This window comes from Lynx canadensis, chromosome B2 (genome assembly GCF_007474595.2).
Source record: "Lynx canadensis isolate LIC74 chromosome B2, mLynCan4.pri.v2, whole genome shotgun sequence".
Lineage (NCBI taxonomy): Eukaryota > Metazoa > Chordata > Mammalia > Carnivora > Felidae > Lynx > Lynx canadensis.
In genome coordinates, this window is record NC_044307.1 from 152,378,825 (window position 1) to 152,439,772 (window position 60,948).

A 60,948-nucleotide genomic window follows, 5' to 3' on the forward strand; every position below is an offset into this window, starting at 1 on the left:
CTGGATGTCCAGAAGCCCAAGGTCAGCAAGGCCAGGAGCCACCAAGTGAAGCTATTTCCATCATGTGAGGGCTCAATGCAGGCATTCCATTGGCACTGGGCAGGCTCGGTCGGTAGAATGCACCACTCAGGGCCTCGGGGTCATGGGTTTGAGCCCACATCGAGCGGAGACATCCCTTAAAAAAAATAAAATAATTCATTCATAGAAGCAAAACCAATGGAGTAAAGCTCTAGTTACAGACCTGCGTGCAGGGAAGATCTTGGAAAAGGACACTCCTGAGATCCACGGGGGCCGAGGGCAGGCAGCCGGGCAGGGACTGCACTTGAGACCACCCAGGCCTGGGCAAAAGAGGCCGCTTCACACTCAGTGTTGCTCTAGAGTCGAGACCAAGAAGAAAGGAAAGACAGAATCGGAGAAGTAGGTGAAGAAGATTCTAGAACGGAGATAAAAAATGGGCTTCGAGCTTCTTATTCCAGAGAGATTGGGACGTCGTTCGAAATTGGGACGTCATTCTATGTGGGGGAAGGAACGGCAGGGAGGAGAGAGGAGACAAGGGCCCCGGAGGACCCGCTGCTCACACCGATGACGCTCTCTGCTTCTACAAGGCCGCCTTTTCCTCGGGCGCTCAGTGACGGTGCGGGAGCTCTAACTCGGGAACAGAAAGGGGTCCAGTAGGTTGGCGGCACTGCTGAGCAGAGGGTTGTGGCAGCCACGTCTGGCAGGCCACCGGCCTGACCTCCAGGGCGTCTTGTTCACAGCGGATGGTGGTGCCTAGAACATGCCCAGAACTGCGCCTCTTTGGAGCACCTGTGTGCGGGCTTATTGGTGGTCATCCAGCCCTGACCCCCAGCATCCTCAGTGACCCCCCACACCAGCCCACAACACCCGCCCTGACACACTGCGCTGTCTCCCCAAGGCCAAGGCACAGCCAGAGCTCACGGTGCCGTTGGGGCCTGAACAGGAGGTAGACTGAACTCCTAGGGTGGGAGGGACAAGTCGCCGTGTCCCTCGAACACAGCGTGGCCGATGGTGGTCAGGCCCCGCTTCTACCACCTCTGATGGGGAAGGGTCCACAGGCATCAGTGCCGGGGGTCCTGGCGGGGGGCCAGCGCCGCTCCTGAGACCGGCGGGGGGAGCACCCACACAGCTTCCCGCCCCGGTTCCGCTGTCCCCTCCCGGAAGGCCTCTGCTCGCGAGCCGGCAGCCACCCGAGCCGGCACGCGGACGGGCAGGCCCCCACTCGCCTCTCAGGTCACTGGAGGTGCTGCTGCTCGTGCGACCGCCCTGCCCTGAGGGCACTGGGTGCCGGGTCGGCTCAGGTCCATGCACGCCTCTGGGTAGGCGTGCGGCCTCCTCTCACCGTCCCTCCTCCCCCCTGCCCTGCATTCCTGGCCCTGGCCTGCAGCCCCAAATTCCTGCCGTGCTGGAGGCAGGATGTTCTCTCGGCAAAGGTACACAGCTCAGGAATTCACTCTCACCTGGCCTGTCACGGCCTGAGCCCGTGGCCCGCGGGGCTGCGCACAAGACCCAGCTGCTCACCAGGCAGACAGCTCAGAGGCTGTGACTCAGGAGAGGGAAGCCCCTGGGCTACAGACCGCCAACCCCCAAACCCGGAAGGCCAGCCGGGCCCCCTCCTTGTGAACATCACATAAGGGAAGACGGGTTCACCGCACCCCCAGCTTCTGGGGAGGACTCCCTGGGGTCGAGCCCCTCTCTGGAGCACCTCACCTCCAGGTGTGAGCGCCCAGGGCTGGGACCCTCCCGCGGCCACAAGGGCCTGAGGAACGCTGTCAGCCCACAGGAATGTTATCTGCTGGGAAGGGCCCAAGGTTACGTGAAGCAATCTAGCCGTGCAGAAGCACTACCTCCAAAATCAACAGCCTCAGAAGGACCCGGCGAAGAGGAGTTGCCAGACGGCTTCTTGGAGCACAAGCCACTCCCTCCCCCCCGCGCACGGGCCCTGCCGCCCAGCCAGACCCTCCTGCCACGGCACTGGCATTTCCGGCATTTCCGGAGCCGGCCTGCGCCAGGAGGAGACGGGCAGGCCGGCGGCCGGGGACCCACGGGTGCCTGTCCTACCGCGTGCCTCTCCTGCCTGCAGCCGGGGCAGGGGACTGTGCTCCGCCTGGCTTGTCCCTCCAAGAAGCCCGCTGAAGTTAAATGGGTCTGTGCAACTTCCCGTCCCCTTAAATGAACGTTTTTTTCTTCATTTAGTCTTTTATCATGTTTGACAAATAGAGGGAGGGCCTCGCAAAACCCACTTCTCCCGATCAGCCACCAGTTACCAGAAAATCTGGCCTCTGGTCACGGTGGAGGCTTCACGTATCAACGGGTGGCTCTTGTCGAGCCATGCTTAGGAACGAAGGGACCCAGACATGGGACGCGCCCTCGCTGTGCACACGGGGAAGACGGGGAGTATTTTGTGACCCGCGCGGTCCCCAGGTCACCGCCGGAAAGTCCCGCGTGCTGCGCTCCACTCCTGCTCCGCCCGTGGGCCAAGCCTCCTTGGGCCGTGGCTCTGCCCCTGCCTCCCGGACCCCGCCGATGGATGCTAACACGTGGGGGATGAGTCGTGGCCACGGAGGCCAGATTCCGACCCCCCTCCTAAGCCTTCTCGCCAAACCCTAAGTGAGCATGTGCATGCTGCTTAGCCTGCCGTCGGGGCGTCCCTGTTCCGGCTGCTACGTGCGCAGTCGTGTGCCCGTGCATCGCCCGTGACCGGCAGGCACGCCAAGTGGGCGAGGCGGCCTCACGCCTCTGTGGACGCGCCAAGCACAGGGATGAGGGAGACTGGCTCTTGCCCGAGGTGACAACCCCTGTGGTTCTCGGGACGCTTGTCCCTACCTTCGACGTATTTTGCAGTTTTTAGTCAGGACAGGTGAACATACAAACGAACGTAAGGTGTGTTTGGTAAATCCCCGAAAGACGCACTCACCACATTCGGTCTACGGGCACTGGGGTCCGCGGTCCCGCTGCTTTTTCTTACCGTCGCCTCCGCCCCGCAGAGGGCCGGGGCGCCAGCGCAAAGGCCAGGGGCTGGGTGCGCCTCAGCTCCAGCCAACGGCCCACAGTCCACGCTGTTCAAGAAGGTCCCAGAAGGGGCTGCATTTCTTTCAGCTTGTAAGGGGCACTGTCTCCAAGTGGCCCTCACACAGGAGCCACCAGCAGGCGCGAGTCTGTTCTCCCACCGGCCCACGTGTGCGGCACAACTCCCGCCGGCGGCACCGATTTGCCCAGGAGCGCCCTCAGCTCGGCCCAGAAAGTGCCACATCCTGGGAAAATGCCTCAGGCCCGCAAGCAGCGTGCCAGTGACCCTCTAGCCGAAATTAAGCGGCCCTTAGTCTTTTTACCAAACAAAGCCTTTTCTAAAGATCCAAGTGGAAATTGGGGGGACAGAGGACAGTGGTGGGAAGAGCTGAGAAACGTGTTCTGGGTCTTTGATGAGCAGAGAAGACCAGAACCAGGATCCAGAAGCTTCCCTACAAAACTCCGTAGCCCTGCCCCCCCCCTCCTCTTTTATTTACATACAAAACATGGCACATGTTTGCCAGGGAGAGAAAGCAGACGCTCCAGCCGGCGTCCAGGCTCACATCCGCACTTCCTGTCTCACAAGGAAACAATCTGGAAGGCTGACACGGCAGGTTCTGGGGCTGGGCCATCTGCTGGTGCACAAACATCACCCCCTCACTGTCCCTGTGTCGCCCTATGGCCCTCCCCCTTCCCAGAGCTCCGCGGCAGGACAGAAGTCACTGACATCTGTCCGCTCCCCTTCACTTGCAGGGACCGGCCCACACCCCACATCAGCCAGCAAGGACCAGGACCCAGCATCAGGCTGGGAGCGTCCGGAGCCCGGAACACACAGGCCAGGCCAGGGCTCCGGGTTTGCCGCGTGTTTGCACAGGGTGCTGGGCCTCTACGTGCTCAGTCCCCGAAGGGGTTGGCACAGACTCACTTCCACACCGGCTCTGATCTCAGACGGGGAACAAACAGGACCGTGGCGAAACGTGCACAGGTGCACACGTATGCATGCAAGTGCGTGTCTGCACATGTGCACACACGGACACCACGTGTCCAGGTATGTACACACACACACGCACACGGACACCACGTGTCCAGGTATGTACACACACACAAGCACGCAGACACCACATGTCCAGGTATGTACACACACATACACATGGACAACACATGTCCAGGTATGTACACACACACACACACACGGACAACACATGTCCAGGTATGTACACACACACGCACACAAGCACGCAGACACCACATGTCCAGGTATGTACACACACATGCACACAGACAACACGTGTCCAGGTATGTACACACACACACGCACACGGACACCACGTGTCCAGGTATGTACACACACACAAGCACGCAGACACCACATGTCCAGGTATGTACACACACATACACATGGACAACACATGTCCAGGTATGTACACACACACACACACGGACAACACATGTCCAGGTATGTACACACACACGCACACAAGCACGCAGACACCACATGTCCAGGTATGTACACACACATGCACACAGACAACACGTGTCCAGGTATGTACACACACACGCACGGACAACACGTGTCCAGGTATGTACACACACACACACACACAAGCATGCAGACACTACATGTCCAGGTATGTACACACACATGCACACAGACAACACGTGTCCAGGTATGTACGCACACACACACGCACGGACAACACGTGTCCAGGTATGTACACACACACGCACATGGACAACGCGTGTCCAGGTATGTACACACACACGCACACGGACAACGCGTGTCCAGGTATGTACACACACACACACACAAGCATGCAGACACCACATGTCCAGGTATGTACACACATGGACACCACGTGTACAGGTATGTACACACACACACACGGACAACACATGTCCAGGTATGTACACACACACACACACACACAAGCACGCAGACACCACATGTCCAGGTATGTACACACACATACACATGGACAACACATGTCCAGGTATGTACACACACATGCACACAGACAACACGTGTCCAGGTATGTACACACACACGCACGGACAACACATGTCCAGGTATGTACACACACATACACATGGACAACACATGTCCAAGTATGTACACACACATGCACGGACAACACATGTCCAGGTATGTACACACACACATGCACGGACAACACGTGTCCAGGTATGTACACACACGCACACGCACGGACAACACGTGTCCAGGTATGTACACACACACACACGCACGGACAACACGTGTCCAGGTATGTACACACACATACACATGGACAACACATGTCCAAGTATGTACACACACACGCACGGACAACACATGTCCAGGTATGTACACACACACACGCACGGACAACACGTGTCCAGGTATGTACACACAGGCGTGCGTGCGAACAACACGTGTCCAGGTATGTACACACACACACACGCACGGACAACACGTGTCCAGGTATGTACACACACACACACACACGGACAACACGTGTCCAGGTATGTACACACACATACACATGGACAACACATGTCCAAGTATGTACACACACACGCACGGACAACACATGTCCAGGTATGTACACACACACACACACACGGACAACACATGTCCAGGTATGTACACACACACGCACACAAGCACGCAGACACCACATGTCCAAGTATGTACACACACACGCACGGACAACACATGTCTAGGTATGTACACACACACACACGCACGGACAACACGTGTCCAGGTATGTACACACACACACGGACAACATGTGTCCAGGTATGTACACACACACGCATGCACGCGGACAACACGTGTCCAGGTATGTACACACACACGGACAACATGTGTCCAGGTATGTACACACACACGCATGCACGCGGACAACACGTGTCCAGGTATGTACACACACACGGACAACATGTGTCCAGGTATGTACACACACACGCATGCACGCGGACAACACGTGTCCAGGTATGTACACACACACGGACAACATGTGTCCAGGTATGTACACACACACGCATGCACGCGGACAACACGTGTCCAGGTATGTACACACACACGGACAACATGTGTCCAGGTATGTACACACACACGCATGCACGCGGACAACACGTGTCCAGGTATGTACACACACACGGACAACATGTGTCCAGGTATGTACACACACACGTGCGCAGACAACACGTGTCCAGGTATGTACACACAGGCGTGCGTGCGGACAACACGTGTCCAGGTATGCACACACACATATAAGCGCGCGGACAACGCGTGTCCAGGGTGGTGGAAGAGTTCAACGGAAGCATTCGGACGGTCACGGCGAGTTCAGGGTGAGACAGAGACGTATCACAGAGGGAGGAAGGAGGACAAGCGTGAAGGGGGACAAGAAAACATGCACAGAAAGGAAAGGAGACAGGACGCTGACCGGGGAAGCAGGGAAGGACAGAGCCGAGCCCCAGGCTGGGGGCAGGGTGCTGGCAGCTCGCGCCCGAACCAGCATCGGCGTGTCTGACACGGCCAACCGCCTGCCACACAGTCCCAGCCCACGCAGGCCTGTGCTCCACACACCCACTGCTCTGCGACTCCACGCCTCAGCCAAGACTCAGCCACACACCCGCCTACTGGGAAGAAGTAAAATGTTGAGGCAAGTTTGCTTTTCGAAAGCAGGTGAACCACCAAGGATTGGCCGGCTGCGTCTTTGTGCACAATTCACCCACCAGCACGACACCAAAATGTGTTCCGGTGTGCCAGCAATACTGCATAAAAATTCCCGACTGCACACAAAAAACAGTGGAGTGACGTTCGCCATTTAGAAAATACTTTCTTCCAAAAGAAAGCACTTAACACCCTAACACACATCCATGCCACACTGGGGCTTTCTGTGTCCACACCACAATGAGACGGTTTCTCTCTGTGTCCACAAGACAGTGAGATGGTCTCGTCTCTCTGTGACCACACCACAGTGAGATGGTCTCTCTGTGACCACATCACAACGAGATGGTCTCTCTCTGGGTGCACAGCACAGTAGGGTGGTCTGGAACAAGGCCAGAAACCCCACACGAATGGGACCTCGTAGCTCTTCAAGATTTCTACTTCTGGTCCAGTGGGAGCCAGAAAAGAGCGAAAACAACACTCTCTCAGCTTTGTTGGTTTCCCGGATGTGTGGGGACAGGGCTGGACCGTGTCTACAACCACCCACCCTCCTCACTCACTCTTTCTTGGCCTGTCACTGCAACACGACTCCAGCGCTGTGTTGTCGAGGGATAAGCACGTGCTTGAGGTCGGGCCGGGTGGCACTAGGGACACAGAAACTCTTGCTCCTTTTCCACGGAAGCTTGTCCAGGAGCCAAGCACGTGACTGCAGGCATGCTGACAACGTGGGCCCTGCTCTGGGAGTGCTCAGAGCCTGAGGCCCGCAGCCCTGGTCCCAGGGTGCGCCAGTCGGCAAACCCATGCTGGTCCACGTATGGCACCTGACAGAAGAGGTGCTGAAATCACCCTCCAGTCAGAAGCTCCCTCTTCCAGGCTCCCGGCCCCCGGCCGTGGCCGCCGTGACAGGGGAAGACTGCCCCATGTGGGTGTGTCCAGCGTTCTGCCCCTCATCTCGTCCAGAGCCAGCCTCCAGTGGCCGAGGGACTTCAGGGAAGAAGGCACTGGGAGGCAGCTGGAGTCAGCAGGGAGCGATCTTTCCAGAGAGGTGGCATCTAACGGAAAGCCACCTTTAGCAGAGGCTGTGACTTGAGCTCTACAGCTGGTGGTCCGGGCGGCCACAAGAGCAATGACCTGGGCCACGCGTGCGCCCCTGCAGATCCCAGAACGGAAAGCGCTCCTGGTGCCAGGATGCATATTTCAGCCCCAGACGGGACCCCGCGCCCACCCCGTGGGCCTCGAAGGCTACAGGGGCAACGAGGCGGCGATGAGGACAGCCAGCTACTCCGGCTTCTTCGAGGCTGTTCGCAGCCCCCACCCAGAGAGCATAGCTGGCCTCGGACAGGCCATCCCGCCGGACGTGGCTCCCGGGGCAGAGTCAGAGCTGCCCGGGGACCACACGGCCTCTCCGCCTGCCAGGCAGCTGAGAAATCCAAACTATCTCACCAGTGCACGTCTGGGGTAAGTTATTCACACGCAGGTTACGGTCACACACCTGGTGCGTTCAGAGAGAGGACGTTGAGCTCTCGGCCATCCAGGAGTGTTTCTGAGGGACAGAGACCAACGGTGCAGGGCGTGTGCTCGGGAGGGAGAGCCGAGTCTGGAATACTAGGATGTTCGCAAAACTCCGGAATGATGGCCGAGTGCCCCACTGGACACCCTGCGGGTCTGGGTGCGTGTCTGCAGCGAAAGCCACAGATCCCACCTGAGGCCTGGGTGGCATCCCGACCTCACCAAACAGCCGCACAGACTCCCGTGCCACCCCCGGGCGGTCTGTGCTGAGGGCCATCCGCGCGCCATGGCCGTCCTCGTCCCCAGCGTGCCCTCTCCGTCAAGCGCAGCCCAGGCACGTCTGGGAGCAGAAACTTCCTACAAAGGGCGAAATGGACACTTACGCCTGTTGTTTAAGTGGCTTTTGTTTTCATTTTTGCCTGAGCTACAAGTTCCCCTGAGTAATTCTGACATGCTTCTGAGGGACGGTTACCATTTTCCCGTGCAGGGAAGTGGAAAAACAAGGACTCTGAGTGGCCGCTGTCTGGCCGGAGGAGGCAGTGCTGGGCTAGTAAGCACAGGCCTGTGCCCGCAGCTTCTCTGGGCAACTATTCAAACACAGAATGAGTGTTCACCTGCCTATCCCAGGGTGTCAGAGAAGGCCCTTCACCGTCCCCCCAGAGCCCGGGGGAGTCAGCCAGCTCCTGTACCCAGATTCACACGCTCACTGTCCTGGGTGGAGGGCTACCTCGGTCGGTGAGTTAGAAGTAAGTCCTTCCGGGGTGCCTGGGGGCTCAGTCAGCTGAGCGTGCAACTCTTGGTCTCAGCCCGGGTCATGATCTCGTGGTTTCGTGAGTTCGAGCCCCACTTTGGGCTCTGCGCTGACAGCGTGGAGCCTGCTTGGGATTCTCTCTTTCCCCCTCTTTGCCCCTCCCTCATGCTGTCTCTGTCTTTCTCAAATAAATAAACCTTAAAAAAATTATTAAAAAAGTAAGTCCTGGGGCGCCTGGGTGGCGCAGTCGCTTAAGCGTCCGACTTCAGCCAGGTCACGATCTCGCGGTCCGTGAGTTCGAGCCCCGCGTCAGGCTCTGGGCTGATGGCTCGGAGCCTGGAGCCTGTTTCCGATTCTGTGTCTCCCTCTCTCTCTGCCCCTCCCCCGTTCATGCTCTGTCTCTCTCTGTCCCAAAAGTAAATAAACGTTGAAAAAAAAAAAAAAAAAAAGTAAGTCCTTCGGGAAAGGCAGAGACTGCCACCCATTAGCCGTGAAGGTGTGAGCGGAGGGGACGCTGGTGAGCACAAATACACAAATCGTACCCGTAAAATGTTGCGATGGCCCCTGAAACCAAAGCCCGTGCGTAAGAAGTTAGAAGTGAACCCTGACACAGTTGCGGTGACACGCGTGACGTGTCCGTCGCTTATTCCGCGTCACGTCGCAAAGCCTCGGCTCGTTCAAGTCCGGAGGCCTGCACACACCCTGGGCCACCTAGCTGACATGCGCTCTCGCAGCCGGAGCCCGAGACGAGCCAGGAAGGAAGAACATCCCTGGAGCTGGGGGGGGGGGGGGGCGGTTGTCAGCTCAAGGGCTCAGTCGTTGGGGTTTGGCAGGCGGTGGGAGCACCTGGCATCAGGTGCCGTGGGAAGACAGAGACCTTGCTGCACCAAGCAGCCGGAGGCCGTGCCAACACCTGGTCCCTGGATCTCGGGGACACGGGGTCCCCAAGTGTCGGTCGCCTGAACCCGGACCTCAGCCCGCCTGGAGACACAACCATCGGGGGCGGGGTCTCAGGGGTCCTGGCCCGGCAGAGTCCGCCGGACACGGGATGAAGGCAGCACAGCTCTCGGGGTCCGCGTCAGAAAAGCCCCTGGGCACGTGAAGAGGGAGAGAGTCGCCCGAGGTTTGACGCGAAGTCCGGTGGGCACGCTCTTCGTGGCGATGCCCCTTCCTCCCGGCACAGGAACCAGCCTGTCCACTTACTCTTTCACTGCATTTTACTCCTCTCCTTGATTGAGGCCCGACGTCCAGCCCCGGAGCTCGGTCTAGCGTGTGTCCAGCGTGTGTCCGGGCTGCATTCAGGCGAGAGAACAGCGGTCAGATCCCTCTCGACCGGTCAGCTGCTTTCCGGCACCTCTGCTGAGTAGCAGGTCCTTGGGGATCAAGCACGGGGATCACCGCTGCTGCCCCCGCAGAGCCTGCCGGTTGCACGACGTCCTCAGCAGGGAGACAAGTGTCTGACCCACATCCCGTGACCCCCAGCGCGGGTGGAGACTTGGGTGTGGTTTCCGTCACCCGTGTGCGTTTGCCTCTCACCCCCCAGACGAGCGGGGCGCCCGCCCTACCTTCTCTGCTGAGGGTTAGGCTCCGCCTGCCTCACCGTGGCCCCGGGACGGCCACTCAGCTGCGCGCGAAAACAGACATCCCAAGACATCCCCAGACCGCAATAGTAGGTTTCCCGTGATTTTTCTACTGGAATCACTTTCCCGTGGAGCCGTCCTAAGTTCCAGACGCGAAAACACCCAGGTGCGCCACAGCGTTTGGAAAGCCTGCACTGCGGGCGTGGGGGAGAACGCTCTTGTAGACGGAGGAGGGGGGCACTGAGGTGGGCTGACTTTAGCCGGGGAGCTCCGCCAGTTTGCTCACCTGTCACAGATGGCGGTGTCCTCACCACACGTGTGGGGAGTGGGCCAGACGACTCGTCGCCTGGCCGCTGACAGAGTCCACGGCAGCCCGGTGACGGGACCACTGTGTGTCGTCACCCCCTAGCAGGAAGTCGGGCCTGGGGCGCAGGGTCTGTCCTGCTGCCCCAGGGAGAGGGTGTCAAAGCCCGAGCGCCTATGTTAGGGCCACATGGTTAACCTGTGCACCTCCCACCTGCCACGAATAACTAACTAGTTAATGGGAGAGCAGGCTTCCCGCCCTTTTGCAGAAAAGCGGTGTCACGGGGAAAAGTCTGAGGAAAAAGAGCCTGGCTGGCTGCCTCACCTCAGCCCGAGGACACACAGCCCCCGAAGTCAGGGCCCGACAGCCCAGCAGGCTGGGGACTGCACGCAGCGTGTACCATCGTCACCGTCTCTAGTCACAGTATCTGTCCTTCTGCCTTACCAAGTCACCGTCCAGCCAGCTGACTCAGCCCTTCCTTAGAGTTCTGACCCAAAATCACACGTGTGAATCACAAGTGCAGCAGTCTGTCCTCTGTGGGAGCCTCTGTCTCCCCGCCCCAGGACCGTCCAGCCTCCTCCACGGGCCTGGGCCCTCTCTCGGGTCCGGCGTCTCCCCACCCATCGGGCACAGCGGGGAGCAAGCAGGCGTGGGACGCAAGTCACAGACAGAGCATGAGAAACCCTGGTGTCCTTCAAAACACCGTTCGTCCCCAGCCCACGGAGAGCACTGTTTTGTGCGAGAAAACAGAGGAGCTTCAGGACCCCAGCAGGAAGGGTTGTGCTGTCCCTGCTAGTCACGTGGTCGGCCGTCTGGAGCGCAGGTCACGGAGGGCAGCTGGCAGGCACCACCGTGGGCCCGGCCTCCTCGACACCGAAGGGTCACGGCCGTGCCCACCTCACAGGGCTGCACTGAGATCTAGTCACTGGTGGTGTGGGACCTGGCGGACAGAACGTGCCGGCAAAGGCCCCGTGTTTGGTGCCAGCCTGGGGAAGGGCCACCCAGATACACAGCCAGCTGTGCCGTGCAGGAACTACAAAGTCCTTTGATTCATCAGCCACTTCGCGTTGTCTGTGGATTTTCTCTTGTCGACGGGGGAATACTTTGTCCCCATATCTAGTCTGTGGTGCCAAACGAAATACCAGCTTCACAAAACACCTAATTCCACGGCAATGTGGGCTATCGAGTCAGAATGGGAGACGGGGACGCATGCACGCAGGTCAGGTCGCCCTGAGGAGTGACTTCACAAGCAGTCCCCTCTCCCCCAAGAACACGAGCACAATACGTTTACTTCACACAGAGGAAACCTTACTGCGGGAGCCACCAGAACGGATCGAGCTCCCTAGTGCAGAAAGCTCATTGTGCGATCTCTCGTAAATCAGTCGGCTTCCCATTCTTTTCAAAAAGGACCAAGTCAGGAATGCACAGAAGCGCCTACGCTTTCACATAGGACCGCGCTCCGTCCTGCCTCTGCTCCCAGGTCTGCGCGGCACGGGACAGGGCCGGGCATCGGCCGCTCTGCTGGCTGCCCGTCTTGCTGGGCTTTGTGCGGGACCCAGCAGCTCCAGGCGCCCGGCGTCTGTGAACAGCCCTCTGCACCTCCTGCGGGCTCTCGCTGTGGTTTAAGGGTTACGTGACCGGCCAGAAATGCTTGGCACCGAACGTCAGAATCCTGCCAGAGCAATTCAACTGATTTTCCAGCCAAGCCAGTCAAACCCCTCTCTAAATCTCACGCAATCTGGTCCGGACCAGACCCCGTTGTCATTAAATCTCCGCTTTCACGAGAGTCTCGGGGAGATTTTGAAACCTGCGAAAGAAGTAATGCCATGGGACTCTATTTGAAGTGATGACAACTCCATTAAGATATTTAATCGGTTAATAAAACATTCAGGAAAAGCTTATGGCCACAGAAACACGTGCTTGGAAGAGATCAGATCCCACTGAATGCAGCAGCTTCAGAACCAGAGCTATGCCCTTGCCGATTCCTTATTGATCCTTTCTTTCCTTTTCCTTTTAAACAACTGCCAATTAGATGGATTTAGAATTCAACCGAGGCGCTTTTTTAATCAAAGGGGCCCATTTGAGTTTGAAGAGTAACAGATTCAAAGCAGAAATTCCTCCCTGCTGGGCCCTGATCAGCTATTGATTAGGGGAGGGTGGCCAACCTAAATCATCAATGCCAAGTAATAGGCCTTCTGCCCACCGGACTGAGCGGAGCACATTTGTGAGAGGAGAAGTAAAGCCGGCCTTTTGTGGAGAAGCAAAGACCGGGCCTCTCTTGAGGAAAAGAAATGTTAATTGAAAAATTCCTCAAATAGGTGAGGCTCTGAAGCTGCTTTACATAAAAGGTGTGAAATCACAATCAGAGGGCAGGAAAGAAGTCGGGTGGGAGTTCTCTCCCTAATGGTGCTGATTAGCGCCCCATTCATGGGCCGGGCGATGCGAACGAGCCCTTTCAGCAGCCGGGACCAATGGCCTGCGCGCCTGGGGAAGTCGGAATTAATTGGCCCCTGGACAGGGAAAATTAAAACAAAGAGGCGGCCGATGCAGAGAAACGAAACCTGACGACTCCCATGCATAATCCGCACAAGGTACACGGTCATCTTCTGTTTCGCACGCCAGCGACTGTAGAAAATTGCTCGTGCTGCCATCACTAAAGTTTCTCAGATCGTCCCTAAAATCACTGGACAGTGATTTAATCTCTCTCAGCGCATCTCCGCCCACACTGGCCCGGATAAGAGGTGCACCGAGTGTCGACAAAACTGAGCAACCCACCGGCCAGGGCGGGGCCGGGGAGCACAGGGGGACACAGGGGAAGCCGTCCGGGGGCAAGGCCACGGTCAGAGACCCTGCACCCCCGTCCTGGAGCCCTGACCCTTCCTGCGGCCCCCGCGGCCTGGGGCACAGACAGGGCGCAGACTTGCTGCCTTCCCTTAGCCAATCACTGGCCGGGGCACTGCACTCCTTTCGCCCACAGAGGCTGAGGTGCCTGGAGTCCGTGGGCACGGGTGCCGGCTGGCGGGACAGCCCCGGGCACCCAGCCTGATGAGGGCGACACGGGCACGGGTCCCACACAGGGCGGGGAAGCGTGTCTGGAGCACGGATGAGACGGGTGTCCCTGAAGAGGGGGGACCGCAGGGCGGCGGGGTGCGGGAGGTCCGCGGAGCCCCAGCCACGGAGTCCCGCTTGCTTGACACCGTGAATGGGAAACATCAGGGCCAACGGAAGAAAGAGCTGCAGCGATTCTTAGAGTGCGGGTCTCAGCCATCAGTTGATTGTTAGAAGCATATTTATTGATTGCTAACAGCATCTGGGGCACGGCTGTTGTGCCTCAGAAACCTGTCCCCTCCTCACCAGAGAGCAGACATTTTCTTAACATGTGATGTCTGTCCTGCTAAAATTAAATGAAATGCACATTTGGGAATTTCAGTTTAAAACTCTCAGGGGCGCCTGGGTGGCTCAGTCAGTTGAGCATCCGATTTCAGCTCAGGTCATGATCTCGAGGTTCATGGGTTCGAGCCCCACATCGGGGCTGACAACTGGGCTGCCGGTGCCTCAGCGGGGCAGCCTCACTCCTGGCTGGGCCCGTCGGCTCCCACCCACTCTCCGGGCCACAGCTCAGATGGCACTTTCTCAGGGACATGCTCTGTGCCCACTGCTGTCCCCAGATGAGGTTCTGTGCCATGGCCCCTAATCCTGGCCTTCCTAGCACGACGACAACCCTCCTGCTCCATGAGGGAAACCACGTCCACCTGGACCCATGTCCCCAGGAGCCCCACGGTGCCTGCTTCACAGGAGCCTCTGGGTCAATGACAGAGGGAGCATGAGCTCCCGGTGTTGGGAGGGCCTCAAACTGGGGTTCCGATCGTGCACGCAGGCATTCCAGCAGAAGCCATGCCCCTTCATGGGACAGCAGAGGAAACCGAGGCACAGGACAGCTGTGCTGAGTCAGTCTAGTGATTTATAAGCAGTCAAGAGAGCAGGGAAGAAAGTTCTCTGTAAACTCAGTGGTGCTGAAGACGTCCTCCAGGAAGAAAAGGGGAAGCACCTACAGGACATCTGAGCAGCATGCATTTCTGGAGCGCCAGGAACACACCCGTGGTCTCCTCTGTGTCCGCACTGCAGTGGCTCTGAAAACAGTAGGAGGAGGTGCTGTGCCCGGGGCTCCTGGGACACGGAGAACCGGATCGTGCTCCAGCCACCAAGCCGAGTATGAGGCGTCAGAAGGAACGACCCACGGAAGAAAGGCTACCAACTCCAAATAGCGCAAACTCAGCCATAACAACAAGTATTTGTAATGGCAGAATACACATAAAACCATTAAGAACCGTGTTCTGAACCAACACAAGCAGGCGGTTTGGTGTCCGGGAAGCAGCCGCCTCCCTCTGTGACTCACACACCTGGTATCCAACCAGCCTTCTTGCCAAGTGTCTCTAACTTCCCGACAGTCTTTCCCTCTAGGCCAAAGAGCTAAACGTTCTGAGGGACCTGGTCCCTTGACGAGCAGATGACAGAAGCCAGCCTGCCCCCCAGAAGCAGGCACCAGTATTTGCCCAGATCTAAGAGTCCCACGAAAGCAGGACAGCCCACGCTGGTGGACCCAGAGACTGTATCAGCCGCCCCCTCGGCCCCTAGGCCACGGGTGCCCCCAAGCCCACAACGCAGGCCCAGCGGGCCTAGAGGTTCCCGATGACAAAAGGGTTCACCACGTGGGCCTCAGTCCCAGGAGAGGCAGGAAGAGTGGGGAGAGCTCAGGAGAGCCCGTATCCCCTCCAGAGAACCCTCTGCTGAGTTCTCACGTCCTTGTAACGAGCGAAGACAAGAGGAAACATCGCTCGACCTCCACTCCAGCGAGGAAAGGGTCCCGGCACACGTCTCCAGGACAAAGCACACACTGTGTGCCCAGACTGCTTCAGACGGGACACTTCTGCGCAGCCGACAGACCTAAAGACACAGTCCCCCAGAAGCCTGCACTCCCCCATCAGATGAGATAGGCTCACGGACTGAGGGTCTACAGTGTGTTCTGGAACCTTTCCAAAATATCCACAATGAGTATGCTCTGCCTCTATGAACAGAAATAAAAGGGAATTACTTTTTTCAGGTTCCTACATGTATCCCATTTTCTACCCCTGGGAAATTAGCCTAAAGAAATAAATTGAGCTCCGGCAAAGAAAATATTTCCAAAACAAGTTCATGCCAGCCTTATCCAGAAAAGTAAAGAGTTTTACCATTTCAAACATCGAAACAAATATTAGAAAGATGAAAAAAACATTTAAAAAACAATCCGACTCAAAGGAATGTTCTATAGAAAAGATAATACTTCGAGGGCAGAGACATGCTTCCATCATAACATAAAGCAGAAAAACGTGAGGTGAAATTATGTGTGCGATCAACCTACGAGTGCCTAAAAACAGACCATTGTGCGTGGAGAAAAGCCTGAAAAACACATACTGAGACACGACCTGTGGCTGGTCAGACACAACCACCTGTCTGTCCTTCTGGGTTTCCTGGAAGGACCAGCCATTACTCTTGAATTGAAACGTTTTAACTTTAAGTATAAAAACCCTACCTAGATTTTTCCTCAAGAAAGTTATTCTTTAAGGTCACAGACAATCGAAGTCCTTGCTCTGTGCAGGTGGGCAAGTGGGGGCGGGGTGGGGGAGTGGCCACAGTGTCCTGGATGCAGGACCCAGACAGAGGAGCCCCACTACCCCCAGATCTGCCCCCACGAGGCTGCCCGCATGGCGAGAAACCAGCCCTGTGCCTGGAGAAGAGGTGGACGTGGCTTAAAAGCCCCGGTGCAGACGCTGCGAGGGTTCTACGAGCTGTGTGGGCTGTGCACGTGTGCTGCCCCTGGGGGTCTTGGGTCTTTTCTGAAAGCATTTAAAACCCAGGTTTGATGGTTCATAGGGCACTTGAGTAAGTGCACAAACGCCGTACATCGGCCGGGACCCCTGGCACACCCAGCAAACACACCAAACAGGGGCATCCACGTGGCCCCGCAAGGTCACATTCTGTTAACCGGGTAACGACGGCCTCCCGAGGAGGCCACCTAAGTGAAACTCCCATTTCCATCCCTGGAGGCCACGAGAACGACACCCTTCCTTCTCGGACCTTCCTCGGGAATCCGCACTTCGCAAGAACTTCCTTCTGAACACGGATGGTGCCGGAAACGCGGAAACCAGGCTGCGCGCGCCGCCGCGGCCACAAGGTAAGAGGTGGAAAGGGCGCGAACACCTGCCTGATGATGAAAACAGCGCCCTTCACCCGACAGGACGGTGGGCGGGCATCAGACCAAACCTAGGGGGCTTTTCAGGTTTCGCATTCGGAATCAGCCGACACCAATGATTTAAGCACAAACTGAATTAACAAATATTCAACATATGTTCTCTTTAAACTCTGCTACATCTGACGCCACGTCTCAAGGCGGACGGGGGCGGGGGGCGCTGAAAGGGAGGGGCCCCAAGGTGCTCCGCTCCGCCCGCCCAGAGGCCTGGGCTCTCAATTCCCCAAAGGAACGTGTGATTAATGCTGCCACCGAATGTATGCCTCTACCTGACCCCGATCTCCCCGAGCCCTGCTGCCCCCATCTGCTGCTTTTAATTCCTCCGCAATATTCGTGTTCGCGGCCTCCCTCCCACAAAGGCGGGGGCGGGGCGGAGGCGCCCCTGCTCCGGGGCGCCGGGAGCCGGTTGGCTGCTGAGCCGCGGCCAGAAGGCATCTGTTGCTGGTTTTCCGGCAGCATCTGCTACTATTTCTCCCCCCCGCCCCCCGCGTGCTGTGGGGTACGGTTTCTCCCAAAGGTGGGCCGTCCGTGCTCACTGCCCATCCGTCACTGTCCGCCTGTTCCCACGGCGCTGGCCTCGTTACCGCGCTGCCGCCGCCCTTGCTTGCTGGCTGTCTGTAATCCAGATCCAAAACATTGTGTGATTGGGCAATGCCATTAACCCTTTTCCTACGCATCAGGACATTCAATTAAGCCCGGCAGGAGAAGCAGATTGAGAGGGAGGGCCGTCTGGTGGGGAGGGACAGCCATCGCTAGGAAGCCAGAAAGTTTGCAACTGTCAAAATAGTCCTTCTCTTAGAGAGACAGCGAGGCTCTTGGACAGGCCAGCTTTCCCTCTCGAGCAAGTTTTTAACTTAAAATGCTATAAAACGATGCACTGTTTTCCTCCTGGTCCTTGATACGGCTCTTAAGCCCAGTAATGAGATGTGTGTGAGCACTCTGATTTGCGCGTCTGATCTGGGAGCCCCTCTGCAAATGGGGTGCTGCCTGGCGGCTGGTGATCAGAGCGCCCCAAGCTGTCATCTTCCCTCGGCCCTTCTGTCGCACCCCGAGGAGGTCGGGCTTCAGAGGTGACACACCGTCCCCACCCCCCACCCCCCACGGGAGCTACTTTAGTGACGGATCCCAGGGGGGCAGGCGGCAGGGAAGAAGGAGTGTGTGTGCCTGTTGGCCACGGAGCGCCTTCCCGCAGTCAGGAGGCCTCAGGAATCCTACAGACAGGGTCCACCGCTGTGCCTCTCCCTGTGCCCTGGGACTGGCGTGAGCTCACACAGCTCTGTGCCCCAGGCGCCCTCTGGGACACCTGGCAGAAGAAACAGGCTGTGGCCACCCCCCCGTGTCCCCGGGCCCCTGCCTCCCTGGTGGCTTTGTTTTTAGACCCAAGGGCCCCAAGGTCACATGCTCACTTTGCATATGATGTCCAGAGCCCTGGGGGCACCTGGGTGGCTCAGTCGGTTAAGCGTCCAACTTTAGCTCAGGTCATCATCTTGAGCAGTTTGTGAGTTCAAACCCTGTGTCAGGCTCTGTGCTGACAGCTGACAGCTCAGAGCCTGGAGCCTGCTCCGGATTCTGTGTCTCCCTCTCTCTCTGCCCCTCCCCCATTCACGCTCCGTGTGTCTGTGTGTGTGTGTGTGTGTGTGTGTGTGTCTCTCAAGAATTAACATTAAAAAATTTTTCTCTAGTAAAAACGATGTCCAGAGCACAGCCAAATTTGAAAAAGTAAGTACTGAGCAGGAAACGGTTTCTTTAAAGCATTCTTAAAATTCCTAAGTATACCATATTGAGAATCCTCTCAGTACTCCAGGATAGTCCAATTTTGTAAATAATCGGCAATTTATAAACAGACAGGGACATTTATAGAACACCTACTGTGTACCTGGCCAGTGTATGAACAATTCGTTCATTTTCTGCTCGTGCCGAACCCACGGAGGTGATGTGGTCACCCCACTTCACGGATGAGAGGTGCCTCTGATGGAACGTGGGACTCGCCCGATGAGGCTCCAGGGACTGGCTCCAGGGACCCCATGTGGCCCCGCTTATTCCCCAAAGCCTTTGAAATCACAAAATTCAGATGAAAATGTAAATTCACAAAATGCAGGGACCTCCCCACTAGGTAGATGGCATGCAAAGGGAAAGTGAGAATTCGATGTGTCCTCAGACACAGTGACTCGGTGCCTTGTGGGTCCTTAGGGGGTGAAACTTTGCACCGCACAACCCGAGGGCCTGGGATCCGGCCTCCTCGAGGGACCACACGCTCTCCCTGTCCTGTGGGGCCCCGGGGTCCTGGCCCAGGCTCTGTGGAGCCCAGCAGGTGTGAGAGGAAGCCGTCTGTGCGCTGGGTGTGTCTGTCCCCCGCCCCCCACCCGGCGAGAGTGTGGGAAACCAAATTTTACAAGTTCGGTTGTTTGCCTCCCCGACCAGCGTATGTGATCATCGACTATCATGCTGGTAATTAGAATGTGTCCAATCCCAATTAGCATTTCATTGCCACATAAAATGCAAGATCAGTGCCCAGGCTCTGGGACAATTATGCTGCCGTCTGCCCGGAAGGTTCAGGTCCCTGGGAAGGAGAATTCCCAGCTGCCTGTGGGCGCTCAGAGCCCTGTGCTTTCTGCCGGCGATCTCCGTCCTTTCTTAGATGAAACCTCGTGTCTGATGGACAGAAAAGAATGCAAAAGGAACGGCTTTCGGAGCAGATTCGAGACCACGGAAGAGACGCTGTTTCGGGTGACGGCCTCTGTCTGGTTGGTACAATGTGCACACAAGTCCTACACACTCTGCAGAAGCCTTGCTGGGACTGCCGGGTAATGAAACCAGAGTGACCGTGTCTTAGTGCCGTCACGGCACCCCGCGCTGCCTCTCCGTTCAGCCAGCCAGCTACCTGCGTGACATTCACGGAACCCAGTGCTGTGACCATGTCATGGCCTCACCTCAAGCCACATCAGCCGCCGCCTTCAGCAGCAGCAGAAAGGAGTGGGGCCTAAGGCCCAGGGCTGCTGGGGCAGGACCCTGCACATCCTTCTCACTGTCAGTCTGGAACTGCAATATTTGGGCCTCTCTGTGGAGGCCACCGCACCGCCTGTAGGTCCGGGAGACCACCCCGGCTGTCAGAGACCCAGCCCATCCCCGAGTCCCCACGCACTGAGGGAAGGCCCCAGGCGATCAATCCTGGGCCCCTCTCTCTGTCAGTGAGTGAGACTTTACCTGCTCTGCTCCCGGGAGGGACCCCAGAGTGATGACATGATGGTCCTTTGAAAACTGCAGATCGTTCCGGCGGAAATAGCCATGAACGACAATCTCAGAGCTGTGGGTTCACCCTGAGTCCCTGGAGGACGGCCTGCTGCTGAGAGCCAGTGTCACCCGCACGTAGGAGGGAAGAGTAGCCCACACCCCACCTCACACAGACCACGTCGGGAGGAAGGGACCGACCCAGGCGCACCAAGGACAGGCCCGTGTCCCAGGGCTCCAGGCCTCCCCGGGCCGGCCGCCTGCGGGTTCACAACCGAGCGCTGCCTGCTGGCCCTGCTGGAGGCGGCTTGGGAGTTTTAAAACACACGCTAATGAGGGCGAGCGCTTGGCTCCCACAGAGAGGGAAGCGGTTCTCTGGCAGCGGCCGTGATGCTGCACGGGGGGCCCACGCACAGCCGCACGGTGCTGTCCCCCCACTCCCAGGAGCCGCCTGTCTGCTCTCAGGTGCCACCCCAAACCCATCGCGGGTGTGACACCGGGGGCAGAAGCCTCAGCCTAAATCAGCGCCAACGGCGATGGGGAGCGGGGGAGGGGGGCAGCCTCCGAGACGCCCTGGGCACCGGCCCCGGCCGGGGGCCTGCAGGTCTGGGTCTAGAGCCGCAGGAATATGGGAAGCAGATGCCAGGGTGTGGCTTGCGGATCTTTGTTTGCTTGACCTTCGGGGACTCGGGGCCTGCTGGGGCCTCTACCCCTCCTCTGGCACCACGCCAGTCCCTGCAGGAACAGACATCCAGAGACGCTGGGGAAGATTCAGAGTCACAGAAGGTCGTAGGCCGGAAGCCCAGCTGCTGGTCCCGTGGGAAGGCCACACCAACTTAAGCCCACACTGAAGGGCAAGCCGCGGCCCTGTTCTCCCGTGAGCACGGGCTGCAGACTCAGGGGTACAACTGCCGGGGATGGGGGGGGGGGCAGGTTCTCACCCCCAGCCAAGCAGAGGCGGCCACACAGCAGCAAATAAGGCAACCAGACACATGGAGCCCGGGGGGGGGGAGAGGGGTATCTCACCTGCAGTGTGGGGAGGTGGGGTCTCCCTTGCAACCTGGGGGGGGGGGTCTCCCCTGCAACCTGGGGGGATCTCCCCTGCAGCCTGGGGGGATCTCACCTGCAACCTGGGGAGGTCTCCCCTGCAACCTGGGGGGGTCTCACCTGCAACCTGGGGGGATCTCACCTGAAGCCCGGTGGGGGTGTCCCGTGCAGCTTGGGGGGGTCTCCCCTGCAACCTGGGGGGTCTAACTGGCAACTCGGGGGGGGGGGGGGGTCTCACCTGCAGCCTGGGGGGGGGTCTCCCCTGCAACCTGGGGAGGTCTCCCCTGCAACCTGGGGGGATCTCCCCTGCAGCCTGGGGGGATCTCACCTGCAACCTGGGGAGGTCTCCCCTGCAACCTGGGGGGGTCTCACCTGCAACCTGGGGGGATCTCACCTGCAGCCCGGTGGGGGGGTCTCAACTCCTCTGGGGTTCCAGTTCTCTGGCAGCTCTCCCAACTCCCAAAACCCCTCACCCCCCCACCACCCCAGATACACACACACCCTCACTCTCCCCTCTTGTGTTTAGGTGGGAGTTAGACCTAGAGTGGGAGGCTCTCCCGAACCTCATGCCTCCTCCTGCCATATCGTCACTCCCTCTCATGTGTCATTGCACGGATGTTTCTGTCCCTTCTCTAGGCCCCCCAGAGGAGAAGAGGAGGAGAGGGGGTGAGGGGAGAGGGTCAGGGGTGGGTTGGGGAAGGGTCTGTAATCAGTCCTCAAAATCAGCAGACCAGCAGCACCAGCCCCTCAGGTGCCCCTGCTTCCCGTCCATCAGAGTGAGACGGCCGGCCGTGAGGCTGGGGAGGGGGAGGGGAGGAGATGCCCAGAGCAGACAGGATAGACCTAAATCCCTCTTTGCTAGTATTAGGCGGGCCACTCTGTGCTAACGGATTAGAGCGAGCCCACACCTCACCCCGGGCCCTGGGGCGCAGGCCCTCTCCTTCTTCTGCTTTCTACTGGGCACTGAACACTCACAGTGGGACCTAGGGTGGGAAGTCAAGCACACCCTTTAAAGCTGGGGCTGAGAGAAATGCAGATCAAACCCCAAATCCAGACCAAAATCAGTGCCTCTGTCTCCAGTGCCGTTTCTCACCTGAAGGACGGTCTTACATTTAATTGGGAGTGTTATCAGGTAGCTTTTGAAGAGGCAACTAGGTGGGGAAACCGAGGCAGAGGCCATGCTGTCACTGTTTACAGCCTCCATGGAGAGCCCCTCGCTTATGGAGGACTCAGTGAACGCGGGCACAGGTCACTTTGGAGATGTCTGTGTTATGGCAGAAAGGGCACTGCTGGCCCTCATTCTTGGTTTGGGAACTGGTCTTTCCCTTTGGTTTTTGCTTTTTTACTTTTTCACTTTGAGGAGTTGCCTGTAAGGGGTTTTATTAAGGAAGACTGTTAATCTTTGTTTTTCCAAGACCCGCTGTGTGATGGGGTGGCCTCTGTCCTCGTGGCTGCGGTCCTACGAGCCGTCCACGGAGGAGCGCACGTGGCTGTCTGGTGAACTCCGGCACGGACAGCGACTGAGGTCCCCTTCAGGCAGATGCGGGGCTCACGGCACCTGAAACACCAGCCACTCCACGACCTGGCCCAACGACCCTAGGAGATGTTTCATTTTCCTTAAGGTTGTTACGATTTACCTAAAGAAGGAGTAACTTTTATTTACTTAACTTTAAGTTCCCGCCAGACACCCTTTACTTGGAAAACCAAAGTTGAGGAAGGTAACCGCGGAGGCTCAGAGGTACGGTGCCCGGACACCAGGGCCACCGCGGGGGTGGGGGGCAGGCCCGGCCGGGACCCAGGCTGCGCCCCTGTGGCCCACCCTTTGCCATCCTGGGCCCTGCTCATAGCAGTGGCCTCACTCAGCCTCCGCGCATTCCAAGGGCGACGAAAGGAAATTATTTCATAAAGCCGATGTGGAAATGGAGAAACTGAGGCACAAACCCACTTCACCGGAAGAAAGCCTTGGCTCCCACGAGAACGCTGTGCTTTCTTCACGTGTGTGGGGGGGTTTTTTGCCATTAAAAACCCCGGTTCCTCCCACAACAATGGAGATGGTTCCCCGGGCTCCCCGAGGAGACTGTCCAGCTGCCATCGACGGTCGCTCTTCGGGTGTAAGTACAGTTACAGAGAGCTGTACCTCACCCTCCTCACGCCCCTGCCGTGGCGGCTGCCCGTGTGCTCCTGCAGAGGAGCCACGGGCTCTCGGAGACAGGCCTTGGTCAGGTCTCTCCCTTGGCTTCCTGCTACCCGGGAAGTGGACTTATCTCCTGTGGAAAATGGTAGCAAGAGGAGGAAAGTGATGGTGGGAAGTGTTCGGGGGAGCGTGAGGAACGCTGCCTCTCCGGTCTGCAGCCCTTTCCACGTCTGACCCTTGTGTGCAAGACACGTGTCTGGGAGAGGAAGGCCCGTTCTACAACAGCTTTGGGGACCCTGCCGCTGTCCACACAGGCAGGGACCCGCTCCCCTGCAACGCCCAGGAGCATCCCGCAGGGTCAACACGCCCTCCGTTTTGGGCACATCCGAGAAAACCCAACAATCCTCCGATTCTGGTCCTGGCTACGAGCAGACGCCAAGCGATCCTTTTGAGCAAAAGAGTGAGTGAGCTTGTGAAAATCTCAGAGGGACTCACACTTCTGGAAGCCGGGCAGCCTGCAGGCCCCGAAGAAGCAGTCAGGTCCCCAGGGAGGCACCGAGCCATCCCTACAGCGCCACGTGGGAAGCTTTGGACGAAGAGAACAACACGGCCCTCGTTGTGTGGGTCACGGCACCCGCAAACCGCGAAGTCCCCCACGAGCACGTGGCATCACTTGTTACTATTTAAGCCTCCTGGTGACTGACGCGTGCTGGCCCAAAGCTCAGTGGCCGTGACAGATGTCAGCTGCTCTGGTGACTGGGGGAGGGGTGCCCCGTCTGAAGGAAACACGTATCTCCAAAGATTGGCCACGGAAAGGGTGGTCAGAGCCTCCCGTGTGAGAAAGGCCCCCGAACTGGGAGGCGAGCCGGCACGTCACACCCTCTGTCGTCCGGCGCCCTCCCACACTTGTCCCATGTGACCGCGTTTCCTCAAGGTGGCCTTTGCGCTTCTGAAGCTCCCAAGCTCCCGTCGCACAACCACCAGGCTTTCTGACCTGACCCTGAGGCCCCAGGAAAACACAAGTCACTGCCTGAGGCGAATCCCACTTCCTGCGGGACAACCAGGAGCGAGGCGGCTTCCCCGCCTTTGTCTTCTTTGTGCTCACACTTCTCTCCTGGGAGACATTGCTAGATGTTTCCGATAAGGAAGGTGGCGGGTCCACACAGCCATCAAAGGCAGAGCCACGCTGGAATCCACTCCGGGTTAGCAGGGCGACCGCCCCCCTGCAGGTGATAAAACCAGGTCTACAAACACACGCACGTTTCTAAGGTGACTTTTCTCCGGTCTTTGTCGACCGCGGCAACACTGGAATCTTCATCATTAATCAGCGGCATCGATCAGGTTCACTATCTGCCTCAGAATTTCCACAGAAAAACCCCTTGACCCTAAACTGACTCATTCTGAAGCCTGTGTCCACAGGCCCAGGTGCACGGCTCGGAGCGGGGTTAAGACTGCAGCACAAGGCGCGTCGGATAAACAGAAAGAAGGAAGGTCATCGGCTTTGGCGACAGTCGTCAGGGAGACAGTTCAGCTGGCAAGTCCAGGGTTATGCCTCTCGGACTGTTTTCCAAAGCTTCTGTCAGACTAAAACCAGGCCAGCCGGGGGTGGGTGACGACGGCCCAGGCCTCCTTCGCCCTGCTTTCCTGCGCTTCTACACTTACGGGGCACAAAGGTCCTGCAGATCCTGTCGGTGCCAAGGTTAGGGCCACACTGAAGCCGCACAACAGGCCTAGAGGACGCGACCTGTGCAGTGACACTCGGGACAGCCTTCAAGATCCGGCGAGCGGCACCTGGCCTCAGTTCACACCGCCCGTGGTGACACCCCGCCGGATCTCAGTGTGTGTGCCCTCAAGCCAGGTGACCGCTGGTCACCCACACCTGTGCCCAGGGCATACCAGCCTGCTTTGCCGCACTGGGTCCACACAGGAAATACAGGGAACGCAGGAAGTCAATCTGCAAGTGAGTCCAGAACCCTGATGCAGCCACAGAAACAGAAAATCAGCTAAGCCTAAAATCTATCGAGATGTAAACACTTTTTCTTGGGGGTGACAAAGCAGTTCACAAAGAAAGCACTAACACTCCTGCGTCCTGTTCCCACTCAAGGTCACGAAGGCTCTGGAGAAATCCACATGCGTGGTAGCCTCGTGAGCACAGTTAGGAACCAGGGATTCAGGTTGTCTGTGTGGCCCTAAGAAATGTCACTCTGCCCTCTAATGCCTGAGCCCAAAGACAGGATTTCAATTCTTGGTTGAGGGGCGCTGGGTGGTCCCATCAGTTAAGTGTCCGACTCCTAGTTTTGTCTCAGGTCGCGATCTCACGGTTACTGAGTTCGAGCCCCGCAGAGCCTGCTTGGGATTCGGTCTCTCTCTCACTCTCTCTGCCCCTCCCCTGCTCCTGCGTTCACTCTCTGTGTCTCTCTGTCTCTCTCTCAAAATAAATAAGTAAGCTTTAAAAACTTACATTAAGAACTTCTTCTTGGCTGAAATTTCCAAGAGAATCAAAGTGTAATCTCACTGTTGACTGCATCTGAACTCTTGTGTAAGGAAACCAGGGAACCACGAGGCTGTATGAGCTGTCCATCTGGGTCCCCAGCCACGAGTGCACGTGTCCAAGGGCAAGCTGGCAGCAGTGTAACCAACCTTGAGAAGCCGTGGGGATCCGCCTGTCATTTGAAATGAAGACGGGTGCCACTGTGAGCCAGGTGGTTCCAGCATTCAGCCAGGAGCTGGGATAACGCATCATGTGAAGTGGCTTGGAGACACCTGTCCCTGGAGGCAGGGACTTGTGGAGAGGACAGAGCAAGTCTACAAAGCCACTCGCTGTTCTGTTGAACACGACGGCAGTCACAGATTTGGGAAATCTGATACAGGACAAACAGGATACAAATACTAATTTAGTACTTTTCATCTTCTAAATTTATTGAATTTACATACAGTAAGCCCCTCATATGTGCCAGGAACTGGCTCAGGACCGAGGAGAGCACTGTCTGCGAACAAAGCAGGGGGAAGGGACAGCAGCGGACAAGGGGGTTCCCCACAGCCCAGACCCGGCGGAGGGAGTCTATCTTGCAGCCACGGACCCAGAGCCCGGGGAGCCACGTTCCCTGCAAGCTTGCACCTAGCGACCCCAAGGCAGACCAGACTCGGCCTGCCATCCCGCCAAACAGACCGTGTTGGCTAAAGCACACGCTTTGAGACCACATTGATTTTCTTAACATTTTCTCCAGCTTCTTCTGTACCTAAAATACTAAAATGCGTTTCTTTGAAAATACTTTGTGTCGGGTCCTTCTCAGCTTTTTACTAATTTGTCACTGCCTTCCCCCAAGCGAATCGCAGAAATACTAAAATCTGGCTGAAACTCACCCTTCAAAATGGTGCACATGGCACCAGCCGGGCACTTGGCAGGGAGCCGCGACCCCAGCGAGGCCCAGCAGGTCCGGGAAACCCACTCAGCCCTTCAGGCCCCTTCCCGGGTGCCGGGGTCAGGGACCCAGAGCCTCTTCGGCCTGAAGACCGGCCCTGCCCTGAGCAGTGGCACTGGGACCGAGCTCTGGGGACACCACCTCTTTCCACAAAGTCAGGAACTGTCCCTGCAAGTCCATCAACGCAGATTCTCCCTCAACACGCGGTGACATAGCAGTTCCATAGTAAGGTCGTACATTTGCACACACTAGCCCGAGGGCACTACCTCTGTGCTTTCCCCGGACGGGTCAATCCGTCCATCGACGTTTACGGAGCACCTGCTACCGGCCAGCACAGTGGTGAGCCCTGGAGACTGAACGTAATAATAAAGGAAAGCAAGGCCCCCGACAACCAGGCAGACACCTCACAGGGAGGCGGTTCTGACACCGGGCGTCCCCCCCGCCTTCCCCCCAGAAGGCAGGGGCAGGAACCAGGCAGGCGGCCGTTCTTGTGGCTGTGAACCCGCCCAGGACCCTGCAGACCAGGGAAGGCATGGGGTGCTGGCGGTCTGGAACCAGGGGCTCCCGGAGAGAAGTTCTTCTCATGCTTCGCCGTGTTTCCCCACAGACCGTGTGCCTCAAGTCCCCCTTGGGGACACGTTGTCAGGAGAAGGCACAGGGAAGAGCAGAGGCCGGCCCCCAGGAGGCTCTCTACCTGCTCAGAATTTGACCGGGCAGGGCTGTCCACAAGCTGGCTCCCTGCCACCAAAGGCCGGACTGAGCATTGAGGGGCCACGCTGACCCCACAGCCCCAGGCTCCCACCCAGAGCAGAGGACCAGCCTCACTGAGGGGCAACAGCTGTACTTCATGGTCCTGGGCTACACTTTGTCCTCATTTTGCAGTTCCTTCTCCGTCTGCCACTGTCTGTCCCTCTGTGCGTCTCCCTGTCTCTGTCTCTCTGGGTGTCTCTGTCTCTCTTCCTCTCTGTCTGTGTCCTTCTGTCTCATTTCCTAAGACAGGAAAGACTTTGCCAGACGCTAGATTCGAGCACTGTCACCACCCATGAGCCCTTTCTTTTTTCAATGTTTATTTATTTTTGAGGGAGACAGAGCATGACGGGGGAGGGGCAGAGAGAGAGGGAGACACAGAATCTGAAACGGGCTCCAGGCTCTGAGCTGTCAGCACAGAGCCCGACGTGGGGCTTGAAGCCACAAACTGTGAGATCATGACCCGAGCCAAAGTCAGATGCTTAACCAACTGAGCCCCCCAGGCACCCCTCCGGGGGTCGTTTCTGAACCTTTATTTCCAGTTTCATCTGTAAAATCCTTCCTTCCTGCTGTGAGGACTGAGTCGTTAGCATATTTAAAGAGCTTCATTCAATAAATGTGACATTCGTGCTGATAATTGCCACTCAGCGTATCTCTTCTGAAGCTGCTCTTTATACAATAAGAACCGAAGTTTCCCCGAAATCCAAGAGCACGGCTCTTCCAAGGGCCAAACAGGAGGCACTGCAGGCTAGCACGGCGGCTCCCGGCAAGGCTGACTTTAATTACAGGTTCAATCAGGGCTTCACCGCACAGCTGACACTCCCCTTCCAGAGCCTCCAGTCATTTGCCAGAAAGGAGTCCTGACCGTGGCTCACGTTTAGTCTGCAGAATGTCCCTTAAAAGTAATACACAGACTCATGACGTGGGAAAGTCGCTGCCTAGAAATAGGTCAGCGGCTGCAGAGAAGCAGCTTCTGAAGCTCGAGTTAAGCCCGGGTCGGCGGCAGATGCCGAAAATATCTCACCTTGTGTTGCTGTGAATCAGGCCGCTCGGCCTCCGAGAGCCCAGCCGCCACATGTGTCCCCCCCACCCCCACCCCCGACCCGCCCCTGGCTCGGGGCCCAGTCCCAGGCCCTGTGTCTGGGGCTACCTCGTCGGGAAGTGCAGCCCTCAGAACCGGGGCCAGATTTAGCAAAGAACACTGCAGGACATCCAATTAAAGTTTATTCAAGATACACTATGACATGTTTTAGCCTAAGTTTGTCCCCAGAAATATTTGGGGACATACTTACAGCTCAAAATCATCTGTGATTTACCTGAAATTCAAGTTTGCCTGAGATCCTCCTTTTTCTGGCGACCCTGCCCTGGAGGCCCTTAGAAATAGATCATCAGTCTGGGGGACTCCACCTGCAGGCGGGTGGTGCAACGATCTCACGAGGGCCCCCGGGGGCCGCGGGTACTGTGATTCGTCTACCTTCAGCAAACGTGAACAGTGCACGGTTTACAGACAAAGGCACAGCTCATGCCGGGAGGGTTTATTGTCTCAGCGAAACAGCAGAGACCACAGCAAACATGCAGGAAGCGGACTGAATGAAATGTGGCCCGTTGAACAGGCCCCGCTAAAGGGACAGGGGCCGGCTTGCTTCAGTGACACCAAACTGGCCGGAAGCCACGCACACCGCAATTTCCAAACAAGAGAAGCCGTCCGGGGCCTCGATGGGGCCACTGCCGGTGCGGGCGGGCTGGCCCCCGTGGGCCCTGCCCCCTCACCGACGCCTTCGCGGTGGTCACTTGGGCCTCTCGCCCCGGAACCCCTCTTCTGCGGGCCTCCCTCCCAGGCGCAGTGAAATGTGGTCAGCTGCCCAGGCTGGTCTTCTGTGGGGACGGGCCGCGAGTGCGTGGGGGCCGTGGGCAGCAGGCCCGGTGCCGGAGGTCCAGACCTGCAGCGCCCGAGGCCTGTCAGCCTCGTCAGTCGGTGCCTCCGGGCGCTCTCCCACCGTGAAGCGTCCTCTCTCCGTGAGAAGCACCGTGCGCGGGACACTGGGGTCTCCGGAGCCCCCGTCCGCGGAGCAGGCAAGACCTTATGCCTACGCGAGATCGCAGGCGCTCTGTGCCGTGATGTGAGCAGAGAAAACACCGGTGGTTTCTAAGCTTCCCCGGGAACGGAGAGGACGCTCTCACTTCATTGTAAGTGTGTCCCCCGGGGCTCCAGTGTCTCATCTAAGTTTATGAGTCCCTGCCAGGCCGACGCCGTCAGCGAGTGGAGCCCGTGGGCTTGGGGACTTCTGAAAGTGACGTGGACCAAACGGGGATTCTGCCTTCGTCGCCAGTATCGATGAGGAATTGTTTGCCTGGGATTATAAGATCAGGAAGCTGCCCGGGTTCCCGTGCACGCCTTCCACCTTTCCTAGGATGTCTCCTCTGGGATGATTGGAGGAAGAAGCCAACGAGAGCCAGACGGGCATCATTTCCCCAACACGACATCGCCACCCGACGCTGGCTTCTGCACAGATGCCCCGAGTTTGCCGGCTGGCGTGCGTCACGGTTCATCCCTGGGGGGCTGCTTCTGTTCCGCTGAGCGAGCACTTCGTCCACGGCGGAGTTTGTCCGAGGTCCTGGGCGCCCTGAGCTGCGGGCGTGATGGGAGGGCAGGGGCAAAGGTTGTGAAGAACTGGGAGTGTTACCGTGGCCTCAAGACGGCAGAAGCGTGTCTCACCTGCCAAGCCCCTGGGAGAAGACCAGCTGGCCCCAGTTGGAAAACACAGATCGCGAGTAAGATCCTTCGTGTGGCACTGAATTTAATTAACCAGAAGTCAGCAAACTGACGAGTTCTTCCCGGGCCTCCTGACAGAGGGAAGGCCTGTGTCTAGCGGGTCAGGCTGACCCGGCGCCACGGTGACCGGATCGGGAGCACGGAGGGGCGCCAGCACCCACCGGGCTTCCTGCTGGACCACAGACTGACTCCGCTCCCAGGACGTCACCCCTGCTGCCGGGCAAACAACCCGAAGACAGTAAGAGCATCTTCTACCTGACGACATCACCAACTGTTGTCAACATGATGTCATACCACCCTCTGCACACTCGGAACTTGCTGGAAGAAAGACAAAATGTAAGCATGGTTATGAAATCTACTATGTTCTAGAACTGTTAGTCCCTTTCACTAAAAGTCTTCCACCCAAGGGCACATCCAGCCCAGGGGACACTGGTTTCAAAGAAGAGAAAGATTAGAAGCAAGAGTGACCCCCGCCCCGTTTTACCTCCTATAACCCTCACTGCTCTCCCCCTACCTCCCTTCCCTTCTCCCCTCCTCCCTCCTCTCTCCTCTCCCTCCTCCTCCCCTTTCCCTCTCCCTTCTCCCCTCCCCCAACCCTAACTCTAATCTCTCCCCTCATCTCTCCCTACTCCCTCCTCCTCCCTCTCCCTACCCCCCCTTCCCCCTCCCTCCTCTTCCCACTCTCACCCCCTCCTCCCCCTTTCTCTCTCCCTCCTCCCCCTCTCCTTCGTCCTCCCCCCCCCACCCCTCTCTCTCCTCTTCCCTCTTCTGCCTCCTCCCCTTCCCCTCCTCCCTTCTATCTTCTCCCTTTATCGCTTCCTTCTCCTACATTTCTCTTCACATAGAAATGTGTCTGGGACGTTACCACACCCTTCACCCAGGTCCCTCACTGGTGTCACAGGCTTCTCTCTAAAGTTACCTTTAAACATCGTATAATGTTAGCTACGACCAACTGGCATGGTGTGCCTATTCGTGGTGACTTCATCCCACTGGAAACAAAAGTCTGGGCTCTGTGCAGTCAGCTGCTCCCATCTGTCCACATGTCAGGGCACAGTGGGTTTCAGGGGCCCCAGTGAGTACACACCAGTGGGTCTCGTTCACCACAAAGTGGCAAAAATAAAACCCCATGCCAATAAGTGACCAAATCAAAATAGCATTTCTTTTTTTGGTTCATTGGTGCCACACAAAGTCCGATCTCCAGAATCAGCTGAGACACGCTTGGGAGAATTCTCAATTCCGCCCTCATCCAGTCCCCGAGGAACCGGGGAAACAGGAGACAGCTGGGCAGAGGCCACGCTGCGTCAGCCAGTGTGTGGCCAGCCCACCTGCCCAAAGGCACCTGCTTTGCAAATGCCACGTCATCAGTGTTGGCTACACGAATGAGTCGGTGCGCGAGTGTCTGAGTGAGGACCAGCCCCTGTGCTGAGTACCATGATCTCCTCTGAGATGGACGGGCTGATCGCCCAGTTCGGCAAGACTTGTAAAAACGCACATGGCAGGACGCTGCACGTAACCCGTGACAGCTGACGCCCAGGACGGACTGGAACCCCGGGCGGAGGGCTTCTGCCTCGATGTAAGTTTGTTTGCCACTTGGGATCTGGTCTGAGCCTCAACAAACAGATAAAATCTGACTCCATAGAGAGCTCTTCCCAATGGATGAAGCGATTGTTAAAAATCGTATTAAGCTTCCACGTAGCAGGTTACGTGAGTTTATTTCATTTGGACTTCGCAGCAGCGCCACAGAGGAAGAGCCGTAATCCTCGTCTCCAGATGGGGAAACTATGGTTCGGAGAACCGCGGTAACCTAAGCCAGGTGACCCGGCTAATGATGCCGTGCTCAGAACACAGGTTTTCTTACTTCCAAAGGCTCCCTCTCTGCTGGCATGCTCCCGGTCCGGCCCTTCCACTGCCGTTACAAGTCTGGGTTCTTATGGGTTCACAAGCAAGACCTGAGGGAAATAAACACATTAATGGCTGAGAGCCAGACCCTGCATGAATATCACAAGAGCACAGAGCTCTCATGCTCCCCAGACTCTTCACCCTGCTGCAGAAAACTGGCTGCCGCCCAAAGGAAATGGTCCATAATTCCAGCCCAGCCCGTCGTTAGCGGCTTTCCCGGCTAGCCACGTGCAAAAAGACAGGCAAATCCTAGGGAAAAAAGCCATTTCTTCTGCTCTAAGCCCTACATCAATTACTGCCTTTATAAGCAAATCACCTGCTTCATAAAAATGTTTATTTGCTGTGTTTTCTAATACACAGTTGCTGTTGAACATCTTTTAATTACAAAGCACAGAAATGAAAATACATCCCTAGGCAATTTGTCTGAACCACGCCAAGTCTGTACTTGGCCAAGAGTCTTGGGCCAACCGTCAAATGTGAAGTTTCAGAGAAAAGATAATGAAATCCCAGAGGGACGTGTAGGTTTAGACAGTTTCCGTGCCCCACAGGCCCAATAAATAGCCGGTGAAAAGAGCACAAAACACAAATCAGACCTGGGCATTAGGATTTACCAGCCATGTCACCTTGGAAAAGATACTTCTCACCTCGAGGAATCTCAGGTTCCTTGAGCCTGGAATGGAAGCACAGATCTTTCAAACCCTCATGAGCACAGGGCCAGTAGACAGTGCCTGGTGCGTTTCCTGGCACACAGGTGCTTCTTGTAACCAGCAATGATCTCCATTGATCCAGCTTTGTAAATGCTTCAGGGGCAGGAAGATTATTCGGGCAATTTCCATGAGTTCCCCAAAGTTCCGAGTCCTCAAGTGACTTTGTCGAAGTGAGCGAGCTCTGGGCACCCGAGTTTCACCTTCCTCACCTTTCTGGGGCTCTGGGGGTCAGGATGAAAGGAAGAACTGAGGTCTCCCTCCCCTTGCCTCAACCACCCCAGGAAACAGACATACCACCAGTGCTCTCTAACAGCACCCCTGAGTAATTCAGGAAGAGGGTAGCAGGATTCAGGCTTACCGAGCTGGTCATCTGAGAAGCGGGGACTTGTCATGGGGACCCCCAAGCTCTTGCCCAGCCTGCACGGATTGGCCAAAACAAGGCTGAAACAAGAGTCCTTCCTTTGGGCTGGGATCACATCAAATCAGACTGGTACACTGGTCATCCTACACTCAACAGCTGCTCTCTTTGGCAATTGAATATGCCTTTGATCAACAAAACGGTAAAACCTATCAAAGCGAAAGTGAACACAGGCTCTGTGGAGAAAATAGAAAGGGGCTTTGGTGGCAAAAAGATGGAGAACATCACTGGTTTTTTTACGTGTTTGTTTATTTGTTTTGAGAGACAGAGGGGGTGGGCAGAGAGAGAATCCCAAGCAGGCTCCAGGCTCTGAGCTGTCAGCACTGAGCCCAACACAGGGCTGGATCCCATGAGCCATGAGATCATGACCTGAGCGGAGATCAAGAGTCGGACGCCTCACTGACTGAGCCCCCAGGCACCCAGAGAGTAGCACTGTGCCTGAGGGGTTTGGATAGTCTGACGGGGGCCAGGCAGTCACAGCAATGTCGAAAGGGGCCGCTTATCACATAATAAGATCAGACACTTGCCGGGAAAGCAGCAAACATTCTACTAATTAAAGGTGAGAGAAAAATCGTTAAGTCTTAATGAGAAGGTGGCCAAATTTGCTCCCAGTGTAACGAAACTAATTGCTCACCTATTACGTCATAGAACGTCAGTCAGTTGTTCTCTCTCAGTGGAACTGAAGTTGGTTCAGTCTGGGGGGCAAGAGATCTGGTCCGTGGTGATGTGTACTGACAACCGGTCATGCCCGTGCTCTCGGACTCAGTACCCAGTGTGGGTGGGAGGGTGAGGTTTTGGGCCACAATGTCATTGTAGTAGCGAGATTTTTCTAAATAAAGTGGATGCTTCGTGGAGTATTAAGCAGCCTTTTAAAATGCTAGTTTTGCAGACTAGGCAGCCACATAGAAATTGCTAGTAACAATGTGGGTAAAAAGTAACAGATGTAACTTGTTTACAGGCCGATTGTAACTTCACAGAAAGTACATGTAGGGAAGGCAGACACAAGAAAACATAGCACATGACATGAATCCTAGGACTGAGAAATTTTGTTTTCTCTAACTTTCTATAACACGGCTTAATTTAGAATTTAAAACTAAAATTACTTTTTACAACAAAGAAGTGGTTTTTTCTCTCTTGGTGGTGTTAAGAGATGACCCCACACCCAAACTGGGCACAGGCCCCCTGGGGGAAGGTCACAGGGCGGAGGCCTCCGGGCCCACCCTATTGCAGTAAGAATTCCAGGCACCCGCCCACCCCCTCGGTGTGCAGGGAAGCTCCCTCCAGCGGCACCTCCTTTTGTTGAGGACCAAAAATAATCCAGACTTTAAAAAAACAATATAACAATAGAAAATAAAGGTTGCATGATACAAATATAACACCTGGCTGAAGCCGTAATAAAACTGATCCGTTTTGATGCGTCTTAAATGCAAAGGTTAACAATCTGGACTTACCTCGTTGGATGACTGATCACACCCCCACTCTACCGAGTTTGATTGGAGGCCAAAGCTGTGTTTATCTACTCACGCATAACAGTATTTCAAATTTATGTCATTCCATGAAACGACTCTTTTCAAAGTGACAGCTACATGCATAAAATATTCAGAACCTTTTTCTTTACCTTCTTCTAAACATTCACTCACTCAAATCTTGAAAACAGATCCTTAAAAATATTTTCTCCATGCTTACCTCTCCTGCTACCTCCCCTCTATGGTTCTTTCTGTACTTGAAGACCCTGGTTTACTGAGATTAATGAGATAAAACATGCCTATGTGGTTTATAGAAGGCAAAACGAGGTGAAACTGTAGCTTTTGCTATCATAACATGTGTCTTTGCTACTGTGGCTGGAGAGTCAAGTCCCAGCTGTACAGAACCATCCTGGGTCCCCTGGAAGGGACCCAGTGAGCCCAGGGAAGGACCCTGCACAGACCCAACAGGTGCACACGTGCTCAGCCAGCTCTGTCTACCACCTGGGAGCGTTAGGGCTCAGATGGGCAGGGTCTCTGCCAGACTCTGTAAGTCAGTTGTCTAGATAGAAACTGGGGCAAGAAGGGAGAAAAGCCAACTGAACGATGGCTGAAAAACGGTGTAAAACATGCCATTCCTTGTCCCTTAGAAAAATACTGTTAAGGTCCCCAAGTGGAGGGAGGAAGGTGCTGTCCTTGCTGAAGTGTCCACGTTATACTCAGCTTGGGCAGGTGCACAGAGTTAGTGCTTCCGTCTTTCTCAAATTCTCAAGAATTGGGGTGAGGAGGAATAGTGGCTGGCTTGTGTGAGGAAGAAGGTGGTCATGGGTCCGAGTTCACGGTTTTCCTCCTCAGACAGTGCGAGTGCAGCATGCCTCTCTCACGCGCAAGCCTTTTGGGACCCGAGGTGCTCATCCATCAAGCTCAGGGCCCTTGGGATCAGCTTATGCAGCACAATGCAGCAAGAGCTGCGGCTTAGGGATTCCACACGGGGTGTCTCTCTCTGCGTGACCACTGGGTCACACAGCTTCTCAAGGGGAAGAACAATGCGGCTGTGGGCAGAACCCAGAAACTTCTCTGTGCACCGGCACCCACACGCTCACCTGCACATTTCCACAGATGGGGTGCAGAGACGGGACACATGCCTAAAGCACTCTTTCCTGAAAGAAGGGATCTCTCCCTGTCTCAACAGTGCAGCCCTGAGCCTCATCGCTGGGAGCACCGGGGACAGCAGAAAGCCACGACCGCAAAGAAGCTTTTAGTCAGTAGTACGTCACAACTTCAAAAGCTGTGAACCTTCCAGATGTTCTGTGAGGACAAATGACATAAATGCCAAGTGCTCCCCTGGAACCTTGAGACCACGGTAGCAGCTGTGGCAGAATTACGTCAAATGAGGGCTGGACATTGGCCGTCCGACACCCAACAGCATGTGAGAGCCTTTATTCAAAGGTGCCTGTCGTCTGTGACTATCTTGTTGATTTACATTAAAAGCAAGAGAAATACACACAGGGCGGACAGTCATAAAACCTGGTTTTGCGCTCTGGGGCGCCTGGGTGGCACAGTCGGTTAAGCGTCCGACTTCAGCCAGGTCGCGATCTCGCGGTCCGTGAGTTCGAGCCCCGCGTCAGGCTCTGGGCTGATGGCTCAGAGCCTGGAGCCTGTTTCCGATTCTGTGTCTCCCTCTCTCTCTGCCCCTCCCCCGTTCATGCTCTGTCTCTCTCTGTGCCAAAAATAAATAAACGTTGAAAAAAAAAATTAAAAAAAAAAACAAAAAAAACCTGGTTTTGCGCTCAAGACAGCCCCTGCCAGCTCTGTGACCTGAGCCCAGCCCCTTCACCTCTCTGGGCTCTGCTCCTTCCACGTCTTGAGGGTTCCTTACCGCTCCGGCACTCGATGTTCCGTTCGTTCCATGCTCTGTACTTAAATTATGACCGAGAACTGGGATATTTTCCAGTCATCTGAACCAAATCACGCAACACATTCTCACACACCTACTCATGAACAACCTTTACCCCTCGGGGCTTAGTCGGGACATTTTGAAGGGACCTAGCGATGGCCAGAGGCGAAAGCAATGTGCTGGCACCCACACACACAGCTGGAGACAGCACCTGGGGCCACCTGGAGGTCAGGGATGCCAGACAGAAAGTGAAGGGCCGCTCGCCCAGCCTCTTACCGAGGAAGCGAGCCAGCCATCCCCTTACAATCGAACCAGAGCAACACGGCTGTTTCCATTTTCTGAGCATTGCCCACGTACAGAGGTCAAAAGTGTGGGGTCGGCTGTTTTGAGCCCTCTCCCTCCCTTGAAATCAAGACTTTGAAATTTGGTTTGTGCAGAGGTTCGTTTAACTCTGTTTATCAAAGTGATTTCCGACTTTCCCTGTCCTGTGCTGACCCCAGGAAAGAGCTTTCTCTCCGCACGTTGGCTTTCTGAGACCGGTGATCTACCCCACTGGCTGTGCGTGCGTCCGTGGAAAGACCACATCGAGGCGTGGCAGGAGGGGTCCCCCTCACCAGCACGGGGCTCCCTGAGACGGTGGGCAGAGCTGACCCACCCGCGCCCGCACCCCGTGCTCCGGAGAGGAGTAGCCGTCACGTGCAGGGTGGCCCTGGCAAAGACCAGAATCAGGAGGTCCCATGAAATGAACTGAGAGGGTCAGGAACCTCGGAGAACAGCAGGACTTGGCCTCAGCTGCCCCATCTGTGGAATGAGTCTCACATAGGTGGTTCCTCTGCCGGGGGCTCCTCCAGTCCTGGTCCGAGCTCCGGGGGTTGGTGGGGTTGGTGGGGGGGGGGGGTCCCCTACAGCAGTGCTCCCAAGCTGGCACACCATGAAGGTGCGGCCTTGCAGGCCCTTGCGAGGAGCGCCCACGGCCAGCCCACCCTGCCGAGAAAGGCTTCTCAGGGGAGCAAGAGGAGAAGGAATATTCTAGCAGCCCCAGCTCTCAGAGAAGGAAACTCACCAGCTGGGAAACAAAGCATTCTCCAAGAAACTTCCCTTCATTGCCTGTTCATTAGCATTCTTGGGAAAATCAGGCAAAGACTTGACAATTTCAGAGAACAAATTCACAGTGTTAATTCATGCCTTTACTTGACATTATTTACTGTTTAAAAAAATTAAAGCCTAAATCCCCAGAATATAGGTGGTTGGGAGGGAAGCAGAGGAGGACGAGGGTGGAACAGGCCGCTGTCGGGACTGGGGGTGACACCACAGCCCAGGTGCGGGGACAACGTTGGGTTGAAAGCTCTGACTGTGACAGCAACTGCCCGCCATTGTTTGATCGAGCCCGGCCGTGTGGATGCAGTTGCTTTGGTCAATACGATCACTTTCTTTTTGTTTTTCAGGGAGGTCAAAGGTTGGGGACTGGGGGCTGAGGGGGCGGTGAAGAGGAGAGACGGGGCTCTGAGACATGGTTTCTTGGAAAACACCCCCCAGGAAAAAATACTTCTGTCACAAAATATCAATGCTGACCAGATGTCACTGACTTTTTTTTTTTTTTTTTTTTTTTCATGTGTCCCTTAACAGCTGGCAAGAATATCAGCTCAAATTATTCACCACAAACACACACTTTCTGTTTGTCTCCAGATAAAAGGATTTAAAATCCTATTTGTCAGTAAGGGATGGTGAAACTGTGGGATGGACTTTTCTAGTCCAGAAGAAAGGTGACTTTCTTTCCTCCCTGGTCCCGAGGGATCAGCTCAGAGGCGAGGGGGCTGTGGCTCCGTGCCAGCTCTGGGCCCCGGCCAGGTGGTGGGGACAGGTCCCCGGGCAGGCACACTTGTGAATAGGCCCTTCGGCAGACCACCCAGGAAATGAGGACCTGGGTTGTGGTCCACTCAGGCTTTTTTTTAGAAGACTCTCATAATTTCTAAGTATCTGTTATCCCTTGGTGTCCAGTCTAGAACATTCTATCACACATCTATAGACATAGATGGTCCTGGACTGTTTGTCAGTCTCCATGTACAGCATCTACAGCTTGTCTTTACAGAAATGTTGTTTCTATTTAACTTATAATCCCTGAGTGCTTTGGACAAATGGGTTCTCGGAAGATACTCACTGAGGAAAAATTGATCACAGATACACTTTTTAAAAAGTCATTTGATCAACAGTGACGAAAGCATCTATGGTGGGTTGAACGGCATATCGCCAAACCCAGGAGCCCAGGCTGTGCCTTATTTGGAAATAAGACCTTTGCAGATAATTAAGAATGGTGATGCACTCATATGGGGTAGGAAGGGCCCTAAACCCAATGACTGTTGTCCTTGTAATGAGGGAGACCATGTGAGAAGAGGGAGGTAGAGAGGTTGGGGGTGTAGCCACCAGCCCAGGGACACCCAGGATTGTCACCGCCATAGGAACTGGGAGAGAGGCAAGGGGCACCCTGCCCTGAGAGCCCCCAGGAGGACCCCACCCTACCCACAACTTTGATCTTGGACTTTCAGCCTCCAGAGCTGTGAGAGAGAGTACATTTCTGTTGTTCAAACCCACCCGGTTCGAGGAGCTTTGTTTTGGCAATCCTAGGAAACTCGTGCAGTGCCCAAGAAGCATAGAAAGTTCCAACGAGTTCTACGGGAAGCAGTCGCATCCAAGATAAGAACCTGCAAAACCACTAGTGTTGCCCTCTGGACCCACCCCGACTCGCGTGGTGACCTTGTGACCGGAAGGCCCTCACTGTTTGCCTGAGGGGGAGGGGTGGGGGTACCAGGTGCCACAGCCCCACCTGGGAAGGCTTGGCCTGGGGAGACGCCCTGGGGGTTGAACTCGGGCACAGAACAGGCTCACGGAGCAGAGGCCGTGCAGCCGGCCGGCGCCCCAGAATGTGTCCTCGGTGCAGGCGTTAATTGGAGGTTTCCCATCCCGCTCTGAGCTGAGAAACAACAGAAAAGGGCAAAAGACCAAACTCTCATTCTTCCGCACCAGGAAGCCCTGAGAATTCATCCAGAGGCAAAGATTTGGCTGGTGGCTACTGTCTACACCGCACGGATGCCCGCTTGTGCGCTGGCTGGTGGAAAGACTCTGGGCAGAAAACAGCAGCAGAAAACCCCACCGGGTGTCACGAGCAGGGCGCAGGGCTGGCGGTGCTCCTCGCGCTCGAAGGTGAGATTCGTAACCTTAAACGCATCTGCTGCCACCATCTGACCTCATGGCGCGGCATCCAAGGGCCAGTCAACGAACAAGGCCCGCCCCTGGGGACAGCATGTGGCAGCAGGGGGCACGGAGTGGGGGGGGGGGGGGGGCGTCTGCAGCCAGTCTGCAGCCATCAGACCACAGAAAGAGCTTAACTGATTTAAGTCACACCGTTCGTGGGGTGCAAAAAAATGAATGCAAAACAGGTAGAAACACCCAGTATTTGGGCAGCGCAAAGCCTGGGTGGTGGCGGGGCCTGCAGAACCCTGACGGTAACGGACATCCCAGCTTCGCCAACACCGTAACTTTATTTTATCTTCTTGTCGAGGGAACACGGGACGCTGCACATCTGCCCGAGGCCACCAATGCCCCACCAGAGCACCAGAGTCGTGTTTGCTGGGCTCATCAAGCACAGGGCCCAGCACCAAGTACCGCCAGTGTGTCAGCAGGAGAGCCTGCCAGCCGCCCGCCATGCTTCGGGACATCACGGCAGTTGGTGAGACAGATGCCCAGCACTCACGCTGGGCGTGAAGGGACGCCGGCCGGGGACCGGATCGCCCGTTGGCAGGGCCTGTGCGTCAGGACCGCCCCTTGCCCAGCACCTCTGTGGATCACCTGTGCAGTCACCCAGTCTTGGGGTGGCAGCGCTAACCTAGGTTTGTGGAAGAATCGATGATCCATCTCAGAAAGATGCCAGTGGAGAACCAAACGCTGTTTCAAAGCAACCGTGGGGGGTTAGTAACTTAGATGCTTTTCCCTCTGACTTGTTCCTTCTCTACTTCCTCTGCAAGCCTGATGATTCAGCTTAGAAATACTAAAATGGTTGCTGCAGTAAGAAAAAGCAAGGAACATTCCTTGAATATTTCAGAGCGAAATGCTTCTGAAAGCCCTTGGTTCCCCCACAGAAAACGTTTAAAAGAAGAAGATTCATGAATCGGTAGCAGCTGTTCCCAGCACCTGTTATTTATTCCAATCATTAACGTTCTCATGGCATTTTGGAAAGAACTGAGCATTTTTCCTGGAGCAAAACGCTGGGTTCTGGACTACACAGTTGACTGCATCCAACTGTTGCCGGAGACAAAGGGCCCACGAGGCACGCTGGAGAGTGGAGTGAGCCCCCCGAACCACCGTGTCCCTCTGAAACGACCTCCTTCAATCCGAGCAGTTTCTGTCATCTGTCACCCCGCCATTGACTCATCTGTCTCTTTGTAGCACTCTGGGGTATGGAAAGAATGGCCATTTTTCTGCCAATAATTTGCCCGGCAAGTATTGACAAGCACCTACCACGTGAAGGACCTATGCTCAGGGTGACTGGGGACACGAGGAGGCCACAGACCATCTGGTGGCCCGGGAGGGAGAAGGACCCAGCGCTGAGCAGCCATCAGAAAGAGCCACCTTGCCATACACAGACTCAAAGTCTGGCCACAAAGAATGTCTCTGCCTCTACTCTTTCCTTCATTCGGAAGCCGACCTGGAATGACAGAGGCTCCCGGGAAAGAGACAACGCGTCCTGCTGCTTCCGCCTGCTGCCATGTGGGAAAATGCGTAGCCAGCATAAACCCTGTCGCTCTGAATGTGTCTCTCGTGCTAACCTGAATCTTCACGCCTTCTGGACCAAAGTGAGAGAGTGAAGGTGTACAACAGAGCACGCATTTCCGGGGCAAGTCGGATCCTGCGGACAAGGTGGGTTGTCAGTGAAGCAGAGAGGAGCCGCTCTGAGCCTCAGCTGCTGGCGGGAAGTCCTGGAGCCACGCACCTGAGCACCCGCAGGGATCGCGGTGGTTCTGAGTCGGGGCTGGACCGCCTGTGTCTCACAGCTGCCCCACCCCTTATGGACTCAGGGCCCTCGATCTTTCCATCTGCAAAGTTCTTCACCCCCTTTACCCTTATCGGTGAGCCCTGGGTGACGTCAGGGGTAAAGTCTGCATCATTTCCAGGAGACCCAGTCCCAGCACGCAAGGTGCTCTGATGCCAGAAGGAAGACCTGGCCGACAAGATTCACCTGAAAATGTTTGCAGCTGGTGGCACTGAGCTCAGCACACCTAACTGGGGTGGGCAGAGGACCAGCAGCAACCCCTCCCTTCTGATAAAGCAACAGAAAAGCCCAGCATCACAATGAGAGAAACAAAGTTCTCAGCAGCAAGGAACTCCCCACTGGCCCCACATCTTGACCTTGTTTTGCAGGCTCCTCCTTCCCTTCTTCCACGGTGTTGGAACCTACCGGGTGACACAGGCACCAGATAGATCGCTTGTCTGCAGACGGCGCACGACCTGGAGGGAGCTCCGGCTTCACAACACTACGAAGCCTCGTGGCCAGCCACGCGAGCGGCCTCCTCAGGCCCGTGGTTGCGGAGGACCACGCCTCTGTCTTCCTGTGTGGTTTAGGGAAGACTTCCAGAAGGGGTGGGTCAGCAGATGAGGGGGAGCCTCCTGGATGGCAGAGGGAGAATCGTCATGGACAGGATACAGGAGTACAGGACGTGTGGCAAGCACACAGGCCCACTACCAGTCCCGGCCTCGGTTTCCCTGTTGACAGAATAGAGATTATGCTTCCCACTTAGAATCCAAGATTCCCAAAAGTCCAGAGACTGTGAAGTGAATCTATTGTAACAGGTCAGAAATAGTTTTGAAAAGAGATTCAAGTAGGATCAGTGGCCACCAGGAGGCCGTGGGGTGTGGGCAAAATGTCAGAAACCTCGGTGGACTTCGGTCTTCACGTCTGAGAATAAGGGTTTTCTGGGGGAGAGCCCCCCTCCCGTAGCTCCTGGGGGAACATCTGAGGCCTTGCAGGTCGAGAATAGGCTGGGGCCCCTGGGGCCATGACAGAGCAAATGCCAACATGGTGGAATCTGGCTGTGGACACCTGTCTGCTTGCGGGTGGAGCACCAAGCAGTCTTCTCTTTGCGGCTCCCGGAGCCTCCGTTTCGGGCACGACGATTCTTTGGCTTACACTGACTGTCTATAGCACAACATTAAAAGGCCGTCTGTGCTAACGGGTTGGTTTGATCAGTGTCATCTGATGATCTGAGCCGTAACATTGAGTTTAGGTTCCGATTTATTTTAAAGTATTTTCAGACTGGTTGGATAATTGTTCAAACTTCATCTGATTTGTGTCGGGTGGAGATACGTTGAGAGCAGGTGTTCAGCGTGGGGTGAAGTGCGTAGAGCCTGGGATGTGACGCTATCTGCCGCCTGGACTCAAGCCGGCCTCCCCGCAGTCATCAGGTCCCGGCATCTACAGACTCTGGTCTCCCGGGCCGGCCAGCGATACGGCCCGGACGCGTCACGCCCCGGCGTGGCCTCCTCCTGCAGCTCCCTCGGGGCTGTGGCAGCATCGGGGTCCCTCTCTGTGCCTCCCAGCTCCGCCGTGGCGGGGCCGCCGTGGCCGGCACTGCAGGCTCACCTCTCCCTTCAGGAGGACACGCGAACGCATAGGCGCCTCGTCCCCACCCTCTCACCGACGGTCTCCATCCACCACTGCCCCCAGCCTCAGGGGTACAGCGTGCGGGAAAACCGCAGGCGTCGCTTTCTTCAGCCACACGCCCTAGGCTCCCCTGTCGCGGAGCCCTAGCCCGCTGGCCCAGGACACGCAGAGGCCGAGGGCTCAGCGGGTGAGCTCCGGGCGCCAGGCACCCTGTTCACGCTGGTGCCCGAGGTCAGGTGTCCAGAGTTTCCACGGCTGCCACAAGCTGTCCCCGCAGGGGCCCCGTGACACAGGTGCTCCGATCCAAATGGAGTTAAAGCGAAAATGAGTCGGGGAGAAGTCCTTTGTCTCTGCCAGAGGGTCCGCCCAAGCAGGTGTGTCTACACCTCAGACCCAGCGGGGTGGGGGAGCCAGAAGCACGGCTGGGACGGGCTGGGCGGCGGCGTGAGGAGGAAAGTAACAGAACCGTTACCCAGAAGGATTTCTGCCCTGTGAAGTCAACAATGTCCTACGACCGGGAGGGTGGCGGGGCTGGAGCCAGAGTAGGCGCCGGCCTTCGTGACCCTCGCGGTGGACGTGTGCACGATCTCACTCACTCCGCCCACACGGCTGCCCCCAGGCCTCCTCAGCCCCTTCCTCCCTCCCCGAACTGTTCCCAGCCAGTCACCCCGGAACCTAGTCTGGGTCCGGGGCCGTTGCGGCCTCCTGGATCCCTCCGGAGAGCCGCTGGGAGAGGCCACCTTCCCGGCTGCAACCCGTCCTCCCGACGGTGCCAGCGCCCGCGCGTCTCGCAGAGAGGCCTGGCCTCAGGGGAGAAAGGGCCAGAGGCAGTGCCGAAGGAGCGGAGAGAGAGAAGGGGGACACTGGAAGCTGGTGACGCCGACCGCATCTGCGGGGGTGGGCTTCTCCGGACGCGGACCGAGGAAGCCCCAGAGACCACACACGCAGACCGCAGAGACCGGCGACCCGGCAGGGAGAGGCCCTTCACGGCCCCCCACCCCGCCCCACTGATTTGCGTGGAACATTTCTTACCAAACCCCTGAGCAGTGCAGACGAGGACTGACTGATGCAGGAGCAGAGATACCGCTGAGAACACAGTGTGAACAGCTTCCTTCTCTGTGGATTTCTAGAACCTGTCTCTGCTGAGGTCCGCTAACTGGGCTGGCAGGGACTGTGGACGCGAGGGGCGTCCAGGGCCACTCTCCGTCTTCACCACGGCGTTGGTCTCCCGAGCACACAAGTCTCTCAACACTCGTCCGACTGTGAGCTTGATATGTGTGCGTCTTACCGCGCGTAAGTTATACCTCAAAGTTGTTTGGAAAAACGAGATGGGGGGCGCCTGGGGGGCTCAGCCGCTTGAGCCTCCGATCTTGATTTCGGCTCAGGTCCCGATCCCAGGGTCCTCAGTCTCCACACCAAGCATGGAACCTGTTTGAGAGTCTTTCTCTCCCTCTCTGCCCCTCCCCCTGTCATTCTCTTGTGCTCTCTCTCTCTCTCTCTCTCAAAAAAAAAACCCCAAAACAAAAAAAGATGACCCAATTAAATAAATACATAAAAATACATCCATAAAGAAAACCCAACATAGGGAAGTGTTGGCTCTAAATACACTCAAGGGAATCTGTGGAGGGGACGTTTCCGGAAGAAAGTGTCACCTGTCAGGCTCACCTGGCTGGACCCTGCACCAAGTCTGTGGTCCCCATGATGTCAGTGGCCTTTCTAGCCTCCACAAAAGGAACTAATTATACTCACTCAGGTGTGTTATGAACTCTAAACTGATGTGTTTTAAAATACCTGACACACAGTAGGTCCTCACTAACGGGCAGTGGGGGTACCTGGTGTGACAGAAAGAATGTGAACTCAAATAGCAAACAAAAAGGACTTTTCAGCCCCTCATTTAACAAACTAAAGTGGAAAACAGCTTTTATACACTATTCATCAGATTGGTGAATAAATGCTAAAATCATGATACATATTGTTGGTAAAGAGCAGCTGGTTGGTTTATGTAAATTGGCATAAGTTTTCCAGTGGGAATTCATAAAGAGACAGCAAGTGTCTTTACAATGTTCATTCCCTTTGACAATATAATTCCACCTAAAAATGTATTATAAAGGAAAAATGAGATACAATGATTATGTAAAGATATTCAATAAATACTATTCGGATGCTAGAATTTGGAAACAATCCAAACATCGAAAGATGGGAGAAAGATCAACTCTATCAGGGTGCAGCTGGAGAACAGGATACACTTGTTCTCCACCAGATTCTTTCCAGCTGCATCATACAGTAAACATTTGTTTATTACATCATACATACATCATACAACACACACAATATGTACATACATCATACAATAAACATTTGTTTATTGGTTGGTTGGTTTGAACAACAAATGTTTGAAGTAAAGTTCTTCAAGCAAGACTTGGTTCAGTCCCTGCGTTCAGAAGACCCAGGGGTGTCAGGGTGTCCAGAGAAGAGGGGTGGGAGAGCCTCACCCCAGCACCTAACCCTTCAGCCTGAGGGACCTGACCCCCACTCCCATCTGCTGACGACAATAATCACACGGGCGCTCTACCCAAGCTTCAGGAAGCGAGACCCTCTGTGTACTCGTAGGAGGGGAACAAAATGCAAGCAGGCTTCGCCATGTTCCCCATCTTTCCTGCTGAGCTCCTAGGAACAACCTGGCATCTTATTCAGCATTTATGCCCACTGCCAGAACAGGGCAGGGCACAGAGCAGGTCTCAGTGAGTACGGGAGTCAAAGAGACACATCTAAAAGGAGGAGATGCTTTCCAGGCAAGAATAGAACAAGCGAAGGAGGCAGGCAGACATTTAACAAGCACGTTTCACTTGACCTTGGGATTTCAAGGTCACACTACCCTGGTAATCAAGAGGCATTTTGTTACCCAGACTCTTATCCTTTTCAAGAAGATGGAGAAGGAAAGAAATTTGGGGGAAAAAGAGTCCAAGAACCTACCTCTGACCCCATCTGCCCTCCAGGTGCAGAAACACACACACACAACAGATGCCTTAAAGTACTTACCCACGGCGCCTGGGGGGCTCAGTCCATTAAGTGTCCGACCTCAGCTCAGATTATGACCTCACGGTTCGTGAGTTCCAGTCCCGCGTCGGGCTCTGTGCTGACAGCTCAGAGCCTGGAGCCTGCTTCCGATTCTGTCTCTCTCTCTCTCTCTCTCTCTCTCTCTCTCGCTGCCCCTCCACTACTCGCACTCTGTCTCTCTCTGTCTCTCAAAAATAAATAAACATTAAACATAGATATATGTGAAAAAAATAAAAATAAAAAAATAAAGTACTTACCAGTCTGCCGGGGGCCTCCGGGCACCCCCTCGAAACTAAGAGAGGCTTGGAACATCGCAGGGAAAGGACGTGTGCTAGGACAAGTGCTTCATTCGGCAAACTTGCCGGGGCTGCTCCGCTGAGGTTGGGCTCCCTCAGTCAGTGGCTTCCGAGTCCGAGACGCCCCCCCCCCCCCGCCACCCCGCACCTCCTGCTCTGCCACGCGTCCTCGTCCTCACAGGCAGTAAGGGGCAGCAGCTGCACTCGCTGCAGGAAGCGGGAAGAGTCAGGAGAGAGGGCTCAGTCCTCCACAGCAGCCTGCCCACCAGCGTCACCGAGCAGTGCGAGGACGCCGCTCACCCTGTGCCCAGGGAGGGAGGGGGCTGCAGGACCTCAGCACACTCCAGGCTGCCAGCTCTGATCTCAACATTTGCTTGGAGAGTCCCCACCTACGGGAATCTCTTCTGGGCTGCTGAAAGGGAGCTGCTGGGCAGGTCACCCAAAATCTGTTGATTGAACTCTCCTTGAACATTTTATTTCTCTCTGTTCCTCCCCATTCTGCCACTGCCTGGCACCCCGTGAGCCTGCCGGGTCAGGACCGTATAAACCAGGGGCCCCTTCCTGTGTTGGCACTGGCAACGGCCCCAAGGCTCACGAGCCTCCCTTTCCTCCTGATTGGAGGAACACAAAGCCGGCAGAAGTCGTGCCGACTGGCCCTGCCCTCTGGGTGGCTCAGGCAAGCTACCATGAGACCGGGGTGACAGGTACAGGCACCTCGTCTGGGGCGTCAAGAGACGGTTCCCTGGAAGCTGGCATTTTGAGGAGGAGCCGGCTAGACAGCAGAGCATCCAACAGATGGAAAATTACATCTGAGGCCTGGGCAGGAGGGAGGGTGGAGAGTGTGAGGCAGCAGCCAGCACGGCTGGAGCTGAAGTGACAGGCGGGATACAGGTCACACAAAGGACAAACCAGGTTAGGAAGTTAGACCCTTGCAGCACCTGGGTGACTCAGTCGTTGAAGCGCCCTATTCTTGACTTTGGCTCAGGTCATGATCTCATGGTAGTGAGAGCCAGCCCCCAGTCAGGCTCCGTGTTAAATGTGGAGCCTGCTTAAGATGCTCTCTCTCCCTCTCTGCCCCTCCCCGCTTGCATTCCCCCTCTCTCTCTCTCTCTCTCTCTCTCTCAAAATATAAAAACGAAAAAGAAAAAAGAACTTTGAACTTCATGCTGGAGCAGTGGATGCCTTCGCCGGTTTTACCCAGGGGTGACACACTCAGAGCTGTGCTTTGGGAAGCCCCTGGTAGCCCGTGGGGAGTGTGGTCCATATGGTGCTGCCCCACGGAGACCCTTAGCATCTACCTCTCACCGGCGTGGTGAGTAACGGGCCAACAGGCGGAGCCTGGGCCCGGACCCGGGACTGTGGCACCAAAGCTCCCAAGCAAATACATTTGTGTCTCAGCCCATTTGGTTTGCTTGGTTTCACCTGAACACGCAAACGGGGAAAACCTCCCTACAGTCCACTGCGTTTGAGATGCGTCATCTCATAGACACGGCCTGGCACGCACATCGGTCAATTACACCACGTGTGTGTGTGTGTGTGTGTGTCTATTCACCGTATGACTCGCCTTCGTGCATCTGCCCATGGGAGGTTTCAAACGTACGGAGGAGGGGAGAATGGCAGAGTCAACCCCACCAGGTGCCTGCATCCGGCTTCCACGAGTGGCCCTTCTTGTTCCGCCCGCGTGCCGCCCGCACTCCGTGCCCCATCTCGGGTCATTTTGAGGCAAATCCCAAGCGTCAGAGGTAATACTGTCTCATCTATAAGTATGTTAGAGTTTTTCCTCTAAAAGATGAGGGCTTTTTTTTATTTAACAGTAATAACGTCTCACATCAAAAAAACCCGATGAGTACACTTAAATATCATTAAAATGCACAGCTGGCTCTGAATGTTTTTAACCAAGTTTCTTCCAACCCCTTCCATCCCCTTCCGTTCTTCTTACGCCCAGGGGTGTCCTGACTGTGTCCTTCAGGGGTCTGATCAGATTCGTGTTCACCGTTCTTTGCAGAAATACCTGGTGAGTGGTGGTGTTGGCCTGTCTGAATCAACCGTGCGAAGCGAGTCATGGGGCCCCAAGTGAACGGTCCCGGAGCCGCTCTCGGGCTTTCACACAGGTGGCCCTGTCTGCAACTTGGCAACTACTCGTCGCTTCGAGCTTCCCAGCGCACGCAATTAGAAATGTGGTCACTGCCGTTCCCCACCGAAGTGGCCCAGGGCTCACGGGGAAGAGGCAGAGCCCGGGCAGAGGAAGCAGCCGCGGGCCTGGGGCACCTGCTGAGCCTGAAAGGCGGTGCCCCTGAGGACACAGGGACACTGCCTAAATCTGCAGCAGCGACAGACCACGACCTGCTGCGTCCCAGGTGGCTCGCGAGTCTGTCCTGCCATGAACAAGAAGGGAGTGTGCGCCCTGACTGCAGAAATGCAGACTCGGCAACACTGAAGTCCCGAGGGTTCTTTGCACTGTTCTGAAGTCTCAAATTACGTCCAGACAAAGGAAGACACCTCAGGAGAAGCACGTGTGCCTCACCTCACTCACTGGTCTCACTGGAGTCCCAGGGAGGCTGGACGGTAGAGGCCCTAACAGGAGACCCCGGCTGGGTGTTGTGTGAGCCTTTCTCACTGCGTGGCCACAACCCACACTCAGGGTTCCTCTCAGGACCAGGAAGCCCGGCGCACGGCTCAGCGCGGCTCCTGCTGGAGGGACCCGCCACTCTCGCTGTTCCAAGTGCCCTACCGCTCCTTCCTGCCCCGGCAGGGCACTTGGAGAATGTGGCTGCAAGTGGTGGCACTGGCCACTGCCCGGCAGGTGAGTCACGGCGGGTCTACAAAGGCCCCTGTTTTTATCTGGCTCTTTTGGATCTGCCCACCTGATTTCCTGCTGCAGGTGACATAAACCCTGAGAGCCGAGAGGCCACCTGTAAATGTCAAACTAAAACATTATTCTCCGACGGGACTCAAGGAGTCCAACAGAGCCCTGGGAGCTCCGAAACCTCAAGTTTTAAGTCTGATTTGCTCCTCAGGCAGGTTACTTGCCTCAGAGGAAAGATGGAGGGATTTCCTGACTTTACAAGGCTGAGGAGGTGAGGGTGAGGTTACCTTTGAGCACTTTGAGGGCCTTTTATGGAGTGGGCTTCACAAGAATCCCAGCAAACTCCGTACTTTTGAAAACAGATGAGCTCTCCGATCTATTACCCACACCAGGCCACTTCTGAAAGTGTGAGGGAGCCACTAACCCTACTCCAGGCTGGCAAGTGTGAACGGGTGCACGGCCACCAGCTCTTACACTGGATCCTGACTCCTGAGGGCAACACTGGCAGCTCCTTCGGTGATGCTAGAATATGCCGCTAACCCTTTCCAGTGAGCCTGGGGCGCAGGGCAAGGACGGAGCTGGTTCAGAGCCCCAAATCCGCCCCACTCACACCCTGGCCCTGCCACTAACTTCTTTCCATGGAGAAATCCCTCCACCGGAGCCCTCGCCTGGAAGGGGCTATTCCAAAATAACAACCCAGGCGACCCAAAGGGTCGGGATAGACTGGGTTGTGTCCGCTACAGAAGCATCCACAGAGGGGTGCTCCAGGATTTGTGTGTGTCGTCGAGCCCACCTGGTGTTGTTTTGGGGGGTCTCGCTCATCTGTACACGTAAGGACGGACGTGCTGACTGGTTAGCACACATGCTGTCCTCCCCCCTCCCCGGAAGACCCCGCAATTTCCACCTGTACAGCAAGTGCCAGTGGGATAAACTTATCACGGTCACTGGACCAAGAACAGCTCACTGATGTTTTCCCTTTGGGTGATTAGACCAGTAAGTTCTGTTCCTCTCCCTGCTCCCCTCTGACCCCAGAAATAAGCCACCTGTCCCAACATGGGCTTGTCATCTTAGCTGACAAAGGACACTGACGCTCTGGAGCCACCAAACCACACCGGTGATGAGGCCTATTAAATCCCCAGGTCCTGCTGTCAATGAGAAGCTGAGTGTCCGACAATTATTGAATAAATTATTACATAAATTAACAAGTAAACTGGGGTACGGAGCCCGACTGCCAGATTTGAACATTAACTCTGCCACTGACTGACCCTGAGCGAGAAGCTTCACCTCCCCAAACCTCAGCTTCCTCTCCTGTAAAAGGAGTAATGCCAGCACCAGGAGTAACCAGCCCAGCCAGGCACAGCGGTTTCCCCGGGGCCGGTAGTCAGCGCTCAATAAAAAACGTTTTTATCTTACCGCTCTCCGTCCCCCCACAACTGTTGAGTTAGAAGGCAACGAACTCTCTCGAATTGACTGGAAATAACCCATAAACAAATGGATGAATAGTATTATCCTAAGACAAAAAGCCTTTGCCATGGCAATACAAAAGCGTCTCACGGGTATTTGATCCCAAATGAGGCTCTGTTCCAGCCCCCGAATAACAAGGCTCAGAAAGGTGGCCAGCTCTGAGGGTCCTCGGACCCGTCAGCACGATGCGGAGTTGCATGTGCCCGTGATACCCCCGGCGAGCCCAGGGGCTGCTCAGGAGCCGGCCAGCCTCCCTCGGCCCCTCCCGGAGACGCCCTGGTGATAACTGTGCAGGCTTCTCTGAGGCAGACAGAAGCCACTGAAACCAGGCAAAGACACTGAAAATCGACAATCAGAAGCCGTTTCTGTCTAGGGGGAGCGAGCACAGGGCGTGGTGAGGAAGCACACCTCTAGTCATCGTTCATAATATTTATTTTGGAAAAATATTTTAAAAAGGATTTTCTTCATTAACAAAACAGTAAAAAACTCAAATAACATTTGCACAATATTCCATAAATACATTTATATACAAAAAAATATAGTCACATAGACCCGAAGTGCCTTTGTACATATTTACCAAAGATTTAAATTATAAAAAATGAACATCACAAAATACTCAAGCTTTACAGATATCCTGAAAAATATTTTTACAAGTCCAAAAAAATAACACGCATTTTTTTTCCACCTAGAAAAAACACATTTTAGTATCAAAAAGGACGATAAAGGCAGTGTTTGTGATTCTAATTCCAGAAAAGACCGGCTCATGAGAACCCAAAATATACACTTCAGGCAGTGCATGCTTCTCACGTAGTAATCAGGTCCATTCGTTTAAATATATATTTTTCAAAAGCCAACTGTCCATAGTGCAATGGGAACGTCCTAGAAGGCAGTGCAACAGGCCCCTTGGCCGCCGCCGAGCTGCAGCCACGCCGCGTCCCCAGCTGGCCTCGGAAGGGAGAGCCGGCTGGGTCCGGGTCGGTTCCTCGGCAGCAGTCCGGGGGTCTCCCTTTCCTCTTTCAAGCAGCATCCACTGGGGCATATATCCTTGGAATTTTATTTATTTTAAGAGAAACGGGAACTTTGCCGTATCACTTCCCTTTCACACCTGGTGGGCCCACAGGACAGGATGGGAAGTTAGTTCCAGACAGAGGTCGGCACCCTCTGACTTCTCCCCCCCGCTTCCGCCCCGAGACCAGGCCCGGGCTGCGCACTGACCTCGGTCGCTATGACGCACTCGTCTTTCTCCTCCGATATGACGTACACTGACTGGTACTTTGTGTCTTTTGAAGCAGAATACACGGAGTCTGGTCTTTTTCTTTCAGGTGCTTCTCCACTGGGGGGAAAATAAAAGAACCGCAAGAAACACGTGAGGACAGGAAAAACTGACCAGCGCCGGCCCAGAGTGCAGCACCCCCTTCGGGGGTAAAGCTCAGGGGTAGAGCGTCTGACTGCAGAGCGCAGCACCCCCTCGCATCGGGGCGCCCTCCCAGGCCGGCCTTCCCGCGTGTCCCCTCCCGGCCCGCAGCACGCACCCCCTGAGTGTCGGGGTGCTCTTCTCCTCCCCTGCAGAGCCCTGGGGCTGGCCCTTGGCGTCACGCTTGCCATGGGGGTCCCTGACGGCGGCCGCAGCGTCGCCCTTGAGGTCCTGCACTAGGTTATAATCCACAGCAGGGTAGCGGGCCTTGAGACCGTTCTTATCAGCCCCGTGGTCCCCGTGGAAGTCAACCTTCTTGTTGGTGTTCTTGATCTGCGTGGCCCCGATGACGCTGACACAGATGTCCTTCTCGCGCTGGCAGTTGGCCAGGTTGTTCATCGTCTCCGCCTCCCCACGGCAGGGCTCGGCAGGGGGCCGGTCCTTCTGCAGCCTGAGCCGCACGCAGACCACGGCGGCGGCACAGCCCAGCAGCAGCATGAGGACAAGCACCACGCCGGCACAGACGGCCACCCAGGGGAAGGGCCCGGCCTGGCCCTCCACGTACTTCTCGGTGAGGTCCGCCACCACCGCCGGGCCCGGGGGCGGCTCAGGCAGCAAGAACTGGCAGTTGGGGCCCCCGTAGCCCCGGGCGCACTCACACAGGTAACGCCGGTCCCGCTCGTGGCAGGTGGCCCCGTTGTGGCAGGGCGCGTGCTCACACCTGCTGACAGGGGCACTGCAGTTCCTGCCTGTGTAACCTGGGGGACAGGTGCAGGAGTACTCGTTCACGCCGTCCCGGCAGGTGCCCCCATTGGCACACGGGGAGGAGGCACAATCATCCACGTTGTCTGCGCAGCGCCTCCCGGAGAAGCCAGCCTGGCAGCGGCACAGGTAAGCATCACCAAGGTCCACACACTGTGCACCTGGAACACAGGACACATTCTGAAGCCTTGCTACGTGTCAGTCCTGCAAGGTACACCGGGGATGCGAGACAGACGAGGCAGCCGTGGCCTAGACACAAACATCAGGGCAGGGGTCTGGTCCAGCTCTAGCTCAGTAAACTGCAAACGATACAGCTAATATCTCATTTCTTTAAGTATTTTTTTAGCGTTTGTTTATTTTTGAAAGAGACAGAGTGCAAGCAGAGGAGGGGCAGAAAGAGAGAGAGAGGGAGACACAGAATCCGAATCGGAAGCAGGCTCCAGGCTCCGAGCTGCCAGCACAGAGCCGGACACGGGGCTTGAACTCGTGAACTGTGAGATCATGACCCGAGCCGAAGTCGGACGCTCCACCGACTGAGCCCTCCAGGCGCCCCAAGTTTATTTAAATTTAAAGAGAGAGAGAGAGAGAGAGAGAGAGAGAGAGAGACAGAGTGTGAGCGGGGGAGGGGCAGAGAGAAAGAGGGAGACACAGAATCCGAAGCGGGCTCCAGGTTCTGAGCTCCCAGCACAGAGCCCGACGCGGGGCTCAAACTCACGGGCCTTGAGATCATGCCCTGAGCAGAAGTCGGACGCTGACTGGGCACCCCCGCAGCTAACCCTCCCAGCAGCTCCGCTCCCACCGGGGCAGTACACGGCGCTTTGGCTACAGCGTTGCATTCACTTTCACGACATCCCACAAAAGACCCGGTTTGCAGATGGGGAAACTGAGGCTTAATGAGGCTGACGTGCTTGCCTGCAGTTCCACAGTCAGTGAAAAGAGCAGGGTTGACAACAGAAAGGAAGAGGAAGAAAGGAGGGAGTGGAAGAGGTCTCTGTCCTTCGAGAGCCAATCTGTCAAACCTCCTGCTATTCTGCCTCTAAAATAAAGCAGCCAACCTTTCTGTTGCTTCAGTGGGTAGAAACAAACAGGAGGCAGAGCCTGAGCCCACAGGACCGCCACGCCCTCTGTACGGCACGTGGACAGCAGAAGGACAGGGATTTCCTCTCTGTCAATCATCGTGGCTAATGGCGAAGCTCACAGAAGGCCTGGCATGTCTGGCCCCAGCTTCTCTCCTCTACCCACTCACGGGGGAGCAGGGGGCCCGTCAACAGACCACACTTCTGCACAGACACACCAGACGGTTATGTTTGGGTGACAGAGCTGAGCCGGGCTTCCCTCCAAAAACAGTCGCTGGGCTGCCATTGGAGCGCAATCTACTGAATCATGGCCCCGACTCAGACACCTGTGGTGCGATATGACCTTGAGAAGTCATCCCACCTCTCTGCCTCAGGCTCCCCCTGTAGGACGTGAGAATCCACACTCCTGCCTGCCTTTCTCGCTCCTTGAGCATTTCCAGGCTCGGGGATAACACTTCTGTGAAGAGTTTCTGTTCAGTTGAAAGGGCTCCGTAACCTCGGGGTAGCTTGCAAAGTGACGTGTTTGGTTGGAAACGAAACGCGTGTGCTCTCTAATGTGTTCTCATCAGTGCTGACCACCTGACAAAGTCTCAGAGCGGCTGGGGCTGCCGTCCTACCATGAGAACAGGGTGAAGAGCTGCAGGAATCCACCTTCTTCTCACAGTTAAAGCCGGAGAAGCCCACGGGGCAGCGGCAGGTGTACCCTCCTTCGGGGTTGTCTGAGCACCGTCCCCCGTTGAAGCAGGGGCCGTCGGCACACGCCATGGCACTCAGCTCACAGATTCTGCCGTAGAAGCCGGGGGGGCACGTGCAAGAGTAGCCATTCTCAAGATCCTGCGTCGCAGAGAAGATAAAGCGCTGTCACAGGGTCGCTCCAAGAGACCCACGTGATGCGTATCAAACCAGCGCCCCCGTTCAACAGGAAATCCTGCTGGGGCCGGACTCACCGTGCAGCTGCCTCCATTCCTGCAGGGGCTGGCGCCACACTCGTCGATCTCCGTCTCACAGTTGGCCCCTGAGTACCCCGGCCGGCAAGAGCAGGTGTAACTTCCCTGGCCCGTGTTAGTGCAGGTGGCTCCGTTCCTGCAGGGCTTGTGGTGTGTGCAGTAGTTCAGGTCTGCGAGGGGCAGAGGCGGGAGGAGGAGGAGAGAGAAGCCCAGGGTCAGACTCAGGGAGACCACATCTTCCCCGGGACGAAGCCAGGGAAGCCCGGGGCTGCTGGATGGGGCTGGGGGCTCACCCTGGTTGCAGAAGAGGCCACCCCAGCCCTCCTGGCAGTTGCACTGCCAGGGCTGCTGGCAGGTGCCGTGGAGGCAGCCTGGGTACCGGATGCACTGGTCACAGTACCGGCTCTGCCAGCCCACTCTGCACCTAGGAAGAGAGCACGTGTCAGGCGGGCGCCGGCACCACCGGGCTCACGGTCACACACACGCCCGACCCACGAGAAACCACCTTCCAGCGACACCAACACGTCTGGCTCTCAAACGAGGCAGAACACCAGAGTCTCCTCGGGAGCCTGCAAACACGCCAGTGCCTCAGAGGGTCTGATTTCTGGGAGTGAGGCTCACTGGGACAGCATTTTTAGGGGCTCCCTAGGTGGTCCTAGGATGCCAAAAAGTTTGACATCTTCAATGTCAATTCCTGGCAGACAGCTATCCGTACGTTCCCATAACCACCGAGGGGCTTCCGTGGCTGACAACCCGTGACTCTACGTGTTTCTGTATGTTTACTAAGTAGAAACACGAGAATAACGGCTCCAACCCCGACAGCCAGCTACTCTTACCTGAAGTTTTCAAACCATCACCCAGAGCTACTTTACAAATACACCAGGTACAAGGAGAAGCAGAGAAGGGAAAAACCCCTTTTGCACACTTACTTGCACTCCCCTGGCTTGTCACAAAACCCATGCAGCTCGTCGCATCCTGGCAAGCAGATTGCTACAAGCAAAGAGAAGACACGGGGTCAAGCCCCACCCCAAGATCCTCCCCAACACAACCGGGGGCTGCTGCCACAATGCGGTTGGGACAAAACTTGCTCAGCTCAGTTGGCAGACCCAGCGGAGTTAATCTCCATCTGTGGAGTATCCACGGTCCTGCCTGGTAACTGTGGACTTCACTCCGCCCTGGGATGAGCATTCTTCTTAACACAGCGGCTCCAGGACAAAAGAGCGCGGAAACCCCCACCCCCACCCCATCCCCTTTTCTTCTGAGAGGGTCAGAAGTCCTTCCCCCTCCTCCTCCCCCACTTCCCAATTCTATGCACAAAGCTCCACCTCTTAATACCCAGAAAGTGTGTGTGTCGATAAGGGTGGACAGCTGGTATGCAGAGTACCAGGGCAAGACAGCTGCTCTATTGTCTCTGCTCTCCCAGCAGCTGCCCCAGTGCGACAATACCGCCTCCCCCGCCCCCCGCCCCCACCCGCACACACACCCCCGGCGTGTGTGTACACACACATACACACACACACACACACACACACACACACACACACACACACAGACACGCGTGTGCGCGCGAGCCCTTTCCGCCAATGGGAGCTGGCGTGCGCTCCCGCCGCCTTTGCCCGGAGAGATCTAATCGATGGCACGCGCTAGCTGGGGGCGGGGAGAGGCTCCAGTGTTTGAATAAGAAGAAAAAAGTTTAAGTTTACGGCTCCCCCGCAGCGAAGAAGAGGAGGGAGGGGAGCGGACGGAAGGCAGCAGGCAGGCCAGAGGTCCCCGCGGGGGTGGGGGCTGATGTGGAGCTGGCTTCCTTCACAGAGTTATGAAACTCATCCACGAGCTGCTCCAAGTTTGTAAGACAACAGAGCCCGCTCAGGCCTGGGCGCAGCTCAAAACAATGACCTACCCTCACCCCCAGGCACGAATCAGAACTGAGAGACCTCCCTGGCAAGAGGTTCTGGGCCTAAGGACAAGGAGGGAGGTTCGCCTGCTCCAGGGCAGGAGAAGGAAAAGTCACCAGGGTTTCTGGGGAGTTCCAGGGCCCACCCAACCCCTAACTAGAGGGAAACCCAACCCCTGGGTGTGCAGACTGGCAGTGAGGCCTCCGCAAGCTGAAGAGAGGCCTACCAACCTGAAGCAGGCCCAGGAGCCAGCGGAAGCCTGGCAGGCCTCCCGCTCTCCACCAGAATCATGGGGCAGGCAGGGCCCGTCGCCTTTTGGTGAAGGTATTTCTTCCCCAGGCAAGGTGTTTTGTGAGCGCAGTGTGCGCTCTGGCAGGCGGGCCCCTTCCCCTGTGGCTCTTGCCTACCCAGGCCTCAGCTGACACACACGGTCTCCTGTCCACAGACCCCTATGAGGGACTATGTCATTAACAACACACGTGCGTCACGCAGAGTATTTGCAAATACGCTCAGTCTGCGAAAAGGCCAAGCACACCAACTCTAGAAAGAAAACGAAGCATTTTTCCAATGAGACGCTGTCCTGGCAAAGAGAACTGGTTTGGAGCATGCGCCTCCACATACAAACTCTCCTCTCTGTTCCTCCCTTCCTTCCTCCTCTCCCTCTCCCTCCGGCTCACTTCCTGACCCCTGGCCCTGTCTCCAAAATCCTCCCTGATTAAGAAAGGCAGCTTCCCATAGCGGAAGTTAAAACTTCTGAGTTGACCCCAATCCCGCTGCTGGCTAGCTGTGAGGTCTCGGCGAGTTTCTCCAGCTCTCTGGCCTCAGTTTCCCCACCAGGGCATCACTCCACTGCTGACATCTGAGGACCCCACTAGCTCACAGAATACTCCCACCCCCACTCCCTGGGAGCTCTGGCCTGGAAGTAGACCAAGGAGGGAAGCAGGAACTCACGTTCAGTGCAGTACTGGCCTTTCCAGCCAGGATCGCAGACTTTTTCCCCCCTCTCCCCGCAGGTGAAGTGGCCGAAGGCGTCGTCTCGGGGGCGACAGAAGACGGAGCAGCCGTCCCCGTAGTAGTGCTCGTCACACACAAAGCGGTAGGAATACTTGAGGTCTGTTCGGCCGCTGCTGTGCAGGTCCTGAGACCACTCCTCGCCCACAGTCAGGTGCCTCTGCGTGGCCAGGCGGCTGATGAGTCTTTCTGGGTTTTCTGTGGGAAGACGGTGCTCCCGTTGGTTCTGACCAAGAACCCAGAGGCTTGGGGCACTGGGGGAAGTAGAACTGACGTGTGATGCAGGGGAGGAGGCCACAGGCCCTCCACCCAGAGCCTCCTGCAGGAGTTTGCAGAATGTAAGCACAGAAGCTGATTTCTGGTGGAGACAAGAGGTCAAGTACGTACTGACTGGGGAAACTGTTGACTTGGTTTTGGAGTTTTTTGATTTGTTTTTACCTGTTGTGAGGTCATCAGGAGAATCTGTGTGAAGGGCTTCAATGATCAGCGAAAAGGTGCCCTGGGAGAAAGGGGGAGGAGACAGAAGATAAACTAGAAATGTTAAAAACCAAAACCCAAAGGGACGCTCTCGGGTCACCCAAGTCCGGAACCGCCTGGGGTGCGGTGCAGATCTGTGTGCCCAGAGCAGGGTCTCCGGACATCTCTTGCCTGTTTTCACTTTCCTCAAGGAAATGGAAGAACTTTTTAAAGAGTGGTTTCCTGATGTGTTTTTTCAGCCTGTTAGTACAGGATATCACGTTAAAAAAAAAAAAAAAAAAAAGGCTGCGAGCAGGCGGGGCTGCAGGGATTGTCATCAGTCACCGGGTGGGGGGGGGGGGGGCTACACACAGGGGCCAGGGGCTGTCATGCTGCGAAGGCAGTTCAACCTGCCCATAGACAGCGCAACGAGAGAACTGTCCCCCGAGAAGGCGCTCGCTGGACCGGGGAGCTACGGGCAGAGGCCGGTTCCGAAACCTCCCAGACCCTCCGCCTCTCGGCCCCGCGGTAGCCCGGCTGTCACTCTGCCGCCTGAAGGGTCACTCGGGGCGTGGAGGCGATGCTCCGGGCCTGGCCCCTTCCGCCGCCACCCTGAGGACCGCGGCGCCCGCCCGCCTCCCCTCCCCGGCACCCCGCCGGTGCGCGCCCCCAGCGTGCCTGGCGCGGGGCTGACCCGTCGAGGCCCCCGCCCCGCCCCGCCCCGCAGGTGCAGCGCTCACCGGCCAGGTAAAGCCGAAGGGGAAGCGGATGGGGTTGCTAAAGGCGGGGTCGGCGCCCGCGCCGTCGGGCAGGCTGAAGGAGTCCACGCCCAGCACCGGCGTGACTGCGCTGCCGTAGGTACAGGGTGGCTCAGGAGACACGCTGGCCTGATAGTGCTTGAGGCACACGCGGAAGAAGGTCCTGCAGGCGCACGGCGGCGGCCCCGCGCCCCCGCGGCAGCAGTTGCGGTTTCCCAGCAGCCCCTTCTTGTTGACGAACTCCTGAAGCTTCAGCTCGAACACCCCGGAGGTCCAGACCTGGGGGAGGGGGGGGCGGGGGGCGGGGCTGAGGGCGCGGGGCCCTGCGCTCCGAGGCTAGCTTTCGGGTTCACCGCGGGCTCCGCCGGCCCGGCTCGCCACCCCCCTGCGCCCCCGGTGCCCTGCCTGACGCCTCGCGGCTCCCGGGTGCCCCATCGACACCCGCCCTGACAGCGGGGCCCTGGACACCCCAGCCGACAACTTACCTGGCACAGCAGGGCCGACACCACGGCGAGGGCCAGGGCGCACCGGCGGCCCATGGTGCACCGCTGGACGCGCTCGAGCTCCCCTGCGCCCCCGCCTTCGGGCCCTAGAACTGCGGGGGGTGCCCGAGGGTGGCGGTGGACCCCCAGGAGCGTGGACAGAGAAGCGCCGCCGCTCCGCCGCGGGCCGGGGTGATCAGGGCTCCTTTCTTCCGGAGCCCGTGTCTCCTCTTTCGGGGGCTGCGGTCGTCCAGATCCGCCCTGCGCGGGTGACGGCGCTCTGGGGGTGCACGAGCAAAGGGCTGGCTCCGAGCCTGCTGATGGAGCCGCAACTTTCGGTTTTCCTCCTTTCTTCCAGTCCACCAGTAGGTAGGGGTCGTTGGCTTCCTGGTTTTGTCTCAAGCTTCTTCCCAGGAAAAAAAAAGGGGGGGGGGAGGGGAGGAAGCGTCCAGATTTTCAGCTTAATTCCCAAAGAGCTTCCTCCGAGTCCGATTAGAGAGCCGAGGTCTGGAAATCCCACCGGCGAGGCGATAATCCCGGGCCCCGCGGAGCGCGCGCAGGGACCCCGGCGGCGGCGAGTGTGCGCGGCGCGCCCTGCGGCTCGGGCCCGTGTCACTCGGCGGCGGCGTGCGTGCCGGGAGCGTCCCGGACTCGTGTGTCCCGCGCCCCCGCGCAGACACGCGTCTCCCCGAAGGACCCAGCCGGTGCCATCCACCTAAACAGCACGGGGTCCCGGCACAGGGCGGCGGGTGGCGAGCGGAGACGCCGCGCCACGGCTGCGCGTCCGGTGCGCGCTCGGCCCGGCCGCTCTCCGCGGGTGCGCGCCGAGGTCTGCGCTCGCCGGCGCCGGCCGCCCTTATATCCCGCCGGCCGCCCGCATGGCTAATGAGATGCAAATGAGCAGCCCCCCAATCTGGCGAGAGCTGTCACAAAGGAGCCACTTTTCCAAACCCTCCTCTCAATGGATCGCCAAATGGTCAGTGAGCTGTAAAATGTGCAACCTCCTCCCCGCCCCCACACCTCCC

At 56.6% G+C, this 60,948-nt stretch overlaps 1 protein-coding gene across 1 annotated transcript; it reads right to left on the minus strand.

Moving 5' to 3' along the window:
- Nucleotides 1-51,549: 51,549 nt before the first annotated feature.
- On the minus strand, nt 51,550-60,618 carry DLL1 (delta like canonical Notch ligand 1). Its single transcript, XM_030316812.1, has 11 exons — nt 59,927-60,618; nt 59,424-59,720; nt 58,666-58,726; nt 58,168-58,425; nt 56,251-56,311; nt 55,615-55,745; nt 55,322-55,491; nt 54,992-55,208; nt 52,655-53,459; nt 52,338-52,455; nt 51,550-52,227 (listed from the first exon to the last, which is right to left on the minus strand). Exons 1-11 carry the CDS (start codon nt 59,978-59,980, stop codon nt 52,222-52,224), a joined length of 2,178 nt encoding a protein of 725 aa, XP_030172672.1. The 5' UTR covers nt 59,981-60,618; the 3' UTR covers nt 51,550-52,221.
- Nucleotides 60,619-60,948: the final 330 nt, after the last annotated feature.

Bases quoted from the DNA above. Each gene is read 5' to 3' on its own strand.
- DLL1 (XM_030316812.1), bottom strand. From the start codon at position 59,980: ATGGGCCGCCGGTGCGCCCTGGCCCTCGCCGTGGTGTCGGCCCTGCTG. The intron at 56,312-58,167 runs GTGAGTTCCTGC...CTTTGCTTGTAG, and splicing joins AGGCCAGTACTGCACTGAAC to CAATCTGCTTGCCAGGATGC. The intron at 52,456-52,654 runs GTGCGTGCTGCG...TTTTCCCCCCAG, and splicing joins AGCACCCCGACACTCAGGGG to TGGAGAAGCACCTGAAAGAA.